The sequence below is a fragment of the Heterodontus francisci genome, chromosome 17 (assembly GCF_036365525.1).
Source record: "Heterodontus francisci isolate sHetFra1 chromosome 17, sHetFra1.hap1, whole genome shotgun sequence".
NCBI lineage: Eukaryota > Metazoa > Chordata > Chondrichthyes > Heterodontiformes > Heterodontidae > Heterodontus > Heterodontus francisci.
Genome location: NC_090387.1, coordinates 90,649,186 through 90,721,274, shown reverse-complemented (window position 1 = coordinate 90,721,274; position 72,089 = coordinate 90,649,186). Strand labels below are relative to the sequence as shown.

Sequence of the window (72,089 nt, the reverse complement as noted above, 5' to 3'; positions counted from 1 at the left end):
TCTGACCTCGATGGGGCATCAAGGTAATTCCCTGAAAAAGGCAAAATTTATCCTTTTCTGAATTTATGACATTTTATGGTTTTTGCCCATTGCCCCACCGCTGAACCTACCCCGGGAGACGAATGATAGCTCTTTAGGATGTGGAGACTAATGGAGACCCTGAAGTGAAGTGTACCCTGGGATGGAATCCAGGCACCGGAAATGGTTCCGTACGGAATAACTGAAACTCAAAAAATAAAGTACAGGCTGAAATTTAATAGAGGAATTAGGATGGTGTAAATGGCGCACAGCGAATTTGTGAGGGTCATGTGTGGAAGAACAAGGTTATTTATTTATTTAGCAAATGTGAATTCCTGGAGCCAAGTAATAGCCTCCTCATTAGTGAAGGTGATTAGTCGGGCGCATAGTCTGTAGAGGGGATACTCCTCGGTATTGTGCAGCATTGTTTTGGTCTCTCCACAAATACATAAGGGGCTTGTACTGAGTCCCAAGCGGTGGAGGTTGGCTGCGCAGGAGCTCTGGCTTGTCCTGAACCTGTTTGTCAAGGACCACTTTTGCCGTGGTAGTTCAAAGCCTGCCATTTGGAAGGTGGGGTTTGTCGCAAGGAACTTGTTAGTGATTTCCTGTGTTTCACATTCCTTGAGCCAAAGGATGTCTGCTGGTAGATATTGCTCAGGAAGGTTCTCCATATGAGGCTCCGAGATGGGAGGTGGGCAGTAGGTGGATTGAACATGAGATAATGAGACTGTTTAAAAATCCGGAACCTAGGCTTCATCAACAGCAGCATAAACCATTTTAAATCGCTGCTTATGTCACAACAGAATTATTGTGTACAATACTGAACATGACACTTCAGGAAGGATGCCAAGACCTTGGAAAAGGTGCAGAGGAAGTTTACACAAGTTATTCCAGGGATGCGGAACATCGGTTATGTAGAGAAATTAACAAAGCTGATTGTTCCACTGAGAGCATAACAGGCTCTGGAGAGATTTACTTGCAGTGTTCAAAATTAGCAAGAGTGCTGGCACAGTAAATAAGGAGAAATTGCTTTGACTGACAGGAGGGCCAATAACCTGAGGGTACATCTGAAAGATAATTGGCAAGAATGAAAGCCAATGTATCATTTTACCTTTTAATGCACAGTCACTTTTCAACCATGTAACTGTTCCATTTTTTTTTGTATTAGTTAATGTAGACCAGTTGTGCTGGAGTCCAGTCTGTGTGGAGTCTGCCTCATGGTGGCAACATGGAGCATCGGAGTACCCAGACCAAAGGTATCTAATGAACTGTATTATGGGCTTGAAAACGCAAGGCAGAGTGGTCAATTCTGGCCACGACAGAGACTTGTCAGAATTAGCAAGGTCTGCAAAACTAATTAAACTACAAAAGTGCTAGCGTCTGTGAAGAAATCCAGGCTTCGCTCATTAAGAGCTAAAACAAATGTCTGACTGAACCAGGCTGAAAATTGATAACAGTGCTCGAGATAATGAAGCAGAGAAACTGTCTTTGTTATCTGAAGCAGTGGGTCTTGAAATTCCTCATGAGGCCCAAGCCTGTAGCCATATACCTTGTTTTTCCATAAGGGCAGTGAGGTAATTGCAGACCAACAGAAGGAGATAAAAAAAGGTTTTATCTCATATGGAACAGGGTAATAGCAAAAGAAAGAGCCCACAGGAGCATCTTTGCTGCAATGCTCAGGGTGGCGTGGTCGGCCATCCAGAAGTCGTGCAAGGAATATTCGTCGGCGGATTAACCACCGAGACCAACTCTGGATCACAAGACTGATCGGCAACCGGTATTATCGTGAGTATGTACTATTACTTAGTGATATAATAACCGTTTACCACATCTACTGGAACAAGATCCAAGTTGTTGTGTGCCATTGACACCGAGTAATGGCTAAAACCAATTAGACCAGGGAGGTGGTCTTACAAGGACGATCAGAGGGTTTTTGTTTTACACAGCGAATTATGATCTGGAAAACGCTGATAGAAAAGGCGGTGGAAACACTTTTAATAGCTTCCTAAACCGAATTGATTAAATACTTAAAAAGGGAACAAATACAGGGCTATGGTGAAAGAGCAGGGGAACCGGCCATCCATCCATCTGCAAAATGACCTTCTGCAATGTTATAGACTTCTATGTCTGATTGAGGAACTGGGGACAGAATGTGGTCCGATTTTAACTGCTGTGTTAATTCAGCATTACATTGCGGCCCTGATATCAGTTCCCGGATTTTCTCATTGCTTCCGGCTTTCCAGTATTGCATGGTTTTAATTAGTAATCTCTCAAATTGATTAGCAAATGTCACATTTTCCTTGCGTGTTATAAGGATTGTTTAGGATTATCATTGTGTTTAAAAGTCTCTTACCTGATCTCGTGGTTCAGGATGATCATCATTAGTAAAATAATTACCAATAACCCCAGTATGGATCGATAAATCAGGGGAACAGAGTGAAAATCTGGAAAAGGTATCAGGTGATCAATGATTCACAGCTCACAGCCAAAAATCTTAGGTTTTTCTTGTAAAGCCCTAACGAAATATTATTCACTTGATGGTCCATACATCTGTTTTGTGTTTTGTACAGAGGAACCTCTTGGTAAGGCATCCTGGGACAAGAATTCCTGTACTTTAAATAACATCTAAAGAAAAATAATTAAAAAGTCGCTAAATACAATGGAAACACAGAATCGTTCCAAGCGTATTTACAGAGTGAGCAGGAACTGTCGGAGTTAATTTAGTGGAAGACATGCGATAAATAGTTGAAACCTGCGCTGGATCGGAACCGGTAACATTTCCCTGTTCTAATGGCGTAAAACTCTTAAAACTTGCTCATATTGTGTTCCTGACTGACCTTCAAGCTGCTTGCATTGCCGTATTTTCGCATTATTATATAGACAGGGTACTTCACTGTTGAAGTTCCTTGTTAGATGCCGGTTGAATACCAACAACTGCTAGAATCTTCACGATTCCAGTTCCATTGGCACTTATCGTACACAAGAGGTTCAGTCAGAATTCCTTTTCCAACCATTTGATCCTGAGATTTGGCGAGACATTTATAAGTTCTGGAATCCTGCATTGTCACATTCAGAATGTAAAGGTAGGCGCCGCCTTTCTTTGTTTGAAACACCTTTCCGCTGTCTTGTAGGAGTGTATCACTTTCCTTTCTCAACAAATAAACAGTTACGTTTGAATGGTCCAAGTGGAAGGGGAAAGGAGAGTGCAAGGTAAGATTAGCACCCCTCAGCGCCTTCATTTTTACAATGCTCGGAGTGAGCTTGGCTGAAGTGTCCACTATCAAAAAAGAACCACTTGGGTTAAACAATTCAGAAAACGGGAAATTGACCTACACCATCAAATAATATCACGCGTCCAGTCCAGAGATACCTTAGCAATTGAATGTACCTATCATTCTTCAATTGCTGGATGTGTTTTCTTGTTTAATTATCCTAAATAATAAGATCTTTCTCACCCCGAGCGTCTCGGTGGGAACACATGATCTGATAAAATTACATCAAATTAAACCTGCAAAATATTGAAATCGCGACTTCTTGTTCAGGAAAGTTAAATATTTCACAACAATAAAAGTTTACCTGGTTTCAAAACCCCCAGGAAACACATGCCCCAAAGTGGCAGATTCACAAACATATCGAGCAATGAAAATACCGTAGATTATAGGCTGCGAATGAGAGTGCGATGGATGAAGAATTTGGCGACTGATATAATCTTCCAGTTATCTGTGACGTCAGCTGACCTAATTGCTGAATGGAGAATTCACTTTCACAGTCAGATCTGTGAGTAGAAATGGCAATGGGAACTAGGAGGGTGTACTGAGCACGCATAAATGGGAGTTCAGCAAAATTGTGCATGTGCTAACAGGTCCATGACTCTCAGCTCGCTATAAAGGGTGGATATTGCATATCTTCAGCCTTTTTTTCGAAGTTATGCCTTCTGCAGAATAAGTTTGATGGGCCCCTTGTTGAAGAAAAAGGTTCACTGGAGTACTGCAGGCCCGATCTGTCGGGCTGATTCGTGCAACAAACACATTTGGGAAGTGAGGCCGTCCCATAGATTTGGGCAGAAAGCCACCATTCGCTGATAGCACGATCCGATTATTGGAAAAGTGTTAATTGATGAAATAATTCGGTAGGTTTTGAACTTTATCTCCGGGTTACTTTTATAAATGTGAATGCATTTGTTGGATTGTGAACATTAGCCATTTGTTCTGAACATTGGCGGCAGTTACAGCAGCTTCAGGGTTCAACTGGAGGCATTGGAGCGGTTCCGAGTTAACTGCAGCTGACTGGAGTCAATATCAGTGTGAGATTCACTCCACCTCTGGAACCAGTTCCCTGAAACATGAGGCTGGGTGTTGAAGGTAGGATCACTGAATATTAAAGTAAACTTTTGAAATAAAGCTGTGTTGTACAATCATGGAAGCTCTGTCACTTTAGCTTGTTTGTCCATTCTTCATCACTTAAGAAAAGTCTTTAAACTGTTGCCAGAAATTGAAATGACCTCAATATTACATAATCGCAAAATGAAAATGTTTTTTCCCTCGATGTTTCAGCGTAATTTCAGAGGAATGTCGGCGGAAAAACTGCGGAAATTCTGCCAGTTTCCCAGGTCAATACCAAATTTGGATACTATTCCATTGAGAATTTCTCTTCACAAATCACTTTTAATGACAATTTCCAACGCAGGTCGTTTCACCAAGAATGCCAATTTTTGCCAAAAAAATGACAATTTGGGAACGGGTTGTGAAGGGCGTTAGTGAACTATGCAAAGTTAATAGGGGATTTCACACACAATTATAATTACTCAGAGTAGACTTCTGTAACGTATCTTCCCAGTCAGCTTCTTTTAAAGCTGAGGATCCCAGTTTCTGTAAACTTTACTTCTGTAAGTAGAGGCTCTACTATTCGAGATAACTTGAAAGAGTCTTAATTGTTGTTGAAGTTCGAAAACCTTTCATCAAATTCATTTTGAAAGAAGATATTTTTCACACGTATGTTCGTATACAATATCTGCAAAGCAGGAACAATTCAAAAACCAAATGGAAAGACTTGGCTTTTTAACTGGAGATCACTATTAGAATATTGTTTCTCCATGTCGCTTGGTTGGGTGGGCTATGTTACATGACAAGCTCTTAGTTTAGTTTAGTTTAGAGATACAGCACTGAAACAGGCCCTTCGGCCCACCGAGTCTGTGCCGACCATCAACCACCCATTTATACTAATCCTACACTAATTCCCATATTCCTACCACATCCCCACCTGTCCCTATATTTTTCCTACCACCTACCTATACTAGGGGCAATTTCTATTGGCCAATTTACCTATCAACCTGCAAGTCTTTGGCATGTGGGAGGAAACCGGAGGAAACCCACGCAGACACAGGGAGAACTTGCAAACTCCACACAGGCAGTACCCTGAATTGAACCCGGGTCGCTGGAGCTGTGAGGCTGCGGTGCTAACCACTGCGCCACTGTGTTGCCCACAGTCACACAGTCTTTCAGTTGATAGCCTTTATATCAATAGTGCTGGCTTTCTGCTGCCTATTGCACTTTAATTGTAAATCATGGTATCACAAAGACAGAAGGAGGCAATTTGGCCCATTGTGCCCCTGCCGGCTCTTTGAAGCAGCTACCAATTAGTTCGACTCCAATACTGTTGCCCAATAGCCTTGCAAATATTTTATTTTCAAGTACGAACTGAATTATATTTGAATACACTTCCACTCCCCTTGTTTGCAACACTTCCAATAAAATAAATTCTCATCATCACCCCGTTAGCTTTCTTCACTAATTATCTTAAATCTGTGCCTTCTGGTTACTGTCCCTCCTGCCAATGGAAACAGTTTCTCCCTATTTACTCTATTAAATTGCCTCAATTTTAAACACACCAGATGCATTGCATCCCAGATTGTTAAAGGAAGCCAGGGACGAAATAACGGATGCTCTGAGGATTATCTTCAAATCCTTACTAGATACAGGCGAGGTACCAGAGGACTGAGAGTGTGCGAATGTTGTGCCATTGTTTAAAAAGAGTGCGGGGGATAGGCTAAATAATTATAGGCCGGTCAATCTGACCGCGGAGGTGGGTAAATTATTAGAATCAATTCTGAGAGACGATAAACTGTCACCTCGAAAGGCACGGATTAAACAAGGATAGTCAACAAGGATTCGTTACGTTATTGAAATTTTTGAGGAAGTAGCCAGGAGGATTGATGAGGGTAGTTAAGTGGATGTGGTCTGCATGGATTTTTGTAAGGCATTTGACAAGGTTCCACATGGAAGACTGGTCAGAAAATTGAAAGCACATGGGATAAAGAGCAATGTGGCACGTTGAATCCAAAATTTGCTCAGTGATAGGAAACAAAGGTTATGGTTGATAGATGTTTTTGTGAATGGAAGGCGGTTTCCAGTGGCATTCTGCAGGGCTCAGTGTTGGGTCCCTTGCTGTTTGTGGTATATATTAATGATTTAGACTTAAATGTGGGAGGCATGATTGGGAAATTTGCAGATGACACAAAAATTGTCTGTGTAATTGATAGTGGAAAGGATAGCTGCAGACTCCAGAATTACCTCAGTGTTTTTTCTGAGTGGGCAACACGTTAGGGTTAGTGGCAAATGGAATTCAATCTGGAGAAGTGTGAGGTAATGCATTTGGGGAGGGCAAACAAATCAAGGGAATACACAATAAATAGGAAAATATTGAGAGAGTGAGAGACCTTGGAGTGCATGTCCACATGTCCCTGAAGGTGGCAGGACAGGTAGATGAAGTGGTGAAGAAGGCATATGGAATGCTTTCCTTTATTGGCCGAGGTATAGAATACAAAAGCAGGGATGTAATGCTGGAACTGTATAAAACACTGGTTAGGCATACAGTTCTAGTCACTACATTATAGAAAGGACATAACTGATCTGAAGAGAGAATACAGAGGAGGTTTGCGAGAAGTTGCCAAGGCTTGAAAGTTGCAGCTATGATGAAAGATTGCATAGGGTTAGGGTTGTTTTCCTTAAAACAGAGGAGGATGAGCAATGACTTAACTGAGGTATACAAAATTATGTGGGACCTACATAGAGTAGACAGGAAGGGTCTGTTTTCCCTAGTGGAGAGGTCAATTACCAGGGGCACAGATTTTAGATGATTGGTAGAAGGATTAGAGGGGACATGAAGATTCTTTTTCACCCAGAGGATGGTGGGTGTCTGGAATTGAGTACCCTGATAAGAGGTAGAGGCAGAAACCCTCAACTCATTTAAAAGATACCTGGGCATGCACCTCAAGTGCTGTAAGATGCAAGGCTACGGATGAGGTGCTGGAAGGTGGGATTAGATTAGGCAGCTAGTTTTTCAGCCAGCGCAGACATGATGGGCTGAATGGACTCTTTCTGTTTTGTAACTTTTCTACAGTTCTATTTTCTGCTTGTATCAAATATCCCTTATATGCTCTTTGTTCTGAGGAGAATAATCCTAGCTTCTCTACGGTCTCTCTGCTCTTGCACCCCATTTAAAATTATACCATTGGGTTTATAATGTCTCCCCTCAGTTTTTCTTCTATAGTGTATCAATCATATCTATCTGTAATAAATTCCATCTGCCTCATATCTACCCATTTCAAAAGTCTATGACCTCCTGTTTATTACATTTCCAAGCTTTCTGTAAGGTGCAAACGTTTGAATCATGCCTCTAAAATGATGTCCAGGTCATAAACATGCATCAAAACGGGCATTTTTTCTAATATGGAGTCCTGGAAGACACCAGTGTCTGCTTCTGTCCAGTCTCAAAAGCAACTGTTTATCACTGCATTCTGCTTTCTGTCTCTTAGCCAATTTGATACCTGCACTGCCACTGCCCCTTTAATTTTGCAAACTCATCTATAATGTGGTACTTTTTCAATTGTTTTCTGATAGATAATAACAGCAACTTAGATTTATATAGCGCCTTTAACGTAATAAACGTCCCTGGCTGTTCACTGGAACGTTGTAAAACAAAACAAAAGCACCAAGCCAACATAAGAAGATATTAGCATAAAAGCAAAATACTGCGGATGCTGGAAATCTGAAACAAAAACAAGAAATGCTGGAATCACTCAGCAGGTCTGGCAGCATCTGTGGAAAGAGAAGCAGAGTTAACGTTTCGGGTCAGTGACCCTTCTTCAGAACTGACAAATATTAGAAAAGTCACAGATTATAAACAAGTGAGGTGGGGGTGGGGCAAGAGATAACAAAGGAGAAGATGCAGATTGGACCAGGCCACATAGCTGACCAAAAGGTCACGGAGAACAGGCAAACAATATGTTAATGGTGTTTGAAAGACAAAGCATTAGTACAGATTAGGTGTGAATACACTGAATATTGAACAGCAGCAAGTGCAAACCTGAAGAAAAACAACCTGAAAAAAACAGTGGGTAAGCAAACTGAACAAACTAAGATGAAATGAAATAAATGCAAAAAAAGATTGTAAAAAATGTAAAAAGGAATGTAAAAAAAAAAAGAAAAAAATAACTAAAAATTAAAGTAAAATGGGGGGCTGTCATGCTCTGAAATTATTGAACTCAATGTTCAGTCCAGCAGGCTGTAGTGTGCCTAATCGGTAGATGAGATGCTGTTCCTCGAGCTTGCGTTGATGTTCACTGGAACACTGCAGCAATCCCAGGACAGAGATGTGAGCATGAGAGCAGGGGGGAGTGTTGAAATGGCAAGCAACCGGAAGCTCAGGGTCCTGCTTGCGGACTGAGCGGAGATGTTCCGCAAAGCGGTCACCCAGTCTGCGCTTGGTCTCCCCAATGTAGAGGAGACCACACTGTGAGCAGCGAATACAGTATACTACATTGAAAGAAGTACAAGTAAATCGCTGCTTCACCTGAAAGGAGTGTTTGGGGCCTGGGATAGTGAGGAGAGAGGAGGTAAATGGGCAGGTATTACACCTCCTGCGATTGCAGGGGAAGATGCCCTGGGACGGGGACGAGGTGGTGGGGGTAATGGAGGAGTGGACCAGGGTGTCGCGGAGGGAACGATCCCTTCGGAATGCTGACAGGGGAAGGGAGGGGAAGATGCGACTGGTAGTGGCATCACGCTGGAGGTGGCGAAAATGGCAGAGGATGATCCTTTGGATATGGAGGCTGGTGGGATGAAAAGTGTGGACAAGGGGAACCCTGTCACGGTTCTGGGAGGGAGGGGAAGGGGTGAGGGTAGAGGTGCGGGGAATGGGTCGGACACAGTTGAGGGCCCTGTCAACCACAGTGGGGGGAAATCCTCGGTTGAGGAAAAAGGTCATATCAGAAGCACCGTCATGGAAGGTAGCATCATCAGAGCAGATGCGTCTTTAGGTCAGATGACCAAACACTTGGTCAAAGAGGTAGATTTTAAGGAGCGTCTTAAAGGAGGAAAGTGAGGTAGAGAGGTGTAGGGAGGATATTCCAGAGCTCAGAGCTTCTGTTCTGTTAGAGCGTTCTGTTATTTCCAAGGGCAGTTTCACAGTGCTCTTTATACCGAACCTGGCGTTCCGATATTTCTTGGATCAATTTCACAGCACTCTTAATACTCTAAATGCTGATTTAAAAGCAGATTTTTTTTACGGTAATCTTCCGTGCTCTGCCGCAATGTCAAGTTATAATTGTGATAAATCCTGGAGAAACTGCCGGTTCCAATCTTTTACACTGTTTCTCCTGAAGGTCCTCCAGTCTTCGGCCAGGTTACTGCGGGAAATCTGCGCAAACTTCGTAGAAATTCCAGAAAGTAATTATTTACATGCGCATGGATGTAAGATACATTGACATTTGGCCTATTTATGAGATTGTTGTTGGTCTTTCGACAAAGTATCTTTCATATGCTCGCTGCATTAAAGATATGTCTCTGGAACAGTCATTCAGTTCCGTGATCATGTTCTGCCATTCAATTAGCTGATGTTCTGTGTCTTAATTACAAATACACGCCTTCTGTGCACAACCCTCAATGCCCAGGCTAACAGAAATTTATCAACCTCAGTTTGAAAATTTCAACTGATGTTGCTTCGACAGCTTTTTAAGGAAGAGTGTTCAGGATTTCTAATACATTTTGTGAGCATTAGTGCTTTCTAAAAGCACCAATGAACAGCCTTTTATTAAATGGAAGGCGATTGCCCATTGTTCTGAACTCCTCCACGGAAGAGAATATTTTTTTCTATGCACTCTAACAATTCCTTTGATCATTTCAAACATCCCAGGTAGATCACTCCTTAATCATCTATGTTCAACAGAATAATCTTTGCACATTTTCCTCAGTTTATCCCTTTTAACTCGGATATTATTCTCCTTAATTTTCACTGCATCTCTATCTGCCCCTTCCCATCCCAACGCAACCCAAAGGCCAACATCTGCTTTCCCAGATGTGGCACCCAGTACTGAACAAAGTACTGTCAACAGGTCTAATAGGAGCTTTGTACAGCTGTAATGTAATTTAAAATCAAAATACTGCGGATGCTGGAAATCTGAAATAAAAACTAGAAATGCTGGAACCACTCAGCAGGTCTGGCAGCATCTGTGGAAAGAGAAGCAGAGTTAACGTTCCGGGTCAGTGACCCTTCTTCGGAACTGACAAATATTAAAAATTCCACAGGTTATAAGCAAGTGAGGTGGGGGTGGGGCAAGAGATAACAAAGGAGAAGATGCAAATTGGATAAGGCCAGACAGCTAACCAAAAGGTCATGGAACAGAGGCAAACAATATTTTAATGGGGTGTTGAAAGACAAAGCATTAGTACAGAATAGGTGTTAACGATCTGAATATTGAACAGCAGTAAGTGCAAACATGAACAAACTAAGATGAAATGAAATAAATGCGCAAAAAAAGGTTGTAAAAAAATGTAAAAAAGAATAAAAGAAGAAAAAAGAAAAAATAACTAAAAATTAAAGTAAAATGGGGGGCTGTCATGCTCTGAAATTATTGAACTCAATGTTCAGTCCAGCAGGCTGTAGTGTGCCTAATCGGGAGATGAGATGCTGTTCTTCGAGCTTGCGTTGATGTTCACTGGAAGACTGCAGCAATCCCAGGACAGAGATGTGAGCATGAGAGCAGGGGGGAGTGTTGAAATGGCAAGCAACCGGAAGCTCAGGGTCCTGCTTGTGGACCGAATGTAACTTCCTCCACTTTGTGTTCCAGCCCTCTTTAGATAAAGACTAACTTTTCATTAGGCTTTTAAATTACTTTTTGTATCTTTACACCAGTTTTTAGTGATTTCTGTACTTGGACTCCTAAAATTTCAGCTATCCTGGTTTGTTGCCAAATGTCTTAACCTAAGCCACTGATTATTCCATCATTGAATGTGGTGATCAGAAAGTCACCACCTGAGGGTTGTGATGCTTCCCAAATGCTCACCACGTTCATACCATGAACCTTTCAAGCAGAAAATCACAAGACCCAATAGCATACAGAAAATGCTGTCGAATATAGCTGCCTCATAGAGCTTTAAAGGTAATAAGAGTTCGAAAAATTTAAACAGGAAATTTCCTTAATTTTCTGAACATAAGAGGAAATTCATATAAAGCTAAGCAGTGATTGCAAAGATAAGCAAGGTTGCCCTTGGTATATTAAAGGACATTCTAGGCACTGATTTTATGGACAATGTTGTCCCCACGAGCTTCAGGACCCTGCCGTCAGGCTCAAATGGCAATCAGAATACCACTCTGTATGGGGAATGGTCACCCAGCTGTGACTTTCACCACATTGGCCAATTAATGGCCGAAGGGCAGGCTCACCATCCAGTGAAGGATGGCAGATGGGCACTTGAAGCTGGAGTGCCAACTGGAGACCCTACAGCTCAGAAGAAATGGCAGGATACATTTTCAGGTAGGTGAGATAGAGGGCATCCCAAGGTGCCCTCTCACCAACTTTTTAAAATTTAAAATGAAAAAAAAACCCTTAGCTGCTGAGCCACCATTGTGGAAAGGAAAACCCTCTACAGAGTGGCCTGCAGCTGCAGCTGAAGCCAGGTGGGCAGGGAGGGCCTCTGAGCTTGCCTGGGGTACTGGCCCTCTGGTCTGCCACATGGAGGCTGCGTCCGGGCAGCTATAGTATTCCCCAATGCATCCAGGGCCCTGGAGCCCGACTGGTAAATTGCAGTCAGTCTCCAACAAATAGGCCGTAATAGGCCTTTTAAAAGGTCAATTAGCTACATGCTGGGAAATCCCCAGTAAGAATGGTGTAATCAGTCACAGTATCCCTGCATAATGATAGAGATCAAAATCCTTGTCAGAGAGATTACTAGATATCTTAGCAAGACTTACTTCAAGGACAATGATGAGAGCCCTTGCTTCGTTACTGACTCTGGGTCCATGATTTTCCAAGTCCAGTTTTACTGCTTCTTGTGGAACAGTTTCCAGAAATAAGGTTAGTTCTGGGTGTAATGTGCCTGAAGTCAGGACCTTTAGTCCCAACTGACATGCATCATACACCTTCTTTTGTTTCATCATAATGTCGATCTGTTGCATCATCCAAGGAGCCCTGCTATTCGCTCCCCTACCATTCACCCTTATTAGAATGTACCTAGCCTGCACCTGAAGCATCTCTTCCTTAAAGATAACCATTGATCTGTTTTTGTTTTTCCCGTCCATTTGTGGCCCCATTTTATCCTGACTGGATTCTTTCTCCTCTCATTGAAATTAGCCCTTTTCCAATCGAACTGTTCGACTTTATACTGTTCCTTGCTTTTCTGCATTGTAAGTTGAAACCTGATGATATTATGATCACTCTTACTCAAGTGCTCCCCCGCCAGACATTGGTCCACTTGGCTCACTTCATTTCCCAGCACCATTTCCAGCAATGCCTCCTTTCTAGTTGGACTGAGAACGTAGGGTGGTGCAGTGGTTAGCACCGCAGCCTCACAACCCCAGGGATCCGGATTCAATTCTCAACACTGTCTGTCTGCGTGGGTTTTCTCCCACCACCAAAGACTTGCAGTTGATACATAAATTGGCCTTTATAAGTTGCCCCTAGTAGAGATAGGTGATAGGGGAATATAGGGACATGTGGGATCAGTGTAGGATTAGTATAAATGGGTGGTTGATGGTCGGCAGAGACTTGGTGGGCCGAAGGGCCTGTTTCAGTGCTGTATCGCTATAAAAAAATATATATTTTCCAGGTGATCATGTATTTTATTGTGGATTATTATCACGATATATGTTTCCCCGCCATGATATTAGGTTCTTTGGCCTTCCTAAGCGGGTTTAACCTCTCTCATTTTTTGAACAGTAGTACAACTTTTGTATCCATCCAGTCCTCTGCCATATCCAAGGAGGATTGGGAGATTTTGGCTAGAGCCTCCATATTTTCACGCTGACTGGCCTCAATAAATTCGAATGGATTCCAGCCGGATGGGATGTGTCTTCTACTTTCAGCTGCCAACCTTTTAAAAACATTATTTTCATCTACTTTATTGCATCCAATTTCTCGACTTCCATTCTTAGTCTGTGAAATTGGCAGTAGTATGTGTTTCCCTCCTTTTTGATCCCAAACCGGTCGCACTCCTTTCATTATCCTTTCATGCTTTGCACGTTGATAAAAGATTTCAGTGTTCATTTTTATGTTACCCACTAACTGTTTCACATAACCTCTCTTTGTCCCTCTTACTTCCTTTTTATGTTCTCCTCTGTTCTTATAATTTGCTTGGTCTATAGATACTTGAACCTAAAATTTATCATAAGCCTACCTTTTTCCTGTTAATGACTAAATGTTTAGTGAGCAACAAAACACTGGCTTTGGGTTGCCATTCTTTCGCCCTGGTGGAATGTGTCTCATCAGTGCTCACATTATCACCTCTTTGAAGGCTCTCATTGCTTATTTACTATTTATCTATTAATCTTGGTTTCCAACCTGTTTGTTTTAGCAAAAATAATAATAATAATACAACGATGTTACGTTGGAACTGTTGTGGTGGTTTTTGAAGGTTGAAGCAGAATAATGTTCATTTTCGTGCCCATCTCCCTCTGCTGCACCTAACATAAGTTTGCTTAATGCTGATGTGAAATGACTAGAATTGAAGCTGATTTCTGAATATTCACATCCCTCTGTTTGATGAGCACAAACATAAAAGACTTTCCATTGCCAAACAGGATCCAGGTGGATCAAAGTTTATCATTTAAGTGGAGATTGGAGTGGGGTGGAGTTACTCCTTTGTGGCACAGTTGGCAAAAATGTCATATAAACTGAGAGTTTTAGTTTGTTTTTTCCATTATTGCCACTTTACCATAATCCCATGTCGGTGCTCGTGCCTGCAGCCCTCCAAACTTATTAACCAAGTTCCATGTATTTACTCAGATGCACTCCAAACCCATTTTATTCTGTCTTGTATTCTTCCTCCCGCAACTCCACCCTGTCGATCCCTCCTACTCTTTCTTGTGTTGCTGTTTGTCTATTCAGATCTGTTTGTTCAAATGACTATAAGTAATATCGATGATCACTCAATCTAATTGTGCCCCTGAAGGATTTTCTCTATGTATAAAGGTTCCTTTCAATGATCACAGTTTCAGTTAAAGTTGGACTTAGCTTTGAACTGAACATGAAATATCCATTCAATTCGGTACCAACACTCGCTGATGTTGAGTTCATTTACTGTCCTGTTCTTGGGGCCATCGGAGTTCCCAGTAAGTTATTAATATCTGTTCATTGTTAGGTCATTGACCAAGTGTTTCTGCTTTGAGCACAACTGACAATCTGGGTGCAAATTGTGCTCAAAATTGTGCTTGTTTAGAGAAGTGCTTCTTTTCCTTCAGTCTTGTTGAAGCCCATTTGAATGTTCGAGTAAAAAATCTGCTGTGAACCAGCAAAATCAGGCAGCATTTTAGAGTGTGTTTTTAAATGTGTTTATGATATCCTTTGATTTATTTCAGTGATAACCTCATGTAGTTTTATTAATACAGCTGAACATGACTTTATCACAAATATAAGCAGGTGAAAACAAAGTGTCCAGTCCATCACCTGCGTGTCACTCTATTTTAAATAATTGAAAATGACTTAAAAAACTATAGGAGCTGGATATTACCATCACCCCCCAACCTCCCTAACTTCAAAGGTGTGGTTGGCAAGCCCAGAAAATAGCTCCGGGTTAGGTCCACCACGGGTCTTAACACCGGGAAGACCCTGCTCCATTTTATTGGCGATGGCGAAGCCTCCTGGTGGTCCCCACACCCCACCCCACTGCTCGCTGACAGAGACTTAATTTAAATATTGGAATGAATGGAAATTAATGAACAATTACTTATCTCGTCATGACAGCCATCCCATGCCGATATTCTGGCCGGTTGCTGGAATTCCCGCACTTACAGATCTCTGTTTGGAAATCCAAGGTCGGAGGGTGGAGGAGTGAAGTTTTCAGGGCGGGTCGTGAGGGGGGGGGGGGGGTTGGGGTGAGGACAGCAAAAATGAACGCGAGTGGTTGAGGTGATGGTGGGAAGGGGTTGAAGGTTAAAGTAAAGAAAGATTGGGGGCAATGTCGGGATCGAGACTTTAATTTTTTTTTTGAGAGGGAGAGTGGAAGAAATTGTGGGGGTGGGTGGGAGAGGAGATTGGCACTGTGAATAATTGTTTTATTTAATTTTTCAAAACACTGACTTAAAAAATGGAAATGAAACGGAAGGGCCTAAAGCCCTTTTAAAGTGGCACTGGCGCCCGGACGGTGGTGCGGACGCCATTACCGGGGATGGAGTGCCCACCCCCTCTATGTCATCGGGGTCAGGCACTCTGACCCCTCCATGTAAATGAGCTGCCACACCAAGTATCACGCGGGCTCCACGTTGCACATCTTACACGTGCGCCTCACAGTTTTTGAAGCTATCTCGGCAGTGAGCTTGAAAAATTCAGCCCCACAGAGCTATTTGCTAGTCACAGTGCTATCAGCAGTCAATTTCTTATTATCTTTAAAAAGTGCTGTTTACATTTGAATACTTTTAACACATGCCTACGTGTGTTTGCGCCTAAACAAACAAAAAATAATTTTAGAAGCCTACTTGAAAGCTCGCAAACAGGCGCAATTAGTGGCAAAGTACCTTGGTGATTGATTGGATCTGGAAATGTGGCCAGTTTTGTGGACAGGACCAGCTTCTCGCGTGATGTTTTTAAAATTCGGCTGCGTTTGCTCACAAAGTAACCACTAGATGGAGCAGTACAGCACGTGCACGAATGCAGCCTCACTGTCTGTGACGTCACAGGCAGCTGCCAGTATTAAAGATGGCGCTGCTCAATTTGACACAAAACAAAATGAACCCAAACCCCAACACCCTTCAATAGCCACGCTCGCCACCTCCGCATCCCCCTCCAACAGTACCCCACTCCCTCCCGCCATCGCTGTCTGAATCGCCGCATTCAGTTTCCCATAATCGCCACTCCTGCTTTCTCACTGCTCCATCCCGCCATCTCTCCCGCGCCCGTCTGCTGGCCATTCCCTCCTGCCGCTGCTCTGCCTGCCTCACCGACTGGAGAAGAGGTGGGATGGAGCGAGTGGGTTGTGAGCGGCAGGGGCGCGGGGTGGGGAAGTGGTGAGCAGGCGGGAGTGGCTATCACGGGAGGGAGCAGGAAGCTGGTTACAGCGATTGAGGAGGCGATTGCGGGAGGTAGTGGGTGCTGTTAGAGGGGATGGAGGGGGCGAGCGTGGCTATTGAGGGGTGAGGTAACAGTCTGACGTCATTACGTTTTACGTCATTACATCTGATGACGAAATGCGCATGCACCGACTCATACTGGCAAATGATCAGATGCAATGATGATGTTGGAGATCGCTCTGTGCATGTTTTGCAATGTCATGCAAACGATTGCAGAAATCCTATCTTCATTCGACACAATTTGCAGGTATAATTTCATGATCTTTTGCAATAGCTTGGCTGATTTCATGTGACATGTGCTGAAAAACCAGTGCTACCGAAGGGAAACCCCCGCCCAATGTCTTTACCTTTTGATTCTGATTTTGTTTCTGAAGGTCTGATAATGTGGCATTGTGTCTGATATCTTTATGACACGGTCGCATTTCCCGTGATCCACCCAATGCTTTCGGCGATAATACACCTCACCTGTGGTATTTGCTAATTTTTAAAATTAATTATAATGATCCTGAACTCCTACTGTGGGATGTTTGACCTTATGTATTGAAAAAGTTGAAAAAGCAAATAAGCAAAGCGACGAGAAAGTATGATAAGAGACTGGTCACTTAAATAAAAGAGAATCTAAAAGTCTTCAATAGGCACACAAATATTAAAAGGGTGGTAAAAGGAGGAGTGGGGCTAATTAGGGACCTAAAAAGGGATTTATGCAGGGAGGCTGGGGCATGGCTGGGTTATTAAATGAATACTTTGCATCTGTCTTTAGCAAAGAAGAAGATGCTATGCAGGTCATCATGAAAGAGCAAGTAGTTCAGACACTTCCGAAGAAGGGTCACTGACCCGAAACGTTAACTCTGCTTCTCTTTCTACAGATGCTGCCAGACCTGCTGAGTGAATCCAGCATTTCTTGTTTTAGTTCAGACACTTGCAGGGTTTAAAATTAATAAGGAGGATGTATTGGATAGGCTGTCTGTACTTCAAGTTGATAAGGCACTAGGACCAGATGAGATGCATCCAAGGATACTAAGGGAAGTGAAACTGGAAATTGCAGAGGCACTGGCCTAATTTTCCAGTCTTCCTTAGACTCAGCGGTAGTGGCATAGAACTTGTGAATTGCAAATATTACACCCTTGTTCAAAAAAGGGTGTAAAAATAAGTCCAACAACTATAGGCCAGTCAGTTTAACCTCAGCGGTGGGGAAGCTTCTAGAAGCGATAATTTGACACAAAATTAGTTGTCACTTGGGCATTTGCAGGTTAATAAAGGAAAACCAGCATGAATTTGTTAAGGGCAAATCATGTTTAAGTAACTTGTTGGAGTCTTTTGATGAGATAACAGAAGGTTGGTGAGGGTAATGCTGTTGATATGATGTATATGAACTTCCGAAAGGCATTTGATAAAGCTCTGCACAAGAGACTTGTGAGAAAAGTCATATCTCATGGAATAAAAGGGACGTTAGCATCATGGATACAAAATTGGTGGAGCAACAGGAAACACACAGTAGTCGTTAATGGATGTTTTTCGGACTGGAAGAAGGTTTGTAGTGGAGGTCTCCAAGGGTCAGTTTAGGGACCCTTGCTCTTCTTGATCTATATTAATGACCTAGATCTTTGTGTACAGGCACAATCTCAAAATGTGTGGATGATATAAAACTTGGAAGCATTGTGAACAGTGAGAAGGATAGTGTTAAACTTTAAAAGGACATAGATAGGTAAGTGCCATGGGTGATAAGTGGCAGATGAAATTTAATGCAGAGAAGTGTGAAGAGATTTGTTTTCATAGGAAGAATATGGAGAGACAATATAAAATTACGGGTCCATTTCTAAAGGGAGTGCAGGAGCAGAGGGACCTGGGTGAATATTTGCATAAAACATTGAAGGTGGTGGGACAGATTGAGCACGTAATTCATAAAGCAAACCACATCCCAGGCTTTATTAATAGTAACATAAAATACGAAAGCAAGGAAGTTATGTTAAACTTGTATAAAACACTGCTTTGGCCTCAAATTGAGCATTGTGTCCAGTTCTGGGCTCCACACTTTAGGAAAGATGTGAAGACATTAGAGAGACTACAGAAAAGATTCACAAGAATTATTCCAGGGTTGATGAAATTCAGTTATGTAGATAGATGGGAGAAGTTGGGGCTGTTTTCTGTGGAGAAGAGAATGCTGAGAAGAGATTTGACAGGGGTGTTCAAAATCATGAATGTTCTGGACAGAGTAGATAGGGAAAGACTGTTCCCATTGCTGGAACGATCGAGAACAAGATGCTACAGATTTAAGGTAACTGCAAAAGAAGCAATGGGGACATGAGGAAAAACGTTTTTCACAGAGCGAGTGGTTAGGATCTGTAATGCACTGCCTGAGAGTGTGATGGAGGCAGCTTTAATCGAGGCATTCACGAGGGAATTAGATTGTTATCTGAAAAGGAAGAATGTGCAAAGCTATGGGGAGAAAGCGGGGCAGTGGCACTAGGTAAATTGTTCCTTTGGAGAGCTGGCCCAGACACGGTGGGCTGAATGGCCTTCTTTGTACTGTAACAATTCTGCGATTCTGTAATTCATCTTCCTCTTCCTGTTCTTTAAGCAGATCTTTAGATGGTCAAAGAGGACTGTTGATGGGGAAGGGGCACCGGAGCCTGAGAGGAGATTACTGAAGATTTAAGGGCAAGATATGTTGTGGACTCAACAATGAGCAATGTAAAGTAAAAAGTGTAATGCATTGCAAATAGGCAGAAAACAAACTTGTTTGAGTTCTTAGTTGGAGTAAAGGAGAGGGTTGATGAGGATAGTACAGTTGATGTTGTGTACATGTATTTTGGAAAGTTTGTTGATAAATTCCCTCACTTGTTAAAGTCTTGTTAGCAAATCTGAAGTCCGTGGGACTAAAAGGACAGTGGTTGTGTCACTTACGGCTAAAGGACAGAAAACAATGAGTTGTGCTGAACATTTATTTTTCAGTCTGGAGGGAGGCATACAGTGGTGTACCCTTGGTGTTGGTATATATAACTACTGCTCTTTTTGATATAAGTTAATGATATGGTCTTGAGTAGACAGGACATCGTTTCAAAGTTTCCAGGCTGCACAAATTTGGAAATGTAGTAAACAATGTGGAGGATAATGATAACCTTCAGATGAACATACAGAGACTGCTAAAATGGACAGAAACATGGGAAATGAAATTCAATGCAATGAAGTGTGATGTGATTAATTTTGGTAGAAAGAGTGAGATATGTAGCAAATCATACAGTTTTAAAAGGGATGCAGGAAGAGAGACTCGAAGATGTATATACCCAAGACCATGTCATTAACGTATCAAAAAGATCACCACTCCCAAAACCAACCACTGAAACACCACTGAATATCATCCTCCAATCCAGAAAACAGTTGTTCGCCACAACTCTCTGATTTCCGTCCCTTAGCAGATTTCGTACTGCTGCAGCCAGTATCACTTTCCTCTCATGGACTTCAATTTTGCGTTCAAGTTTTTGAAGATGGCAGGGCAATTTGAGAAGGCTGTAAAAAAGTCATATGGGTTTCTTGCTTTCATTGATAGTGGAAGAGAATAAATAAGCAAGGCAATTTTGCTCGATATTTGTGAAATACTGGTTAGGCCCAAGCTGCAGTATTCTGGTCAATTCTGCACACTACACTTTAGGAATAATGCCAAGGCATTGGAGAGGGTGAAGAGGAAACTTATTAGAATGATATCAGGTATGAAAGAGATCAATTACTTGGAGAGACTAGAGAATCGGGGGTTGTTCTCCTTGGAGCAGAGAAATTGAATTGGAGATTTGATAGAGCCGTTCAAAATCATGAAGGGTTTAATAGATTAAATAAGGAGAAACTGTTACCAGTGGGGAAAGGTTCAGTAACTGGAAGAAGCAGATTTAAGACAACTGGCAAAGAGCCAGAGGCGACATGACGGCACTTTCATATGCAGCAGGTTCTTGTGATCTGGGATGCACTGCCTGAAAGGATGGAAGGAAGCAGGGTCAATAATAAGAGAATTGGATAAATAATTGAAGGGAGAAAAATGTGCAGGGTTATGGGGAAACAGCAAGGGAGTGGGACTAATTAGATAGCTCTTTCAAAGAACCAGCACTGACACAATACATTGAATGGCCTCCTTCTGTGCTATGATGCTATGAAAATGGAATTGTCAAAGATAATCCCAGAGTTCTAGAGGACACAATGGTCAGTTGTCGAAGCACTGTGGAGTGTTATTCAACAAAATAAATTGAATACTGAATCATGTATTGACAACATTGGAATCAAAATGAGAGGGAGCAATGTTCAAACTGAGCATGTGCTCTAGTTCTGATCCTGACTGTAAAAGGAAGCAATTTAGAGAATAGCCAGAAGACCTTTGGAGACCAAGCACAAGTTGTGAAGGGCAACTGGAAAAACCTGGGCTTTCAGCCTTGAAAAGGGGTGGCTGAAAAGTGTGTTTACTGATGTAAAAAGGCTATAATGATATACATACTGGGCACTATTTCAGACCAAGCCATGACAGTGGGTCAAGTGGACACAGTTCCAAACTGGATATCAACAGATGTACAACAGTTTTCAGGAAGGTCTTTGTACAAAAAGTTAGCAAGGTATAGTTTGCACTTTGGGCTGGATACTGGTACAGAAACCCTGGAGCATATGAGAAACTATTGAATACTGTACTGTGTGGAGACATTATGGAGTGTTTCTGGATGTTGGAATTGAAGGTGCAACCAATGGGCTTTGTTTTTATCTGTTTTGTGACCTTGATCCAGATCTGTTTGGGAAGTGCTATAGGATATCCCAAGGCACTGAAAGCCATTGTATAAATGCAGGTTCTTACTACCCATACGAAGCTCCATTCATCAACATTCCTGTCATTACTGAGATCTGCTGACTCCTCATTCTCCATTCACTGATTTAAATACTTGTCTATAATTCCCTGGATCCTATTTCCTAAATCCCAGCTCTCACCCTCCACTACTATTCTCCAAGTCATGGATACATTTTAGTGTCTGCATTTGTCAATTGGATGTAGGACAGGACATGGGCATGAATGAATATGAAATTCCAATAAGTAGAAAAAGTAAATGTATTCCCTGTCAATTTTCTTCCCTCCTCTGTCAAGGTGTTGGCTGTTTGCAGGAGTTGGTTCTTGACACTTTTTGCCCCCATTACCTCCCTTATTATTTATGTATGAGTCCTGAAAGCCACTGTTAATGCACTTTCACAATTTATTGGAGGTTCTTCTAAAACAGATGAACACATATATTGTTCTAGTTAATGTCAGGTGACAATGATCAGATCGATTTCCCTCTGTCTAACATGTAGATTGTGTGCATTGTATTCTTAGGTTTTTCAAGTCTCAATATGTCAAGAAAAAAGGTTATATTTATTGAGCTGAGGTGCCTGGATCAGTTGTCTCCCGTCTCTTGCACAAACTGCTAGCTTGACACCCATTTCATCCTGCAATCTGGCCACTGCATCACACTGAACCTGACTGCTTCAACCTCAGCATTCTATTTGACCTTGTGTTGAGCATCTGATCCCACATCCACCATCACAAAGACCTCCATGATACCACCAGCCTCTACCCTTAACTCATTCCATCTTCTGCTCATGCCCTCATCCATGCTTCCAATGCTGTCCTGATCAGCCTCCTGCCCTCCACCCTCTGCAAACATCAGCACATATACTACTACTGCCCATAATCCTGCAGCATGCTTGAACTCTCCAATATTGTGCTCGGCATATGGCTCTGGTCAGATGACCCAGTCTCTTATCTGGTTCCAACAAATTCTGTCTCCCTGGCACCCTGAATATTTTAGTTTCACTTTTAGTTAGGCACTGTCTCAAAAAAAAAACAAGCTTTGAAACCAGAGTCAGAGCACCTAACAGAACATTCAACAAGTCACCTGTTCAAAGAACAGCACGTACACACTTCTCCACTGTTCTTGCAAACCGTGGACCCTATCTCAGTAGCAATAATGTTTGAAACATTGCTAGTTTGTTTTATTAATAATTCTAAGCATGTTGGGTGATTCACCGACCAATGTGAGTTTGTGCCAGTAAGGACATTAAGTCTTGAGATCCGTCCCAGGTCTGTGCAATTATGAAGCAAGACGATTCCCAGTAAGCTTGCACTTCCTGGAAGTGATGGCTTTTGCCAGGCACAGGAGGTCTGTTTACACTGTGCACTGAATGAAAATGACCTGGGATTAGCATTGTAGGGGTAAATTGCAATCAAAAATAGACGTGTGCTTCCTCAGGTAACAGTTGAGATGTGTCAACACTGATTTTGTTCTGGTCCCAGAAAGAGCGGACAGCCAGGTCTTGGGGAAGTGGTTGAGTTGGTGAGAGTTGGCAAATACTCTCCACCCCAGTTATCCAGTGGTGCTAGGAAAGATCCCTGAGAATGAAAGCTTCCACAGGGCCACCCATACACACCAGATGGTAGAATGTTTCACCAGAATATATCCTGATGGAAGAAAAGAATGAAGAAGTGGAAAGTATGGAACAGCACATGGCAGAGGAAATCCCTCCCTATTGGAGTGGTACAAAGGGAATTGCTGAGAGAAAAGCTAAGTTAGGAAGAGAGGACGAGTTAAGTGTATCCTGTCTGTGAGCAGTTCTTCCAATAGGGGCAAATGAGATCAGATAGAACTGCTCTAAGCATCTGAGCCTCTCAATACACTCAACTGACACAGGGCTCCGTTCAGATTTCATTACATGGAGGATATTGTTGAGGTAGGTGCTGAATGCCTTTCAGGAGATTGAGGTGAGACTCCTGTGATTCAGCATGTCCCTGACACTGGTAACCTTAGTAGCTTCTCTGTTCCCCCTCTGTCCAGTGCAATGACAAAAGGCAGGTGTAGGCAGTGATTGAGTCCAATGCTCCTAGTCAGGAAGGCCATGACTGGTAATCTAGGAGGATTCTCGATATTAAATTATCACTTCAGGATCTGCAGATATTAGATTGGCAACTGAATGTGTGAACATCACCAGCAACTCACTGATAAAGCGAGCAGTTGAGGCAAATAGCATTAATGCATTTAAGGGGGAGCTAAATAAGAACATGAGAAAGAAATGAACAGAAGGGTATGATAATAGAGTTAGCTAAAGAGGGTGGGAGAAGGCTTGTACGATATATAAAGACCAGTTGGGTCGCCTGGCCTGTTCTGTCCTGTAAACTCTATGTAATTAGACTCAGAACCCCCAGACAGATTCTCACATTCTCAAAATTAGCAAGATCCACATATGCGAAGAGCATATTATTGGTATAATTTGAGTGGATTACTTATCCGCCCAGCTAACTCAGATCTGGTTCCCAGTAACCTGCTCCATCGGCAACACATGAAAGGCTGTGTGCAGATGACATAGAGTTGATTGGGCATGGGAAATCTTAATTACACTCTGAACCCAAGTTGAAGTGAGCCCTCCAAAGATCAGTTGACTTTAATGAAACTGCCCGAGGCAGCATAAATGACATGGGTCTGTGTGTGAAAATGTCCTCCTTCCCTCCTTGTGCTGCTTGTTTATTTGAAGGAGCTGTATTATTACAGGTCATTGCTCCTCATACATTGGCTCCCTCCTCCCTACTCATCAGCAAGCCCTACTCCCCTCCCACTTCCCTTCCATCACAGGTTAACAGCATACCCTCCATCATCACCTTCCTCCTCCAGTTATTATCAGGTCATCAACTCTGCCTCCAGGTTAATACCAAGCTCTCCCTGCCCCTTGCCCTCCTCCCTCACCTTCCTCCCAGTTAACACCAGGCTCTCCCCCTCACCCTTCTTCCATGCCCTGGCCTCACCATTAACACTAGGCCCTCTTCACTCGTCATGCTCCCTCACCGTTCCCCTGGTCAATAGGCCAGAACTCACGCCTTTTTTTAAGATTGATGCTTTTTTTTAAATTAACAATTTTTTTTATTATAAAGCCCATTCCTGCCGAAAACACTGGTACAATCAGATGTCATTTTCAAATATGAGATGCAGCAAATTCAACAGAACATCCTGTTTAACTGATGCTTTGAACTTGACCAGTAATTACTACCTTTTTTTGCAGTTAACTTGCTAGCGATTGTGGTCCTGTCTCGGGGAAACTGCGGTCTCTCCAAATGTGTCACTCATTACCTGGTAGCCATGGCAGCGGCCGATCTCCTGTTTGTCATGACTGATGTGATCCTGAGGTGGCTTATTATTTATTTCCCAGTTTCTTTCCTGGATATTACTCCTGTATGTAGTTTCGTAACACTGCTCAGGTTTGCTGCCACAGAGATTTCTGTCTGGTTTACAGTTGCTTTCACCTTTGATCGATTTGTGGCCATTTGTTGCCAGAAGCTGAAAACAAAATATTGCACTGAGAAAACTGCAAGGGTGATAATTGGAGCTGTGCCTGTGCTGAGCTGTTTGGAATGTATTCCTTGGTTCTTCAAATTTAAAGCTCAGTACATCTTCAATAACCTGGAATGGTTTTGCATTACAAAACCAGAGTATTACACTTCAATCTTCTGGGCAGCTTACGAGATTTTTCATCGCCTTCTAACCCCTGTGCTCCCGTTCGTTTTGATTCTGCTCCTCAACACTCTGACCGTCAGACACATTTTAATAGCTAGTAGAGCCCGCCGGAGACTCCAGGCAGACAGTGATAGAGAGAGTCCCAGTGACCCTGAGATGGACAAACGCAGAATATCCATCATTTTACTCTTCACTATCTCAGGCAGTTTTATTGTTTTATGGACGACCTATGTTACGTGTTTCCTGTATCAGCGAATTGCATTCATGTCTGATTCCTATACCCCTTTACCCACCGCAGGTACTATCGGATACCTGCTCCAGCTCCTCAGTACCTGCACAAACACTTGTATCTACACAGTGACTCAGAGAAAATTCCGAGACCAGATGAAAAAGGTTGTGAAATATCCTTTCACTGTGATTCTCAGATCCATTAAACAGTGAACAAAAAGATTTGTCAGCATTAGAATTCAGTTCCATCTCATAAATAAGGTAATATCCCGATGAGCAGCGCTAAATTCAGAGCTCCGATCAGCTCAGCATTGATTCCCTTACAATATTTATCCAATTCCCTTCTGAAATTTTCTGTTGTTTCTGCTTCCTTCACCCTATCAGGAAGTGCATTCCAGATCATAACTTACTGACTAAATGTTTTTATTCCCATTTCCCCTCTGGTTCTTTTGCCAATTGCATTCACTCTGTGTCCTCTAGTTCCTGACACTACTGCCAGTGCAAACATTTCCTCCACACGATTATGAAGACATTTATTAAATTGCCACTTAACCATCTCCATGAAGAACAATCCCAGCTTCTACAGTCACTCCACATATACTCCTTCATTCCTGGTACATACCCGAGTACTCTTCTGCAATCTCACTAAGGTCTTCACATCCCTCCCAAATTGTTTATGCTCACAATTGCATACAAAATTCCAGCTGAGGCCCAAAAAACTATTTAGAACATTTTACCATAACTTCCTTGTTTTTGGACTCTGTGCCTCATTTATAAAGGCAAGGATCCCAAAGGCTTTTTAATAGCCTTCTCAATTTGTCATGCACGTTCTAAGATTTATGTATGTGAACCCCAAGGTCCCTCTGTTGTATTCTGTCTCTCTGTGTTGCACACCCTTTAAAATTGTACCTTTTAATCGATATTGTCTCTGTTCCTTTTTTCTTCCAGCATGTTTGGAAAAAGCTCAAATAAACTGAATCTGATAGAATTCAGTGATAGCAGTGCAGCATATGACGTTTGTGAAGTCTATACAATGGAACTTTATGATAATTGATAATGGCTGTGATTTACATTATTGTAAAATATTCTGGACTGTAAATCTGTCGTTCTAACAGAGCAACATGACAGGAAATTATGCATTTCACTGTGTTGTACTGGGCTAATTTGGGAGGTTGGAGACTGTTGGCAAGGAGCAGGCCAAAGTGTGTGCATTGTAACAGATTACAGGCAACTTTCAAAGTAAATAGGATATAAAGCTTTGCCTTGAGCAGAGATAAAAATTTGGCATGTTCAGAACTGAGTGACTGAACCATCGGTGTTGCACCAAGGAGGTCTACCTCACTGTTGACACCTCACACTCTGCCAGTGTTACAGCAAGACAATCTATCCCACTGTCTATGCAATCAATCCTCTGTGCCACACTGATGCAGTCTACCCAACTACTTATAACACACAACATAAATTAATAATGCAATAAAAGCACAACCTACTCCTAAATCACAACTCATCTCCCATCAGCTGAAAAGACAAATAACAATTTAATATTTAAAAATACTGAAATATGACAATCTAGCCAACACCAATGTGGTGAATGAATACTTCATCTGCTTTTTGTGATGTTAGTTGAGGGATTAATGTTGGGAAGATAGGAACAAAGAAACAGGAGAGGCCATTTAATGTTTTGAGCCTGTTCTGCCATTTAATGAGATCATGGCTTAACTGTGACCACCTTCATATGTGCATCTTTGCCCGATATCCCGAATGCGTTTGGATAACGAAAATATATCAATCTTACATTTAATATGAACAATTAATATCGCATCAGTTGCTGCTTTCAGAAGATAGTCATTGGGTAGGATTTTATAGAGCACTTGATGCCTGGATCCGTTGGGGGTGAGGGGCACATGAAGATTGCCCCAGATGAGGCCCACAAGGGACCTTGACACCGGCCCGATCCTGATAGCAGTGACGAGGCCTCGTGGCGGCCTCCCCACCGCTCGGCGACTGGACCTCAATTTCAATATGGAAATAAATTTATTTACCTGACTTAATGATAGTCCCATCGCCTCCTGATGTGCCGCCGCGATCTTCATTCTGGTGGCCGTAATTGATGCCCCTTTGGTTCCCCATCCGGGAAATGAGGCAAGACAACTCTGGGGAGAGGGGAGGAGGTCATTTTCTCAGTGCGGGAGGGGAGAGCAGTGTCAAATTCTTTGGATTGGTTGGGGGAGATGGTAGGAAGGGGTTGAGGGTTACAGTTTATGAACTTTGCTGGGGGGCAGGTTACGTAGTCAAGGTAAGTATTTGGAGGGGTGCAGAGTAGGAGAGGGGATGGAAAGAGTAATTATTTTCAATACTTTTTGAACGCACTGTGAATTCAGAAATTCAGACTGTCATTTAGGATTCTAAGCTCTATAAAAAATGGTGCCAGTGCCTGCGCATTGGCGCTGGATGCTGTTGCCAGGACAGTTCTCCTGCCCCCTCCATGTCATCGGAGGTGGGGTCGAACACCCCAGCCCTGTTAATATCGCGGTGAATCCGCTGAGTGAAAGCCGCATATTGGGTCCGCCATCTTTTATGGCTGCCGCCAAACTCAGCGGTGGCCACATAAAATGCAGCCCATAGAGTCAGAGACATTTACAGCACAGAAGAGGCCATTCAGTCCATCGCGTCCGTCACAGCTCTCTGCGGAGCAAACCCGTCAGTCCGACTCCTCTAGTCAATCCTCGTATTCCTGTAAGTTTATTTCCTTCAAGTATACATCCAATTTCCTTTTGAAATCATTGATTGTCTCTGCTTCCACCAACCTCGTAGGCAGCGAGTTCCAGGTCATTACCACTCACTGCATTAAAAAGCTCTTCCTCATATTCCCCCTGCAACTCTTTCCCAAACCCCTAGTTCATGTACTATCAGTTAATGGGAACAGTTTATCCTTGTCTGACTTTTCTAAGCCTGTCATAATCTTGTACACTTCTGTTATAACTCCCCTCAATTCCCTTTGCTCCAAGGAGAAAACCCCAGCTTTTCAATGCTAACCGTGTAATTAAAACACCCATCCCTGGAACCATGCTGGTAAATCTCTACTGCACCCTCTCAATGACCCTCACATATTTCCTAAAGTGTGGTGACCAGAACTGGATGCAATACTGTACTTGCTGCCTAACCAGAGCTTTATAAAGGTTCAGCATCGCTTCTCTGCTTTTGTACTCTGTCTCTAATTATGAAGCCCAAGATCCCGTAGGCTTTAACTAACTAACCACTGACTCAGTATGTCCTGCCACATGCAAAGATCGATGCACACGCATCCCCAGGTCTCTCTATTCCTGCGCACTCTTTAGAAATGTGTCTTTAAGTCATTATTGTCTCACCCTATCCCTGCTGCCAAAATGCATCATGTCACACTTATCTGTATTACATTCCATCTGCTACTTGTCTGCCCATTGTATTGGCCTGTCTATGTCCTGTTGCAGGCAGTTCATATCATACTCACTGTTTGTCACTCCTCCAATTTGGCATCGTTGGCAAATTTTGAAATTCGACTCTGTATTCCAAGATCCAAGTCATTTATATATAGTGGTCCAAGCACTGACCCTTGGGGAACACCACTGTCTACCATGACCGTGATTCACTGTTTTCTGTCTTTAAGACAATTTTTTATCCAATTGGACACTGACCTGCCTATTCCATGAGCCTCGATATTGTTAACCAGTCTTTTATGTTGGACTTTATCAAACACTTGCTTATAATTTAGTGAACCTTCACTGCACAGCCTCCAATGCAAATATATCCTTTCTTAAATGTGGAGACCAAAACTGCACACAGTACTTCTGATGTGTTCTCACAAAAACCCTGCACAATTGTAGCAAGACTTCGTAATTCCTGTCTGCCAATCCTCTTGCAAGAAAGGCCAACATGCCATTTGCCTTCCTAATTGCTTGCTGCACTGCATGTTAACTTTTGTGTTCCTTGTGTGAGCACACCCCAGTCTCTTTAAACAACAACACTTATATGTTTCACACCTTGTATAAATATTTTGCCTTTCTATTATTACGACCAAAGAGAATAAATTCACACTTCATTATATCATGCTCCATCTGCCATTTTGTTGCCCACAATGTAACCTGTCTATGACCAGAATTTTACCTGCACAAAAAGGACCTCCTCCAAGGTGGCTGAGGCAAAAAATGGCGAGTGATGACATCGGGCTGGGTCTCCGACGTCACGCTGCCCAATCCCCATTTTACGGAGGTCGGACAGCAGGTGGACAAGATCGAGATCAAGGCGCTGTTCGCCATCTGTTTTGCAGCAATTAAGGACCAATTGAGGTCATCTAAAATTCAATTGACAGGCATTTTACGTCGGCTGTCACATTTGACGTCTGTCAAACAAGTCGAAGGTGGAGTCTATGCATCAGGCTCCTTCCAGGCTTCATGAGGAGACATGTGAGGGGTGTCGCAGTCATCAGTGCAGCACTGCATTAAGGTGGTAACTGATGCCATATTCAAACGTGCCAACCCGTTCATCAAATTCCAGACGGACTCCGCCAATCAAGCCAAGAGAGCCAGAGGCGTCAGTGCCATCGCTGGGTTGCCCATGGTCCAAGGTATAATTCACTGCACACATGTGGCCATTGGAACACCTGCAGGTCTGTCAGGGGCCTTCATTAATCGGAAGGGGTTTCACTCAATGAACTGGCAACTTGTCTGTGACCATCATAAGAGTGTACTGCAGGTGTGTGCTCATTATCCTGGAAGTAGGCACGATGCATTCATTCTGCAGAACTCCCAGCCTCCCAGGAACACACGGAATGAAGCCGAGGAACAGTCGAGTGTGAGCCATGTGACCACCAGAGTCATCATTGGGCAGACCATAGGTCTGCTGAAAATGATATTTAGCTGTCTCAGTCACTCAGGTGGTGCCCTATAGTACTCGACAGAAAGGGTATCTCGCATTGCTGTCATCTGCTGCTCTTTACATAACCTAGAGCTGCAAAGGAGGGAGGCCCTGGAGGGTGAGGATATTGTTCAGCGCGAGGCATCCTCAGATGAGGATAATGAAACGGCTGAGGATGAGGAAGAGGGGGCACAGCCACATGATTGGCGAGGGGAGGGAGCTGGAGGTTTGCTGGAGTTGAGTGCAAGGGAGGCCCTAATACTCAGGCATTTCTCCTGAACGGAGGCTCATCACCCAGGGATTGACAGATCAGTATGAAACGAGGCATTCACATCAGCTGGAAGCACAGAAGTACTCACCTTCGGGGGAAATCTCAGCTGCAATGGCCGACCTTTCTCTCAAACACCACAAAGTCCGAATGTGCCACCTCCCCTAATATCCTTCTCATGCAGAACAACCAGATCGCCTAAAACATCAGCCTTGTCTTGTGACAGATGAAAATGCCAAGTGAAAAACTTAGAAATTTTTGGTGAGTTATAAAAGCAAATAAATATTTACAAATCACACCAGTGACCCCATAGTGTAGTTACTTTTTATTGTTTGAACCGTTTGCGAGTGCTCACGCATGTGGATGACCCCTCGTTGCCAGCCACGGCAGAGGCTGGTGCCTGTTCAGGATGCACCATGGCTTTGGATGACTTTAACAGGAATCCCCTCCCTGCCCGAGGCCGCGAGGACCCCGGTATGTTGAGGTGATCTTGAGCAGTCTCAGGTCCGCCCTCTGACACCCTGAGATTATGAGGAGCTGATGTCACTGGCGGAGAGGACAAGGAGCTGCTGAATGTATCAGAAGTGCCCTGAGAGGAGACCCCATATAAACTCTGCTGCTGCCCCTGTGCCCTTTGAGGCTCAATCGGGCCTCCCTGCTGACCTCAGATGTCGCAGAAGCCACATCACTTTCTCTGTGAGTTTCTGCAAGACCTCCAATCTGTCATTGAAGGAAGCCAGATGGACAGAGGACAGGGACTGTGTGGTACTCATGGCCTGGATGGAGATTTCCAAAGTCTGAGCCAGAGCATGCACCATCTCTGGTAACTCTTCCAGAACTCCCCACACAGCACACTGCACCTGCAACATCTCCCGTTGAATGGATGTCCTCAGAGGCTCATCAGCATGGGGCTCTGCAATGGCCTGACCTCAAACAGTCCTCCGAGTGTCAGAGGCTTCGGCTGATACTGCCTCTGCCAGCTGGTGTGGCACTGTGTGGCACTGGCACCAGATTATGAGCATGAATCGGAGCAGGCTAACAACCCAACCGAGGTAAGTGCCTCTGTGCTGGTGCTTGGACCAGGGGAAAGGATGAAGGTACACCCTCTCAGGTCCCCTCATTCTCCGCAAAGGTGGACGAATGTGCCCTGGAGACACTGCCTGGCCAGTCCTGTGTTTCATCGGCAGGAGAAAAAGATTGATCAGTTGTGATCAGCACTCCGACTGAAGGACATGTCATTGACTGCAGTGTGGCCACGTGTGTGATTTTGACCTTGCAAGCAACCTTGAGCCAAGCCCCCAACCCCCCACCTCCCCCTTGAACATACTTTGGGGAACTCACCTTCCTGGCCAGGCGCACTGGCCTCACCATCAGCTACTGAGCATCCTCTGTCCTCCCCTGCAACGGTCAATGCCTCCTCCTCCACTCTGGTGAGAAAGGTGAGGTTGGCCACTCCACCATCAGTCCTGGGCCCTTTCTTGGGCATTCTGTGCCCTCTTCTGTCGAGGCACAATTAGTTCATGGCAATTAGTTCAGGCACTTGACTTGCACGAGCACCCACTCACTCCTCATGCTGCATCTGGAAACAATGCCATTGAAGTACATGATTGGCACACCTCTGGACCATTGTGCATCTCAGATGTGCCCAGCACACGGCGCACGACAGGGCTGCAAAATTCACTGCAGATGGATGGCTTTGACTTTGCAGCATCATCACACAGTGACCCTCTCGTATCAGTTAAAAGCTGCAATGACTGCGGAATGCCCCTCACCCTGGCAGTGTGCAGAAGCATTGACCCACTTGTGGCACGACAGCCATGTCCTCCTCACTACCCCATGGCTGCTGACCTCCTCCACTACCTCCACCCATGCCTTCTTGGTGACTTGGGGAGGCCTCCTCCTTCCTTCTGCTGGGAAGAGGACCTCCCGCCTTGCCTCAGCCGCTTGGAGCAGGACATGCATGGAGTCTTCAGAGCCCCTGGGTGCCATGTGGTTGCATCTCTCTGCCATTGCAGCAAGCGGGTTCTGGTATGTTTCAGGGATATTAATGTTTACTGAAGGGTGGTGCCCCTTTAATTCCTGTGGCACTCCTTTCACACTGAGGCAGCTATATTCCTTTTTCTAATATGTTGCTTCATGCTGCACGTAAGCCTCTCCGAGCCACTGAGGTTGTTGGAAGCCCTTTTAACTGGCTTTCAGCACCCTCTTCCGGCTCTAACCCTGCCCCCACCAACGCTCACCCTCCTGCCCATGCATGCCCTTTTCTGTCAAAAATACGCTGCGGAGCCGCTAATTGGACACTTAGAGCTGAATTTCTGTAACAGCTGCGCGCGGAGCAGGAGCGACTGCAGCACCCACTTCCACCTCCGGGGCTGCAGATCCGCTGGGCAAGATAACATTCTGGCCTTTATCTCTTTGCAGCCTCTCTGTGTCCTCCCCACTGTCTACATTTCCACCTCCCTTTGTACCATCAGCAACTTCGATAGATTAGTCTCGATCTCTCCATCTAAGTCATCTAAGTAAATTGCTGAGACTCCAGCACTGATCCTTGCTGCACTCCACTATTGACTGCCTGCAAACTTGAAAATGCCCTGTTTATGCTCACTCTTTGCTTCCTGTCTGTTACCCAATCCTCTATGCAGGCTAATATATTACCCCAACTCCATGAGTCCTTATTTTGCCTATTAACAGTTTGTGTGGCACCAAATTGAATGCCTTTTGGAAATCTAGGTATACGACATTTGCTGGTTCTCCTTTATCTACCCGATTCGGCACATTCTCAAAAAACTCTCATAAATTTGTCAAACAGGCTTTTCCTTTAGTTAAACCATGCTGGCTTGTTCTAATAATAATAATGCAGTTGAAAAGCATAGTAAGATTTCCTTCATAATAGCTTCCAGCATTTTTCCAACAACTGATGTTAGGCTAACAGGCCTGCAGTTCATGGTTTTATCTCTCCCTCCTTTCTTGAAAAGTGGTGCAACATTTGCCAACTTCCAATCTGATGGACCATTCCTGAATCTAAAGAATTTTGGAAAATAATAGCTTGCGCATCCACTGTCTGTGCATCCCGAGGATGTTGGCCATTGGGTCCCAGGGATTTGCCAGATTTTAGTCCATTAAGTTTCTCCAAATTTCTTTCTCTGCTAATATTAATTTCCTCACTCTTTTTAGCCCCTTGGTTACCTTATATTTCTGGTATGGAACTTGTGTCTTCTACTGTGAAGACATACACAAAATATTTGTTCAATGTCTCTGCCATTTCCTCATTCCCCATGATAACTTCTCCTGTCTTTGTTAACTTTAGCTATTCTCTTCCTTTTTATATACTTATAAAAGCTCTTACAATCTGTCCACTATCTTTTGTACTTGTTTGAATGTACCTAGCCTGCACCTGAGGTGTGTCTTCCTTAAAGATAACCCATTGTTCTGTTACAGTTTTCCTATCAATCTTTGGTTTTATTTTATCCTGGCTAGATCCCTCCTCATGGTATTGAAATTAGCCCTCTTCCAATCTGGACATTCGACCTTACATTCTTCCCTGCTTTTCTGCATTACTAGTCTAAACTTTAATACAATGATCACTCTTACCCAAGTGCTTCCTACAGACACTTGTCCACTTGGCCGACTTCATTCTGCAGAACCAGATCCAGCAATGCCTCCTTTCTAGTGCCCCCCACCCACCCCCACTGATTCCTCCACTATCAACAACCTGGGGGTTACTATTGACTGGAAACTAAACAGGAGTAGCCATATATAAATACCGTGGCTCCAAGAGCAGGTCAGAGGCTAGGAATCCTGTGGCGAGTAACTCACCTCTCGACTCCCCAAAGCCTGTCCACCATCGACAAGGCACAAGTCAGGAATGTGATGGAATACTCTCCAGTTGCCTGGATGGGAAAAGCTGCAAAAATACTCAGGAAGCTCGACACCATCCAGAACAAAGCATCCCGCTTGATTGGCACTCCATCTCAAACACTGACTCCCTTCACCACTGACGCACAGTGGCAGCAGTGTGTACCATCTACAAGATGCACAGCAGCAACTCACTAAGGCTCATTAGACAGCACCTTCCAATCCAGTGACCTCTAACATCTAGAAGAACAAGGGCAGCAGATACATGGGAACACCACCATCTGCAAGTTCTCCTCCAAGCCCTACACCATCCTGACTTGGAACTATTTCGTCGTTCCTTCACTGTCACTGGGTCAAAATCCCAGAACTCCCTTCCTAACAGCACTGTGGGTATACCTACCCCACATGGACTGCAGCGGTTCAAGAAGGCAGCTCACCACCACCTTCTCAAGTGCAATTAGGGATGGGCACTAAATGCTGGCCTGGCCTAGCCAGCAATGTCCACATCCCAGGAATGAATGAAAAAAAATACTGATCAAGGAAGTTCTCCTGAACACATTTCAGAAATTCTTCCCCAAACGTTTGCCACATTTTGTAAGAAGAAATGTTTCCTAATTTACTCCTGAAAGGTCTGGCTCTAATTTTTTGATTGTGCTCCCTAGTACTAGACTCCTCAACAAGTGAATATAGTTTCTCTCTATCAACCACACTCCTGTATTCTCGTCCACCAGACGCTGAGGATCCTCGTCCACGATGATCCAGCCTCCAAGAGCTGCTGGCCAGTCAGGGCGCCACTGGGAGTGGTGGCCATTGCTGGTAGTACAAGAGGCCCGGGACTGGGTCCACCGCTGAATCTCTGGACCCCAGGTAAGTGAGGCAGAGTCGATGGGGCCAGTCAAGTTGGCGCTGGTGAGATGGGTGCTGGTGATCTTTGAAGTTGGAATTGGGTTAGCAGAGGGGCAGTTTTTGCCACTGGAGGCCCATTGTGGGCCACAGATTGCCTACGGAGGAGGACCCTCCCCCACTGTCCACCACCCCCCACCACCCCACTCTCAAGCCTGCAGTGAGGCTGCCTTCGTTTACTAACATCAACCTGCATCTACCTCAACAGGAACAAAGAACTTAGGCAACCACGGAAATTGGGAAATGGAAGAGAAACTTCCCCAGAAAAGAATCACATGTTTATTGGGATCCCAAAAAAGGGGCGATTTTACTAAGTTTCTCAGGACCCTTTAAATGAAATGTGCTTTTTTGAAATCGCAATCCAGCTGTGTCTGGAAAGACATTTGCAAAGTTTGAAAGGACAAAGCAGCCATTCCCTGACACATTCAAACACAATGGACTTTTGATCACCAGATGCTGAGGATACTGGTAGCTCGCATTCCAGGATGACTGCTAAGATGGTCGAATATAGAAATGGACATTGTCAAACCAGCTAGTCACATGACTAACCTGCTGGGCAACCTGAGTTATTTGAAATTGGACCAACAGTTTGTGCAGAAAGCAAAATGCTCCTGGACTGAGAAGATCTCTCCTGTCTGCCTGCTCCCATCTCTTTCTCATGGAACTCGAAATCCATTGAAGACACATGAACCCCAAGACAGATAAGTCTCTTACAGTGAACAAGGTTTAAGAAGAATACTAGGTCCCAACGAAAAGCAAGATCTACCTACAATAAAAGGACACTACAGTGAGCTCAAACAATCGTAACACAAAAAACCTCCTTAGAAGTTGCCTTAAACTTTTCCACATTATTTCTTCTGTTTTCTTTCTGTCTCTATCTGCGTGTATGTATCGCATGTACATGTTAGCATGCGTGTGTCATGCATCCAAAGGCGTTAACCGAATTACAGTTTAAGTTTAATAAAATTCAACTTTTCTTCTTTAAACCTAAGGAAGCCTGTTTGTGCTGGTTTCTTTGCCTTATAACTGGAGAACGGTGAACAAGGATTCAACAAGGGGGAGCTAAAAACAGTGCGTTTAAAATTAAATCCTGTTGCAGTAAGACCAGTTAAAGGCTGAAACGGAACCCTAGACCTCTTTCCCACCTGGTTGTAACAGAACTTTGGGTGCTAGCGTCTGGAATTGACCCACAGACAAACGAAATAAATTGGAAGTGGGAAGCCTAATTGTTCCCAGTCAAATTGGAGCAAGATTTCAAAATAGGTTTGCTTGTGGTTGTGTGTGCTTGAATACTAACATCTCTGCAACTGAAGCGAGTAGCTCTCCAAGCCAGGGTGAAGTAACTTGGGATAAGTTAAAAGCACTGTCTAAGGAGGAGTTGAGGGAAATGGCTGAGCATTGTGGGATCACTGTACATGGCAAGGCTAGGAAGTCGGACCTCCTAAGACCAGTGGCCAACCATTGGATCAGAGGAAACAGAAACAGGGTTCGAAGCAGACTCCGACAGGGTAATGCTGGCAAAGATACAATTGGAACAGAGGAAACTTGAATTTGAGGAAAGAGAGACGGAGAAAGAAAGCACCTTCCAGAAGGAAAGTGGATAAAATGAAAGACAGGAGGAGGAATGAGAGAGAGGGGAAAGAGAGAGAATATTCCAGAAAGAATATGAAGAAAGAGAGCTGAAGCAGCTTGAGCTAACTAGGGGCCAACAGAGTAACCCCAGTGAAAGCAAGGCCAATATGGAGAGGCATAATTCAGGGCCAGATACAAAATTGTTTAAACTAGCTCAGCTAATTCCGAAATTCAATGAGGAAATTGTAGAAGGTATTTTGTGTCCTTTGAGAAACTGATAAGGCAGCTAAAATGGCCAGCTGAAACATGGCCTCTTGTACTACAAAGCAAGCTGACCAGAAAAGCCCATGAGGTTTATTTCCTGTTGCCAGATGAGAGTTCATCAAATTATGAACTGGCCAAAAATGCAATTCTCGGGGCAGATGAATTAGTACCCAAAGCCGATCGCCAGAAGTTTAGAACCCTTAAGAAGAAAGTTAATCAAACTTATCTGCAGTTTGAAAGAAGCAAGAAGCTGGCTTTTGACCAGCGCCTGAGGGCTCTTAAAGCTCAGCTATGAGAATCTCAGGGCAGTAGTTTGGTTGGAGGAATTTAAAAACTCTCTCCCACTCTCCATAAAGACCCATGTAGAGGAGCAGCAGGTCCAGAGAGCCAAGCAAGTGGCTGTTCTGCCCGACGAGTTTACTTTAATTTATATGTTGGATTCCCGGGGAGAACCTTTTCCCAGTCACCCGCACAAATCCGAAAAGGGCAAAAGATGGGAAGGTGATAGGAGCCCCAGCAGTCCTGGGAAAGAAAGAAAAGCAAGAGACATGGGGGCCCTCCTCCAGCCAGGAAGGAAGGTGCTGTGAGCAAGAGAGAGACCTGGAGATCTGTGTGCTGCTATTGTAATAAAGCAGGGCATTTAAAAGCTGACTGCTGGAAACTAAAGGGAAAACCTGTATTGTTAATGAGGACACACCCACTCAGTGAAGAAAGAAATCTGATGGAAATCTGAGGGACAGGATTAATCTCCACTTGGAGAGGCAAGAATTAATCAGCGATAGTCAGCACGGCTTTGTCAGGGGAGATCGTGTCTAACTAATTTGTTTGAATTTTTCGAGGAGGTGTGACCAGATGTGTAGATGAGGGGAAAGCAGTTGATGTAGTCTACAGGGATTTCAGTAAGGCTTTTGATAAGGTGCCACATGGGAGATTGGTTAAGGTGGTAAGAACCCATGGGATCCAAGGCAATTTGGATCCAAAGTTGGCTTAGTAGCACGCAACAGAGGGTAATGGTCGAGGGTTGATTTTGCGAGTGGAAGCCCGTGACCAGTGATGTACCACAGGGATCAGTGCTGGGACCCTTGCTGTTTGTAGTGTGCATTAGACATGAATATAGCAAGTATGATAAGTAAGTTTGCAGATGACATGAAAATTGGTGGTGTTGTAAATTGTGAGGAGGAAAGCCTTAGATCACAGGACAATAGAGATGGGCTGGTAAGATGGGAGGAGCAGTGGCAAATGGAATTTAAACCTGACAAGTATGAGGTGATGCATTTTGGGAGGAATAACAAGGCAAGGGAATATACAATGGATGGTAGGACCCTAGAAAGCAGAGAGGGTCAGAGGGACCTTGGTGCAATTGTCCATAGATCACTGAAGGCAGCATCACAGGTAGATAAGGTGGTTAGGAAGGCATATGGGATATTTTCCTTTATTAGCTGAGGCATGGAATATAAGAGCAGGGAGGTTATGATGGAGCTGTATAAAACGCTAGTTGGACCACAGCTGGAGCACTGTGCACAGTTCTAGGCACCACACTATAGGAAGGATGTGACTGACCTGGAGAGGGTGCAGTGGAGATTCAGAAGGATGTTGACGGGGCTGGAGCATTTCAGCTATGAAGAGAGACTAAAAAGGCTAGGGTTGTTTTCCTTAGAGAAGAAAAGGATGAGGGGGGACATGATACCCTTCGCAGAGGGGTCAATAACCAGGGGGCATAGATTTAAGGTAAGGGGAAGGAGGTTTAGAGGGGATTTGAGGAAAAATGTTTTCGCCCAGAGGGTGGTTGGAATCTGGAACACACTGCCTGAAGGGGTGGTATAGGCAGGAACCATTACAACATTTAAGAAGTATTTAGATGAGTACATGAAACGTCATAGCGTACAAGGCTATAGGCCAAGTGCTGGAAAATGAGATTGCAATAGTTAGGGGCTTGATGGCCAGCACAGATACGATGGGCCGAAGGGCCTGTATCTGTGCTCTATGACTCTAACCACATAACCCTTGAGTGGGGCAAGGGGTGGCGCAGTGGTTAGCACCGCAGCCTCACAGCTCCAGCGACCCGGGTTCAAATCTGGGTACTGCCTGTGTGGAGTTTGCAAGTTCTCCCTGTGTCTGCATGGGTTTCCTCCGGGTGCTCCGGTTTCCTCCCACAGCCAAAAGACTTGCAGGTTGATAGGTAAATTGGCCATTATAAATTGCCACTAGTATAGGTAGGTGGCAGGGGAATATAGGGACAGGTGAGGATATGGTAGGAATATGGGATTAGTGCAGGATTAGCATAGATGGGTGGTTAATGGTCGGCACAGACTCGGTAGGACGAAGGGCCTGTTTCAGAGCTGTATCTCTAAATCTAAATCTAAAAAAAGCCCATAATGATAGAATGCATTCAATAATACTGCAACCAATAAAACAGTGTGTTTAAAATGAAACCCTGTTGTGATAAGACCAGGTGAAGGCAGAAAGGGAACTCCAGACATCTTTCTCACCTGGTCTTAACAATTCTGAGTAATTTTGATAGAGTAAGCAAAAGTTGTTTCCACTTGTAGGTGGATCGGTGCCCAGAGATCATAAATTTTACATAATTGCCAAAGGAGCCAGAAAAGTTGAAATGAATTTGTATTACACAGCAAGTTATGATGATCTGGAATGCGCTACATGAAAGTTTAGTGGAAGTACATTCAATATACCTTTCAAAAGGTAATTAGATGTATATTTGAAAAGGAAAATAAATCACTGAGGAGAAAGATCAGCAGAGTGGCATTAATTGGATTGGTCTTTCAGAGCCCAGGCAGGCACGATGTACCGAATGGCCTCATTCTGTGCTGTATGATTGTGTTTTACAGAGATCGTTGTGAGGCTGTGGGAGCCCTATCACCACTCGGGACCCAATTTTGCTGCCTTCATGAAGACCCGGTGATAATCCCAATTCCACCTTTGCTACAGTACACCCATATTAGTTTGAACTGTTAGAACAGCGGGTCAGATACTGGTGTAACAAATGGAGTGTGAGTCACGAATTTGTCAGAGAGAATAACATGACATTCTTCATCATGCAGTGAACTTATTTCATGCATCCTGTAATCCATGTGATGAAGGTGCCAGTGTGACATCTTCGCTTTTCTCTATTACATTTCGGCCTTATTCTCCGCTTTCATGTAGGCAGAGTTCTATTTTTGGCTGCTGTTCTCAGCCGTGTCAGGGTAGTGTCCTGGGCCCATGCATCTTCAGCTGCTTCATCAAAGACTTTCACTCCAACATAAGGTCAGATGAGGATGTTCTTTGATGATTGAACAGTATTCAGTACCATTCATAACTTCACAGATATTGAATCAGTCCATATCTGCATGGAACAAGACCTGGACAACATACAGGATTGGACTGATAGGTGACAAGTAACATTCACATCACACAAGTGCCAGGCAATTACCATCTTCAACAAGAGAGAATGTAACCATCTCCCCGGACATTCAACAGCATCAATCCACATCAGTTTCCAACGCAATATCGGGGCAGTCCAGTGATTTAGACACTGCAACTTCGGTTCCAATGCATCGCTTGTTGGTGAGATTAAAATCTTCTCTGCCTATAGGCTGTAGTGTTCTATGTCGTATGATTCAGAACAACATCAATATTATTCTTGAAAGGTTTGAACTATAGCTTCGAACTCCAATGCGACCTCAATGGATACTGTTACTAAGACAATCCTTGGATAGTATCGCAGAATCTAAAAAGCTATCCAATTAATTCCACTTGCCTATTCTTTCCACAGAGACTTGCTACTTTTTTCCTCTTTAAACATTCAAATCCATTTTGAAAGTTACTATTGAAACTGCTGCCATCACCATATCAGGAAAAGCATCCATTTTATAACAACTCACTGTGTAAACAATAGTTGTTTGAAATCATTCCCTCTGGTTTCCCACCTTTCTCTCAGTGGAGACAATTTCTACCTATCTACATTGTCCAAAACCCTCATAATACTGAACATCTCTGTCAAATCTCCCTTCATCTTCTGTGCACGAAAGAAAATGGTCTCGGCTTCTCCACTTTCTCCAGATAGTTAAAGTCCCACATCCCGAGTTTAATTCCATTAAATCTCCTCTGTAGTCTCTCGAAGGCCTTGAATTGTGATGGTAAAAATTGAATACAATACTCCAGTTGATGCCAACCATTGATTTGTGCAAGGTTCGCCTATGTCCTTGCTTTTGGACTTGATAGTCATCCGCTCTTGGATCCTTATTAGCTTATCCTGCCATCTGCAAATATATGAGCACGTCAGCCTCCAAATCTCTCTGTTCGTGTAATCCCTTTAAAATTGTACAATATTCATTCATATTGACTCTCCTCATTCTTATTTCAAAAATACATTGCTTTACTGATGTTCATTTCATCAATTTGTCTATATCCACCTGAAGTGTATTATCTCCCATTTATTACATTTCCAGCTTTGATTCTTCTGCGAGTTTTGAAATTATGCCCTTTCGACTCAAATCCATGTCATAAATATATATCAAGGGAAGGTGCAGTGCTGGACCTAATTCTGGGGAATGAAGCCGGACAGGTGGTTGATGTGTTGGTGGGGGAGCATCTTGGTGATAGCGACCACAACATGGTACAATTTAAGCTTGTTATGGAGAAAGAAATAGACAAGTTGCAAAAAAAAAGGTTCTGAATTGGGGGAGAGCGAATTTTAGTAAAATAAGGCAGGATCTGGCCACGATAGACTGGAAAGAGGTACTTGTCAGGAAATCTGCAGAAGAGCAGTGGGGGGCATTCAAAAAAGAAATGGGGAGGGTACAGGCCCAACATGTTCCATCGAGGGTAATAGGTAGGAGCAACAAGCCCAGAGAACCATGGATGACCAGAAACATTCAGAAGGAAAAGAGAGGCTTTTAGCAAATACAAGGAGAGCAAATCAACGGAAGCATTAGTGGAGTACATAAAGTGTAGGATGGAACTTAAGAAAGCAATTAGGAGAGCAAAGAGGGGATATGAGAAAGCACTGGCTGGTAAAAGTAGGGAAAATCCCAAGATATTCTATAAGTATATCAATGGGAAGAGGATAACCAAAGAAAGAGTCGGACACATTCGGGACCCGGGGGAAATTTGTGGGTGGAGCCAGAGGACATTGGTAGGGTGTTGAATGAATACTTCACATCTGTCTTCACCCAAGAGAAAGAGGATGTAGATATGGAACCTAGAGAGAGACTGTGAGATTCTTCATCAATTTGTCATAGCGAGTGAGAAGGTACTGAAGGTTTTTGAAGGCTTAAAAGTTGACAAATCTCCAGGTCCGGACGATTTGTGTCCCAGGATGCTGTGGGAGGCGAGGGTGGAGATTGCAGGGGCTCTGACCCTAATTTTTAATTCCTCTCTGGCCACGGGGGAGGTGCTAGAGGACTGGAGAACAGCTGATGTGGTCCCACTATTTAAGAAAGGTTGTAAAGATAAGCCAGGGAACTACAGACCAGTGAGTCTCACGTCAGTGGTAGGGGAACTATTGGAGAAAATTCTGAAGGAGAGAATCTGTCACCACTTGGAGAGGCAAAATTTGATTAGGAAAAGTCAGCATAGCTTTGTCAGAGGGAGATCATGCCTAACAAATTTATTGAATTTTTTCAGCATATGACCAGGTGTGCAGATGAGGGTCGTGTAGTTGATGTAGTTTACATGGATTTCTGCAAAGCCTTTGACGAGGTCCCACATGGGAGACTTATCAAGAAAGCAAATGCACATGGGATACAAGGTAACTTGATAAGGTGGATTCAAAACTGGCTTAGCTGTAGGAGACAGAGAGGGATGACAGATGGCTGTTTTAGTGACTGGAAGCCAGTGTCCAGTGGCGTACCACAGGGATCTGTGCTGGGTCCTCTATTGTTTGTCATTTATATAAACGACATAGATGACTAGGTGGGGGGTAGGATAAGTAAGTTTACGGATGACACAAAGATTAGCCGAGTGAGATGGAGTGTCTTAGGTTTCAAGAAGATATAGATGCGATGGTCAAATGGGCAGAAAATTGGCAGATGGAATTTAACGCTGAAAAGTGTGAGGTGATACACTTTGGAAGGAGTAATGTGACACGGAAGTATTCAATGAATGGCCTGAGACTCGGAAGTTCTGAGGAACAAAGGGACCTTGGCGTGTTTGTCCATAGATCTATGAAGGCAGAAGGGCAGGTTAATAGGGTGGTGAAAAAGGCATATGGGACACTTGCCTTTATCAATCGAGACATAGATTACAAAAGCAGGGAGGTCATGTTGGAGTTGTACAGAACTTTAATAAGGCCACAGCTGGGGCACTGTGTGCAATTCTGGTCGCCACATTAGAGGAACGATGTGAATGCATTGGAGGGGGTGCAGAGGCGATTTACCAGGATGTTGCCTGGGATGGAACATTTAAGCTATGAAGAGAGGTTGGATAGGCTTGGGTTGTTTTCGCTGGAGCAGAGAAGACTGAGGGGTGACCTGATCGAGGTGTACAAGATTATGAAGGGCATGGACAGGGTGGATAGGGAGCAGCTGTTCCCCTTAGTTGAAGGTCAGTTACGAGGGGTCACAAGTTTAAGGTGAGTTGCGGGAGGTTTTAGGGGGATTTGAGGAAGAACTTTTTTACCCAGAGGGTGGTGACCGTCTGGAATGCCCTGCCTGGGAGGGTGGTAGAGGCAGGATACCTCATATCCTTTAAAAAGTACCTGGATGAGCACTTGGCACATCATTACATTCAAGGCTATGGGCCAAGTGCTGGAAAATGGGATTAGGTAGACAGGTCAGGTGTTTTAATGCATCGGTGCAGACTCGATGGGCCGGGGGGCCTCTTCTGCACTGTATTATTCTGTGATTCTGTGATCAAAAACAGCTGTAATGCTAATATCGTCCTTGGGGTATACCACTATAAACTTTCCTTCTGCCTGAAGAACACTGTTCACTTCTCCAATTTGCTTTATGCCCCATCGCCTGTTGCATCTGTGCCACTCCCACTTCAATGCTATGGGCTTCAAATTTGATAATTGGTCTCTTATGTGGCACTTTATCAGAAGCCTTTTAAAATTAATTTCCATGACGTTAACCCTCATCTACCCTTATTAACTGACTCAATAAAGTTTCTCAAACATGATTTTCCTTTAACAAATCAGTGCTTGTTGTTATTTTTGAACCCAAACTTTCCAATTCATCATGTATTTTCTTGTGCATTATTACAGCTATAAATGTTCCCCACCATCATATTGTGTAATGAGAGAGGAATAATTGACAATCGAGTGGTGCAAGACCCCTAGATCGACCATCGTATGATAGAATTCTTCATCAAGATGGAGAGTGACGTAGCTGATTCTGAGACAAGGGCCCTGAATCTTAATAAAGGAAACTACAAAGGTGTGAGGCGCGGGTTGGCTATGAAGGATTGGGAAACGTTACTGAAAGGGATGACGGTGGATATGCAATGGAAAACATTTAAAGAATGCATGGATGAACTGCAACAATTGTTTATCCCTTCTGGTGCAAAAGTAAAACAGGAAAGGTAGCCAAACCATGGCTGACAAGGGAAATTAGAGAAAGCATTAGAACCAAGGAAGAGGCATATAAATTTGCCAGGAAAAACAACAGACCTGAGGATTGGGAGCAGTGTAGAATTCAGCAAAGGAGGACCAAGGGGTTGATTAAGAAGGGGAAAATAGAGTACGAGAGCAAGCTTGCGGGGAACATAAAAACTGACTGTAAATGTTTCTATAGGTATGTGAAGAGAAAAAGATTGATGAAAACAAATGTAGGTCCCTTACAGTCAGAAACAGGGGAATTTATTATGGGGAATAGGGAAATGGCTGACCAATTAAATGCATATTTTGGTTCTGTGTTCACAAAGGAGGACACAAATATCATACCAGAATTGTTGAGGAACACAGGGCTTAGTGAGAGAAAGGAACTGAAAGAAATCAGTATCAGTAGAGAAATGGTGTTGGGAAAATTGATGGGATTGGAGGCCGACAAATCCCCAGGGCCTGATCATCTACATGCCAGAATAATTAATAAAGTGGCTCCAGAAATATTGGATGCATTGGTGGTCACCTTCCAAGATTCTATAGACTCTGGAACAGTTTATACAGATTGGAGGGTAGCTAATGTAACCCCACTATTTAAAAAGGGAGGTAGAGAGAAAGCAGCGAATTATAGACCAGTCAGCCTGACATCGGGAGTGGGGAAAATTCTCGAGTCCATGATGAAAAATTTTACAGCAGAGCACTTGGAGAACAGTGGTAGTATCAGGCAGAGGCAGCATGAATTTACAAAAGGGAAATCATGCTTGACAAATCTACTGGAATTCTTCGAGGATGTAACAAGTAGAGTTGATGAGGGGGTGCCAGTGGATGTGGTTTATCCGGACTTTCAGAAGGCTTTCGAAAAAGTCCCACATAAGAAATTAGCATGTAAAATTAAAGTGCATGGGATTGGGGGTAGTGTATTGCGATGGATAGAAAATTGGTTGGCGGACAGGAAACAAAGAGTAGGGATAAATGGGTCTCTTTCTGAATGGTAGGCAGTGACTAGTAGGGTACCGCAGGGATTGGTGCTAGGACCCCAGCTATTCACAATATGCATTAATGATTTAGATGAGGGAACCAAATGTAATATTTCCAAGTTTGCAGATGACACAAAACTGGGTGGGAGGGTGAGATGTGAGGAGGATGCAGAGATGCTTCAGGGTGATTTGGACAAGTTGTGTGGGTGGGCTAATGCATGGCAGATGCAGTATCATGTGGAGAAATGTGAGGTTATCCACTTTGGTAGTCAAAACAAGAAGGCAAATTATTATTTGAACGGCTCTATACTGAGGGGGCAGTGGGGTGGGGGTATATGCTGCGAGACCTGGGTATTCTCGTACACCAGTCGCTGAAGGAAAGTATGCAGGTGCAACAGGTGGTAACGGAGGCAAATGGTATGTTGGCCTTCATTGCGAGAAGATTTGAGTACAGGAGCAGGGATGTCTTGTTGCAATTACACAGCGCCTTGATGAGGCCACACCTGGAATATTGTGTGCAGTTTTGGTCTCCTTATCTGAGGAAGGATGTTCTTGCTATAGAGGGAGTGCAGCGAAGGTTTACCAGACTGATTCCTGGGATGGTGGGACTGACTTATGAGGAGAGATTGAGTCAGTTAGGATTATATTCGCTGGAGTTCAGAAGAGAGAGGGGGAAATCTCATAGAAACCTATAAAATTCTAACAGGACTTGACAGGGTAGATGCAAGAAGGATGTCCCCGATGGTTGGGGAGTCCAGAACCAGGGGTCATAGTCTAAGGATACGGGGTAAACCTTTCAGGACTGAGATGGGGAAAAATTACTTCACCCAGAAAGTGGTGAGCCTGTGGAATTCGCTACCACAGAAAGCAGTTGAGGCCAAAATGTTGAATGTTTTCAAGAAGGAGTTAGATATAGCTCTTTGGTCTAAAGGGATTAAAGGCTACTGAGTTGGATGATCATCCATGCTCATAATGAATGGCGGAGAAGGTTCGAAGGGCTGAAGGGCCTAGTACTGCTCCTATTTTCTCTGTTTCTATCAAAATTAGGTTCACTGGCCTTACTAACTGGGTTAAGTCCTCTCTCATTTTTGAGCAGGGGCATAATATTTGTATCCATCCAGTCCTCTTCAACCTCTTCCATACTCAAGGATGATTGGGAGATTTTGGCTGCAACATCCATTATTTCCACCCTTACTTGCTTGAATAACTTTGGATGCTTCCCAACTGGAAAAGGTGTGTTTTCTACTTTCAGCTGCCAACCTTTAAAACACTTTCCATAGGATTAAGAAAGAGGTTCTGGTGAGCGAGTATGAGCAGCTCGGGGCAAAATTAAAAAGCAGAACCTCATCGGTAATAATATCTGGATGGCTACCTGAGCCACGAGCAAATTGGCTTTAGGGTAAATAAGATCAGAGAGTTGAATATGTAGCTAAAAGATTGGAGTGTGAGAAGTGGGTTTTGATTCATAGGACACTAGCACCAGTCCTGGGGAAAGAGGGAGCTCTACTGTTGGGATGCCCTCCACCTCAACCCCTCTGGGACCAGTGCCCTGGCAAACCTTATAACTAGGGCGGTGGACATGGCTTTAAAACAAATAGTGGGAGAGTGTACATGAGAGTGGAGAGTTGAAAAGCGAAAGAGAAAGGACCAGGAAACATTGCAAGATAATGCTAGAGGTTTTGAGAACCAGAGTGTGACAGAAAGGGACACATCACACAAACATAACAGTGCACCAGCAAATAAGGTCAGAGTTGTGAAAAAAGGTAAGAAGACAGAATTAAAGGCTCCTTATTTGAATGCTCACAGAATTTGTAACAAGATGGATGAATTGATAGCACAAATAGAAATAAATGAGTATGATATGATAGCTGGGGATGGAGGATCTTTAAACAATCACTGTCACCAACAAAAACGTAATGAGAACACTAATGGGACTAAAAGCTAACAAGTCCCTTGGAGCTGATGGCCAACATCTCAGGGTATTAAAGGGAATGACTGCAGAGATAGCGGATGCATTGGTTTTAATCTTCCAAAACACCCGAGATTCTGGAAACGTAGAAACATTGACAATAGGAGCAGGTGTAGACCATTTGGCCCTTCGAGCCTGCTCCGCCATTCATAATGATCATGGCTGATCATCCAACTCAGTAACCTGTTCCCGATTTCCCCCCATATCCTTTGATCCATTTCGCCCCAAGAGCTATATCCAACTCCTTCTTGAAAAAATTCAACATTTTGGCCTCAACTGCTTTCTGTGGTAGCAAATTCAACAGGCTCACCACTCTCTGGGTGAATAAATTTCTCCGCATATCAGTCCTGAAAGGTTTACCCTGTATCCTTAGACTATGACCCGTGGTTCCGGACTCCCCCACCATCAGTCTCAATGGATTGGAAGAAATGCCAACGTAACACCTTTGCTCAGAAAGGAGGGAGACAGAAAGCTGGAAAACATCGGCCAGTTATCCTAATGTCTAACATTGGTAAATGCTAGAATCTATTATTAAAGAAGTAGAAGGATAACTAGAAAATCGCAGTAGCATCAGGCAGAGTCAATATGGTTTTGTGAAAGGGAAATCGTGTTTGACAAATTTATTAGTGTTCTTTGAGGATGTATCAAGCAGAGTGGATAAAGGGAAACCAGTAGATGGAGTGCATTTGGATTTCCAAAAGGCATTTGACAAGGCGCTCTGTAAAGATTACTACACAAGATATGAACACATGGTGTTGGGGGTGATATATTAGCATGGGACCTGAATATTTCAGGATATTTGACATTTCGGAAGGATGGGGGAAAAGGAAAAGGAGTTGGCATAGGTCTGTTAATAAATGAACTTGATTCAGAAGTTCTTGGAGTAGAATCAGTTTGGGTAGAGATAAGAAGAAGCAAAGGAAAGAAGCCACTGGTGGCAGTAGTTTATAGGCCCCCTAACAGTAGCTACGAAGTAGGGCAAAGACTACACAAGAAATATTGGGGGCTTGCAAGAAAGTTACAGCAATAATCGTGCGTGACTTTTATCTTCACATCGATTGGACAAAGAAATTTGGCAAAGAAAGCCTGGAGCAGGAGTTCATGGAGCGTATTTAGGACGGTTTCTCAGAACAATAAGTTCTAGAACCTACCAGGAACCAGGCTATTTAGGCCTGGTATTATGTATTAAAAGACAGGATGTCAGAAAGGTACAGCAATATTCCTGGAGGATTTTAATCTACTTATAGACTGGAAAAACCAGATGGGCAAAGGTAGCCTAGATGAGGAGTTCAGAGAATGTTTTGGGGGTTAGTTTCTTAGAACAGCACATTATACAGCCAACCAGTTAGCAGGCTATACTAGACCTGGTATTGTGCAATGAGATAGGATTAATTGATGACCTCATAGTGAAGACGGCACGAGGTAGCAACGGTTATACTATGATTGAAATTTGCATTCTGTTTGAGGGAGAGAAGAATGGGCCCAAGGCTAGTCTTTTAAGCGTAAATAAGAGCAATTTTGAGAGCGTGAAAGCAGAGCTAGCTAAAGTGAAATGGCAAATTCGGTTAAGGGATAAGTCAGCAGAGATGCAGTGGCAGACATTTAAGGGGATAGTTCAGAATACAGAGAATAGATACATTCCAAAGAGAAAGAAAAATTCCAAGGAGAGGACCCATTATCCATGGTTAACTAAAAAAATTAGAGAGCATCAAACTTAAAGAAATACCATGTAATTGCACAAAGATGGGTGGCAAGTCAGATGAATGGGCAGAATATAAAGAAAAGCAAAGAATGACGAAAGATTATAAGGAGGGAAAATATAGAGTACGAGAGAAAGATAGCTAGAAATCTCGAGAGACAGTAAGAGTTTCTATAGATATTTAAAAAAGAAAAGAGTTAACAAGGTGACATTGGTCCTCTAGAAAGTAAATCTGGGGAATAGTAAGGGAAAATAAGCAGATGGCAGATGAATTGAACAGGTATTTTGCATCGGTCTTCACCATAGAGAACACAAGTAACATCTCAGAAATAGCTGTAAATCAGGAAATGGAAGGGAGGGAGGAACTCAAGAAAATTACAATCACCAGAAAGTGGCACTGAGCAACTGAGTGGCTGACTAGTCCCCGGGACCTGATGGACTTCATTCTAGGGTCCAAAAAGAAGTGGCCTGTGAGATAGTTGATGTGTTGGTTTTAAAGTTCCAAAATTCCCCAGATTCAGGGAAGGTTCCATGAGATTGGAAAATAGTCAATGTAACTCCTTTATTCAAAATGTGGGGGGAGACAAAAAGCAGGAAACTACAGGCCAGTTAGCTTAACATCTGTTATAGGTAAAATGTTAGAAGCTATTATTAAAGACGGTATAGCAGTGCACTTAGAAAAATTCAAGGCAATCAGGCAGAGTCAACATGGTTTTGTGAAAAGGAAGTCATGTTTAACCAATTTATTTGAGTTCTTTGAAGAAGTAGCATGTGCTGTGGATAAAGGGGAACCCGTAGATGCACTGTACTTAGATTTCCAGAAGGCATTTGATAAGGTGCCACATCATAGATTATTGCAGAAAATAAAAGTTCATGGTGCAGGGGGTAACATTTTGGCATGGATAGATGATTAGCTAGCTAACAGAAAACAGAGAGTAGGCATAAATGGGTCATTTTCTGGTTATTAAGATGTAATGAGTGGTATGCCGCAGGGATCAGTCCTGGGGCCTCAAGTTTTTACATTTATATAAATGACTTGGATGAAGGCACCGAAGGTATCGTTGCTAAATTTGCTGATGACACAGAGATAGGTAGGAAAGTAAGTTATGAAGAGGACAGAAGGAGGCTACAAAGAGATACAGATTGGTTCTGTGAGTGGCCAAAGATCTGGCAAATGGAGTATAATGTGGGAAAATGTGAAATTGTCCATTTTTGCAGGAAGAATAACAAAGAAGCATGATATGTAAAGTGTGAGAGATTGTAGAACTCTGAGATGCAGAGGGATCTGGGTGTCCTAATGCATGAATTACAAAAGGTTAGTATGCAGGTGCAGCAAGTAATTAGGAAAGCAAATAGAATGTTATCGTTTATTGCAAGGTGAATTGAAAGCAAAAATAGGGTGGTTATGCTTCAGTTATACAGGGTATTGGTGAGACCACATTTGGGGTACTGTGTACAGTCTTGGTCTCCTTATTTAAGGAGACCATGTAAATGCATTAGAAGCACTTCAAGAAGGTTTACTAGACAAATACCTGGAATGGGCGGGTTGCCTTATGAGGAAAGGTTGGACAGGCAAGGTATATATCCGTCGGAGTTTGGAAGAGTAAGAGGAAACTTGATTGAAACATACAAGATCCTGAGGGGTCTTGACAGAGTGGATGCAGAAAGCATGTTTCCCCTTGTGGGGAATGTAGAACTAGGGGTCACTATTTAGAAATAAGGCGTGCCCCATTTAAGACAGAGATGTGGAGATTTCTTTTTCTCTGAGGGTCATGAGCCTTTGGGACTCTCTTCCTCAAAAGGCAGTGGAAGCAGAGTTTTTGAAAGTTTTTTAGGCAGAGGTAGATTGATTCTTGATAAGCAAGGGGGTGGAAGGTTATTGGGGGTAGGCAGGGATGTGGAGTCGAGGTTACAATCAGATCAGCCATGAACTTGTTGAATAGCAGAGCAGGCTCAAGGGGCAGAGTGGCTTACTCCTGCTCTTATTTCCTATTTTTCATGTGTAATTAGAGACCTCCTAGTAAAGGAGCTTGTAGGCCAGAGTGATCATAGCATGATAGAATTTCACATTGGGTTTGAGAGAGAAATGTCGGCCATAACTCGCATCTTAAACTTAAGTAAAGGCACTTACAAGAGTATGAAGACTGAATTGGCTAAAGTCGACTGGGAAAATAGGTTAAAAGGTAAGACAGTAGCAAAGCAGTGACAGACGTTTAAGGAGATATTTCATAACTCTATACAAAGATACATTCTATTGAGAAAGAATGACTCTACCAGAAGTCTGCACCATCCGTGGCTAACTAAGGAAGTTAAGGATGGTATCAAATTGAAAGTCAAGTCATGCAATGCTGCAAAGATTAATGGTAGGCCAGAAGCTAGTGAAAAAATTTAGAAACCCGCAAAGGATGACTAAAAAAATAATGAGGATCAAGAAACTGACGTATGAGAAAAAGCAAGCAAGAAACAGAAAAACAGACAGTAAAAGCTTCTACAAATATATAAAAAGGAAAAGAGTTGCAAAAGTGAGCATTGATCTATTAGAGGGTGAGATTGTGGAATTAATAATGGGAAATGAGTAAATGGCAGAGGATTTGAACAAGCATTTTGGAATTGTCTTCACAGGAGAAGACACAAAAATGCTAGAATCCATTACTAAAGAGGTAGTAGCAGGACAACTAGAAATTTACAATACAATCAGGCAGAGTCAATATGGTTTTGTGAAAGGACAATTGTGTTTGACAAATTTATTAGAGTTCTTTGAGGATGTAACAAGCAGGGTGGATAAAGGGGAACCAGTAGATGCAGTTTATTTGGATTTACAGAAAGCATCCCATAGGGTGGCACACAAAAGGTTACTACACAAGGTAAGAACTCATGTTGTTAGCATGGATAGAGGACTGGTTAACTAACAGGAAACAGAGTGTCGAGATAAATGGGTCATTTTCAGGATGACAAACTATAACTAGTGGAGTGTCACAGAGATCAGTGACTGGGGCCTCAACTATTTACTATCTAAATTAATGACTTGACTGAAGGAACCGACTGTATTGCAGCCATATTTGCTGATGATAGGAATATAGTTAGGAAAGCAAATTATGAGGAGGATACAAAATATCTGCAAAGGGATATCGATAGTGTTATGATCCTGTAGCTTTTTTTTTCCAGGAAGAATGCGATGAGCCTTTCAGGCTGGCAAAAGAGCCGTACTGCTTTAGGCAACATGCTATAAAGACTGAAGCAAAGAATGCATTCTCATTGCCTTGGATACAGCCATTCAGAGATTACGATTCAAAGGGTGCATTCTCGTTACCTTGGATACAGCCAATCGGACTGAGCATTTGTTACAATTTAATTTTGAACTGGCTTATAGTGCAAACAGACTGTTCTAAGAGAGGACACAGACAGACAGCTATGTGTTAGCACCTGAAAGGAGCGGCTCAGACCATTTAAACTGAAGGAAGAGAATTTAGTCTGTTTATTTATTATTCTCAATTAAAATTCGAAATAGTCAAGCCAAAACAGAGATCTCTGATAATTTGAACTGAAGGAAGGGATGCTGGACTGTGACAATCTCTTATCCCTCAAAAGTTCTAAAGGCAGATTGATTCTATTGAAAGTGGTTGCGAGTTGTTGATCTACTGTGGTCATCGCTGGAAGAAGGAGGAGTTTGAAACTTCGGGTGTTGGACTGTTTTCCTTTCCTCATCGGACCCTGGAAGATTGCTTGGACTTTTTCACCTCCAGTAGGAGCGTAAATCTGAAAGGACTCTATTTTTTTTCTATTTTAAATGTTGTTTATATCTTTGTAGCATTTAAGAATTTAGTTATTCTAATTAAACGGTTAATTTGTTGATTTAAAGACACCTGGTTTGCTTCGCCTCATTTGGGGTTAATAGATGGTACAATTTGGCTGGGTCTTCCTTTGGTTTGGAACGTTTAAGATGATATGTTCGGCGATCTGTGGAGGGACGGGACTGAATTAACAGTGTGTTTCTCCCAGCACAATCAGAGTTTCATATTTTGATTGGGCCTTTGACTGGAGCAGTCAGTCATCACAATAGGTTAAGTGAGTGGGAAAAAAATTGCAGATAGAGTATAATGTCGAAAAATGCGAGTTTGTCCACTTTGGCAGGAAGAATGGAAAAGCAGAATATTATTTCCATGGAGAGAAATGTAGAATGCTGAGGGACAGAGGGACCTCGGATTTCCTTGTACATGAATCACAAAAAGTCAGGATGTAGAAACAGCAATTGGTCAGGAAGGCAAATGGGACGTTCGCCCTTATTGCGAGAGGAGTACAAAAGTAGGGACATCTTGCTACAACTCAAAGGGGCATTGAGACTGCACCTAGAGTACTGTGTAAGTCACCTTATTTAAGGAGGGACATACTTGCATTGGAAGCAGACCAGAGAGGTTCACTATACTGATTCCTGGGACGAAGGGTTTGGCTTATGAGGAAAGGTTGAACAGGTTCGGTCAATAGTCATTGGGGGTGAGAAGATCAAGAGGTGAGCTTACTGAAACATACAAGATTCTGAAGGGGCTTGACAGGGTAGATGCAGAGAGGATGTTTCCCTTTGTGGGGGAATCGAGAACTAGAGGGCACAGTTTACAAATTAGGGGACTCCCATTTAAGATGGCGATGAGGAGGAATTTCTTCTCCGAGAGGGTCATTAGTGTGTGGAATTCTCTTCCACAGTGAGCAGTGGAGGCTGGGTCATTGAATATGTTCAAGACTGACTTAGACAGATTCTCGATTGACAAGGGAATCAACGATTATTGAGGGGGGGGGTGCAGGTAGAAAAGTGAAGTTCAAGCAAAAATCAGATCATACATGACCTTCTTGAACGGGGAAGCAGGTTCGAGGGGCCGAATGGCCTACTCCTGCTCCTATTTCTTATGTTCTTATTCTTTTCATCCAGTTTACCGTGTACAATTTCTCTACTCCCACTCCATTATTCTCTGACTTTGGCAGCAGCATCATTTTGTTTTCTGAGGACAGATTAATAAAGTACTTATTACCTCAGCCATGTTCTCCCCTCAAGCAGATTCGCTTTTTGCTCCCAAATTGGTCACATTTCTTTGATTTTAATTTCCTCTTTTCATGTTGATAAAAGTAATAATGATAATAATACTGTCTTACTTTGGAACAGTTGTGGTGGTCTTTGAAGGTTGAAGCAGAATAAAGTCCATTTTCAGGCACATCTCCCTCTAAAACACCTGACCTCAGCAGGCCTAATGCTGACGTTAAATGACTAGAATTAAACTGATTTCTGAATATTCATATTCCTCTATTTGATGAGCACAAATATAACATGGATCAAATTTTATTCTTAATGCAGAAGTCAAGTGTGTGGTGGAGTTACTCATTCAGGTGCACGGTTTGCATAAAGACAGACAAATTGCCAGTGTTAGTATATCTTTTCCATTATTGCCACTTTGCCATAATCCCATGTAGCTACTTGTGCCTGCAGCCCTCCAACCTCATTGACCACACTGGAGGTATGTACACACCTGCACTCCAGACCCATTTTAGATATTACACATTCATCTATGCCCCCACCAGCACCCCCAAACCCTGCCTTGTCCCTCCTACTTCTGAACTACTCTATGCTAATGCTGTTTGCCTCTCTGAGATCTGTTTGTTCAAATGACTGTAAGCAATATCAATTATCACCCAACCTAATTATGTCGCTGGAGGATTTGTTGTGTATATATAAAGGGTCCTTTAGATGGTCACGGCTTCAGTTAAAGTTGGAGTTCTTGCTTTAAACTGAGCATGAAATATGTGTTCAATTGGTTAAAGACACTCGCTGATGTCGAGGTCATTTACTATCCTGTGATTGGTGCCATTGGAGTGTCCAGTAAGTTACTAATAAGTTCCTAATATATGTTCATTGCTGTGTCATTGGCGAAGTGTTTCTGCGAACTGGGTGCAAATTGTGCTCGTTTCAAGAAATGCTTCTTTTCCTCAAGTTTTGTTCAAACTCATTTGAATGTCTCTGCAAATAAAATCTACCATGAACCAGCACGATCGGTCAGCATTTTGGAGTGCATTAAAGATATTTCTTGATATATTTAAGAGTGATAACCTCGTGCAGCTTCATGAATACAGTTGCAAATGGATTTAACACAAAAAATAAGCATTTCAAATCTAAGTTTGTGTTGGGGTATTTTAAATAATTGAAAATGAATTTTAAAAGCTGTACAGCACAGTTTGCTCGTTACATTGGTGTAAAGTACTCAATTTCTTTGTAAATAAAAAAAATAATGTTGAAATGATTTTAAAACATGTCCATTAGTGTCCTTGGGCCTAAACAAAACAGCTTAATTTTAGGAGCCTCCTTGAAGGCTCATAAATAGGCACAATTGGTGAAGATTTGCCATGGTGATGAATTAGTTCTGGAAACGTGGACAGTTTTGTGGACAGTACTCCTACCTAGCACAATATTTTTAAGCTAAAACAAAAGATCATGCAAATCCTATTTTGCACTGAATGTAATTTGGCTGATTTTGGGTGAATAGTGCTGCAAAACCTAATCTACCGACGTCTTCACATTTTGACTTTTATTTCTGGAGGTCTGATAATGTGGCACTGTGTCTGATATCTTCATTACATCTTCATCTGCAGTCTGTTTTCAGTGTGTATACACTGCAGATATGCTATTTGTTTAATATGATTCTAATAATAATCATAATTGTGGAATCCATTGTGAGATGCTTGACCTCATGTGTTGCCTCACCTTCCACTTCCTGCTCTTTCAGCAAATGTTTAGACGGTCATTGAGAAGATTGTAAAGGGGAAATGGGTACGTGAGCCTGAAAGGAGATTATTGGAGATTTATGGGCAAGATTTGTTGTGGGCTCAACAATGATCTGTGTCAAGTAATAAGTGTAATGCATTGCAAACAGGCAGAAAACAAACTTAATTGACTTCGTTGGAGTAAAGGAGAGGGCTGATGAAGGTAGCTCAGTTGATGTTATGTGCATGTATTTTAGAAAGGTGGTGAACAAAATTCTTCACTTATTAAAGACTTGTTATCAAAACTGTTGTCCATGGGATTAAAAGGAAAGTGGCTGTGTCACTATGAAATTGGCTCAGAGACAGAAAGCAGAGTGTTGTGGTGGACATTTATTTTTCAGACTAGAAGGAGGTATACAGTGGTATACGCTTGGAGTCAGTGTTGGGAGAACTGCTCTTTTTGATATATGTTAATGACATTGTGTTGAATATATAGGGCATCATTTCAACACTTCCAGGTGACACACAACTTGGAAATGTAGTAAACAATAGGATAATAGGACCTTGGACATTGGTTCAGGAGATCAGGATGTAGAATCAGTTTTGGTGGAGATGAGGAATAGTACGGGAAAGAAGTCACTCGGGGGAGTGTCTACAGGCCCCCGAACAGTAATCACAATGTTGGATGAAGTATACAAGAAGAAAGATTAGGTGCTTGTGAAAATGGGATGGCAATAATCATGGATGAACTTAATCTACATATAAACTGGAAAAATTAGATTGGCTATAGTAGCCTGGACTGGATGAGGAGTTCATAGAATGCTTTCGAGATAGTTTCTGAGAGCAGCACAGCGTGTTCTGGAACCAACCAGAGATCAGGTTATATTAGATTTGGTATTGGGTAGTGTGACAGGATTAATTAACGACATCAGAGTAAAGGTAGCAGCAACCACAATATGATTGAATTTTACATCCAGTTTGAAAGAGAGAAGAGTGAGTCTGAGACTAGTATTTTAAACTTGAATGAGGGTAACTATGTGGGCATGAAAGCTGAGCAAGCTGAAGTGAACTGTGTTGATAAATCTATAGCGAAGCAGTGGCAGACATTTAAGGGGAAAGTTCAGAATACTCAGAATAATTATATTCCTACCATAAAGAAAAATTCTAGCGAGAGGACCTTCCATCCGTGCTTAACTAAAGGAGTTATGGAAGGCATCAAACTTAAGGAAAATGTATATAATTGCACAAAGATGAGTGGCAGTTCAGATGATTGGTCAGAATATAAAGAATGGCAGAGAATGGCTAAAAGATTAATTAGGAGAAAGACATTACAGTATGAGTGGAAGCTAGCTAGAAATGTAAAAATGGATAGCAAGAGTTTCTACAGGTATTTAGAAAGGAAAAGAGTAAGTAAAGTGAGTGTTGGTCCTCTAGAGAGTGAGAATGGGGAGTTAATAGTCGGTAATAAGGAAATAGCAGAAGCAATGAACAAATATTTTCCTGCTGTCTTCACTGTAGAGGATACAAAAAACATTCCAGTAATAGCTGTATATCAGGAAGTGGAAGGATGAGAGGAACTTTGTGAAATTACAATCACCAGGGAAGTGGCACTGGCCAAAGATATTTAGAAGGCCACTGACCCATTTCTTATGGAGCTGCGGTCCTGGGTCCTGATGAATGTCATCCTCGGGTCTTAAAAGAGATGGCTAATGAGGTATTAGGTGTGCTAATGTTAATTTTTCAAAATTCGCTAGATTCTGGAAAGGTGTCATCAGACTGGAACGCCCCTCTTTTCAGGAAGTGGGGGAAGCAGAAAACAGTTAACTGGTGGCCAGTTAGCTTGCTGTCTGTTGTTGGGAAGTTGTTAGGATCAATCATTAAGGAGTTTGTAGCTGGGTATTTACAAAAACTCAAGGTAATTGGGAATAGTTTGCATGGTTTAGTGAAAGGGGAATCATGTTTAACCAATTTGTTGGAGTTCTTTGAAGGAGCGACATGTGCTGTGGATAAAGGGGAGCCCACTGATTTGGATTTCCAGAAGGCATTTGACAAGGTGCAACATAAAAGGTTGATGTGCAAAGTAGGAGCTCATGGTGTAGGGGGTAACATAGCAGCAAGGAAAAAAGATTGTCTGGCTGGCCGAAAACAGGGGTCTGTGCTGGGGCCTCAACATTTTACAATTGATATTAATGACTTAGATGAGGGAACTGATGGCATAGTAGCTACATTTGAAGATGACACAAAGATAGTTAGGAAATTATGTTGTGAAGAGGTCATAAGCAGGTTGTCGACTGATATAGATAGGCTGAGTGAGTGGGCAAGGATCTGGAAGATGGAGCATAATGTGAGAAAATGTGAAGTTGTTCACTTTGGCAGGAAGAATAAAAAAGCAGAGGATTATTTAAATGGAGAATGACTTCAGAATTCTGAGGTGCGAGGGGATCTAGGTTTTCTCGTGCATGAGTTACAAAAAATTAGTATGCAGGTACAGCTGGTAATAAAGAAGACTAATGGAATGCTATCCCTTATTATGACAGGAAGTGAGAATAAAAGTAAGGATGTTATGCTTCAGTATACAGGACATTGGTGAGATCACATCTCGAATACTGTGTGCAGTTTTGGTCTCCTTATTTAATGAAGGATGTAAATGCATAAGAGACAGTTCAGCGGAGGTTTCCCAGATTGATACCTGGAATGAGCAGGTTGTCTTATGAGGAAAGGTTGGACAGACTGGGCTTGATTTCACTGGAGTTTAGAAGAGTGAGGGGAGACTTGATTGAAGTTTATAAGATCCTGAACTGTCTTGACAAGGTGGATATGGAGAGGATGTTTGTGCGTGAGTCCAGAACTAGGTCTGTTTTAAAGTTAGCAGTCACCCTTTTAGCACAGAGGTGAGGAGAATTATTTTTTATCTCAGAGGGTTGTACGACTTTGGAACTCTCTGCTTCAGAAAGTAGTGAGGCGGGGTCATTGAATATTTTTAAGATAGAGCGAGATAGATTCTTGTTCGGCAATGTCATCAATGGTTATTGGGGGTAGATGGGAGTGTGGAATTCCAAACACCAACAGATCAGCCATGATCTTATTGAACGGTGGAGCAGGCTCGAGGGGTCGAATGGCCTACTTCTGCTCCTAATTCGTATGTTCGTATAATGACGGACTTCAGGACTCAGACTGGTGAAATGGGCAGACACATGGCCGATGAAATTTAATGCACTGAAGTATAAGTTTATTAATTTTGGTAGAAAGAACGAGGGCTGACAATATGAAGGGCATGGTACAATTTTAAAGGGGGTTCAGGAAGTGAGACTTGAAGAGGTATGTACACAAAGTTTTGAAGATGGCAGGGCAAGTTGAGAAGGCTGTTACAGAGGCATATGGGTTTCTTGGCTTTATTAATAATGGAATACAGGAAATAAGCATGGACACTTTTCTGATCATTTATGAAGCACCGGTTAGGCCTGAGCTGGAGTATTCTGGCCAATTCTGTGCACCACATTTTAGGAATAAAGCCACGCATTTAGAGAAGGTGCAGAGGGAATTTACCAGAATGGTACCAGGAATGAATGACGTCAGTTACTTGGAGAGACCAGAAAAGCTGGCTTGTCCTTGGAGCAGAGAATTTCAAGAGGACATTTGATCGAGACGTTCAAAATGATGAAGGGTTTTGATAGATTAAATAAGGAGAAACTGTTACCAGTGGGTAAATGTTCAGTAACCAGAGGACACAGATTTAAGATCATTGGCAAAAGTACCAGAAGTAGCATGAGGCCACCTTTTATACAGCAAGATGTTGTGATCTGAAAGGCATTGCCTGAAAGGGCAGATTCAATAATAAAAGGGAACTGGATACATACTTGAATGGGAAAAGATTGTAGGGTTATGGGGAAAGAGAAGGACTAATTGGATAGCTCTTCAAAGATGATGCTATGAAAACACGTTTCCTTCAGAAATGGTGATGTAATTGTCAAACATAATCCCAAAGTGTTAGAGGACCAACTGGCCAGTTGTCAAGATCACGGTGCAGTAATATTAAACCAAATAAACTGAATACTGAGTCATGTACTGATGACATTGGAATGAAAATGAAGGAGCAATGCTCAAACTGAGCACTCACTCACTCTAGTCCTGATCCTGAGTAGAAAAGGAACCAGTTTAGAGAACAGCCAGAAGATCTCTGGGCACTAAGAACAAGTTGTGAAGGAAAACTGGAAAAACCTGGCTTTTTCAGCCTTGAAAGGAGTGACTGAAAGATGTATTTTTCCGATGTAAGAAGGCTATAACCATACTGGGCACTATTTCAGACCAAACCATGACAGTGGTTCAGATTTCAGGAAGTTCTTCACACAAAAAGTCATCAAGCTCTAGATTTGTTCTGGATACTGGAACAGAAACCTGGGAGCATGTGAGAAACAATTGAATATTGTATTGTGCAGACACATTATGGAGTTTTTCTGGATGTTAGAATTGAAGGTGGATCAAATGGTCTTTCTTTTATCTGTTTTGTACCCGAGCCCCACATCTGGTTGGGAAGGACTGTAAGATATCCTAAGGACTCAAAAATCTTTATATAAATGCAAGTTCTTTCTACCCATTCTAACCTCCATTCATCTCCATCTAATACACTGCTGCTCCTATCCTATCCAGTACAAAATCCTACTCACCCTGTGCTCATTGAGATTCATTTAACTGCGGGTTTCCTCAGTGTCTCCAATTTAAACTTCTGTTCCCCCTGTTGAAATTATTTCATAGCCCACCCTTCCTTCTCTTTATAAATTTCCCCAGCCCGAAAACCCCCTCTGATCTCTCATTCCTCTAACTATCCACTTGTGCACCCCTTCACTCCACCCCACCACTGGCGGCCACCTTGCAGCTACCTGGATCCCATGCTCTGGAACTCCTTTCCCCCACCTCTGCACTTCCTTCTCCTTTGAGACCTTCCTTGAAACCCACCTCGAAAGCTTTTGGTCAACCCTCCTAATATTCTCCTTTTATGTTCAGTGTCTATTTTTTCCTTATGCTTTGAGGAATTTCCCTAATTTGAAGGTGCTGTCTAAATGAACAATTGTTTGAAAGAATATTCAGTGGAATAAATTACCACAACTGATTAGAAAAGAAAGATGCATGAGCAAGAGCTGGTGTAAGAGTGCAGCAATATCGTTTGTAAGATTACTTTTGGTTTCATCAATAATTCTAACCCATGTGAATCCATACTTCACTGACCAGTGTGAGTTTGTGCCAGAAAGGACGTTAAGTTTTGGGTTCAATCCCGGTCTGCACAAGTAGGAAGCATTATCATTCCTGACAATCTTGCACATCCTGTAACTGTTGACTTTTGCCAGGCTTAGAAGATCCTCCAAGCTGCTTACCCTGCACACTGGATGACCTAGGATTAGCATTGTAGGGATGAAATACAATCACTCCTTCAGGTAACAGAAAAAGAGACGGATGAGATGTGTCAATATCGATTTTTCTTTCTGGCCCTGGAAAGAGTGGGCAGCCAGGCCTTGCCTCAGTCAGTGATTGAAGTCCAATAATCTCCATCCCGGGTCTCCAGTGATGTTGGAAACATCCCTGAGAACGGAACTTTCCCCTGGACCAACCACCATACCAAATGGTAGAATGTTACACCACAATATATCCTGATGGAAGAAAGGGTGAAGAAGTGGAGAGTGTGGAACAGCACATGGCAGAGGAAATCCCTCCCTTTCAGAGTGGAATGGCACAAAGGAAATTCCTGAGAGAAACGTGAAGTTAGAAAGAGAGGGGGCATTAAGTGTATCCTGTCTGTGAGCAGTTTTTTCCAAAGGGCCAAATGAAATCAAACACAAATGTTCTAAGCATCTGAGCCCCTCAATACACTCAACAGACATAGGGTTCAGTTCAGATTTCTTTCTGCATATGACATTGTCGGTGAGCAGGTGGTGAATGCCTTTCAGGAGATTGAGCTGAGACTCCTGTGATCCAGCATGTCGCTGACTCTTGTAACCTTTGCAGCTTCTCTATTCCCCCTCTGTCCATTGCAATGACAAAAGGCAGGTGTAGGCAGGGATTGTGGAAGAGCAACGCTGAGTTCAATGCCTCCTGGTCAGGAAGGCCCTTACTGGTAATCTGGCATTCATCACTTCATTGCTTCAGTGTCTGATACATTACGTTGGCAACTGAATGTGCAAACATCGCCAGCAACTCACTAACAAAGGGTATAGTTGAGGTAAATAGCATAGATGCATTGAAGAGGGAGCTAGATAATCACAAGAGGGAGAAAAGAATAGAAGGATATGACGATAGGGTTAGCTAAAGAGGGGTGGGAGTAGGCAGATGAATTGAACAGATATTTTGCATCGGTCTTCACTCTAGAGGATACAAGTAACATCCCAGTATTAGCTGTAAGTCAGGAAATGGAAGGGAGGGAGGAACTCAATAAAATTACAATCACCAGGGAAGTGATACTGAACAAATTGTTGGAGCTGCGGGCTGACAAGTCCCCGGGTCCTGATGGACTTCATCCTGGGGTGTTAGAAGAAGTGGTTAGTGAGTTAGTTAATGCGTTAGTTTTAATTTTCCAAAATTCCCTACATTCGGGGAAGATTACATTAGATTGGAAAATAGCAAATTTAACTCCTTTATTCAAAAAGTGTGGGAGGCTGAAAGCAGGAAACTACAGGCCAGTTAGCTTAACATCTGTCATAGGGAAAATGTTAGAAGCTATTATTAAAGACGTTACAGCAGGGCATTTAGTAAAATTCAAGGTAATCAGGCAGAGTCAACATGGTTTTGTGAAAGGGAAATCATGTTTCACCAATTTATTTGAGTTCTTTGAGGGAGTTACATTTGCTGTGGATAAAGGGGAACTGGTGGATGTATTGTACTTAGATTTCCAGAAGGCATTTGATAAGGTACCACATCAAAGGTTATTGCAGAAAATAAAATCTCACTTTCATAGAGTCATAGAGTTACACAGTACGGACCAGGCCCTTTGGCCCATCATGGCTTTGTTGGCCATCAAGCACCTATCTATTTTAATCCCATTTTCCAGCACTTGGTACGTAGCCTTGTATGCTATGGCTTTTCAAGTGCTCATCTAAATACTTCTTAAATAGGGTTCCTGCCTCTACCACCCCTTCAGGCAGTATGTTCCAGATTCCAACCACCCGCTGTGTGCAAAAACGTTTCCTCAAATCCCCTCTAAATCTCCTGGGCCTTTCTTTAAATCTATGCCCCCTGGTTATCGACTCCTCCGCTGAGGGAAAATTTTTCTTCCTATCTATCCTATCAATGAACCTCATAATTTTGTATACCTCAATCAGGTCCACCTCTCCCCCCACCGCCCCCCCCCCCCCCCATCCCCCTCAGCCTTCCTTGCTCCAAGGAAAATAGCCCTGGCCTATCCAGTCCCTCTTCATAGCTGAAATGTTCCAGCCCAGGCAACATCCTGGTGAATCTCCTCTGCACCCTCTCCTGTGCAATCACATCCTTCCTATAGTCTGGTGACCAGAACTGCACACAGTACTCCAGCTGTGGCCTAACTAGCATTTTATACAGCTCCATCATAAACTCCCTGCTATTATATTCTATGCCTCGGTTAAAAAAGGCAAGTATTCCATATACCTTCCTAACCACCTTATCTACATGTGCTGCTGCCTTCAGTGATCTATGGACAAGTACACCAAGGTCCCTCTGACATTCTGTACTTTCTTGGGTTCTGCCCATCTTACCAGCCCATCTATATCGTCCTGTAATCCAAGTCTTTCCTCCTCACTATTCATGACACCACCGATTTTCATGTCATCTGTGAACTTACTGATCATACCTCCGATAGTCACATCCAAATCATTAATGTACATTACAAACAGCAAGGGTTCCAGCACCAATCCGTGTGGTACACCACTGGTCACAGGCTTCCACTCACAAAAACAACCCTCGATCATCACCCTCTGCCACCTGCCAGTAAGTCAATTTTGGATTCAATTTGCCAAATTGACCTGGATCCCATGGGCTGTTACCTTCATAACCAATCTCCCAATAGTTTCCCTACCACTGATGTTGGACTCACTGGCCTGTAATTAACTGGTTTATCCCTGCTATCCTTCTTGAATAATGATGAAGGGGGTAACATATTGGCATGGATAGAAGGTTGGCTATTTAACAGGAAACAGAGAGGAGGCATAAATGGGTCATTTTCTGGTTGGCAAGATGCAACAAGTGGTGAGCCACAAGGATCTGTGCTGGGGCGTCAACTTTTTGTTATAAATGACTTAAATGAAGGGAACGAAGGTATGGTTGCTAAATTTGCTGATGACACATAGGTAGGAAAGTAACAAATGCAGAGGACATAAGGGGGCTACAAAGGGATATAGATAGGTTAACTGAGTGGGCAAAGACCTGGCAAATGGAGTATAATGTGGGCAAGTGAGAAACTGTCCACTTTGGTGGGAAGAATAAAAAAGCATATTCTCTAAATGATGAGAGATTGCAGAGCTCTGAGATGCAGAGGGATCTGTGTGTCCTCGTGCATGAATCGCAAAAGGTTAGTATGCAGATACAGCACTTCATTAGGAAAGCGAATAGAATGTTATTGTTTGTCATGGGGGAATTCGATACAAAAGTATGGAGGCTACGCTTCAGCTATACAGGGCATTGGTGAGACCACATCTGGAGTACTGTGCATAGTACTGGGCTCCTTATTTAAGGAAAGATGTAAATGCATTGGAGGCAGGACAGAGAAGGTTGACTCGACTAATAACTGGAATGGGCGGGCTGTCTTACGAGGAAAGATTGAACAGGTTCGGCTTGCATCTGCTGCAATTTCGAATAGCAAGAAGTGACTTGATTGAAACATATAATATCCAGAGGGGTCTTGACAGAGTGGATGTGGAAAGGATGTTTCCCCTTGTGGGAGAATCTAGAACCGGGGGTCACTGTTTAAAAATAAGTGGTCGCCCATTTAAGACAGAGACCCTCACTCGCTTTCCCCTCCCCACACCCCACCCAACCATCCCAGTTAAGACATGGCCGTCCTCTACTTCCACATACCCCCAATCCCCCGCCTAGTTAACACCATGCACTGCCACCTCACACTCCCCTCTTAATCTCCCGATCATCACCTGCCCCTTGCCCCTGTTAGCAGAATGCCGCCTTCACTCGTTTTCCCCTCACCCTTGTTAAGACTAAGCCATCCTCCTTCGACCAACACTATGCCCCCAAGCTGGTTAACACAATGTACTCCCCCTCACTCTCCGCTCTTGACCTTGCCCATCACCTTCCACCACCCCTCCCTGCCCAACACACCCGCCCCCCGCCCCTGTTAACTATCAGGCGTCCTCTTCCCTTGCCTGCCCCTCTCTTAGTTAACAAAAGGCTGACCCCAGACCCCAGTTAACACCAGGCCCTACAACCTCACTCTCTTCCTTTGCCCCCATGCCATTGACAGCAGGCTCTCCTCCCTTGGCCCCTCCCTTACTGACCCAGGTCATATGGCCAGAACTCATGCCTGTTTTTAAGATTAATGCTGCTTTTATTCCTCTCAAATGATTCACAATATGTATTTTTTCATTTTACCACCCGTTTCCTGCTGAAACCACTGGTACAATCAGATGTCATTTTCAAATATGAGATGCAGTAAATTCAACAGATCATCCTGTTTTAACGGATGCTTTGAACTTGACCAGTTATTCTCGCCTTTTCTTTTTGCAGTTAACTTGCTGGCGATTGTGATCCTGTCTCGGGGAAACTGCGGTCTCTCCAAATGTGTCACTCATTACCTGGTAGCCATGGCAGCGGCCAATCTCATGATTGTCATGACTGATGTGATCCTGAGGTGGCTTATTGTTTATTTCCCAGTTTCCTTCCTGGATATTACTCCTGTATGTAGTTTGGTAACAATGCTCATTATTTCCACCACAGAGATTTCTGTCTGGTTTACAGTTATTTTCACCTTTGATCGATTTGTGGCCATTTGTTGCCAGAAGCTGAAAACAAAATATTGCACTGAGAAAACTGCAAGGGTGATTATTGGAGCTGTGCCTGTGCTGAGCTGTTTGGAAAGTATTCCCTGGTTCTTCAGATTTTTAGCTCAGTACATCTTCAATAACTTGGAAAGGTTTTGCATTACAAAACCAGAGTATTACACTTCAGTCCTCTGGGCAGCATATGAGATTCTTCATCACCTTCTAACCCCTTTGCTCCCATTCGTTTTGCTTTTTCTCCTCAACACTCTGACTGTCAGACACATTTTAATAGCTAATAGAGCCCGCCGGAGACTCCAGGAGGACAGTGATAGAGAGAGTCCCAGTGACCCGGAGATGGACAAACGCAGAAAATCCATCATTTTACTCTTCACTATCTCAGGCAGTTTTATTCTTTTATGGACGACACAGGTCACCTGTTTCCTGTATCAGCGAATTGCATTCATGTCTGATTCCTTTACCCCTTCACCCACCGCAAGTACCATCGGATACCTGCTCCAGCTCCTCATTACCTGCACAAACACCTGTATCTACACAGTGACTCAGAGAACATTCTGAGAGCAGCTGAAAACGGTTGTGAAATATCCTTTCACTATGATTCTCAGATTCATCAAACAGTGAGCACAAATCTTTGTCAGCATTAGAATTCAGTTCCATATCATAAATAAGATTATAGCCCAATGAGCAGTGCTAAATTCAGAGCTCAGAGGAGCAGGATTGTATCAGAGCCCAAAGCCCAGAGCTCCGAGCAGCTCAGCATTGATTCCCTTACAATATTTATCCAATTCCCTTCTGAAATTTTCTATTGTTTCTGCTTCCAGCACCCTATCAGGAAGTGCATTCCAGATTATAAATCACTAACTAATTGTTTTTATTCCCATCTCCCCTCTAGTTCTTTTGCCAATTGCATTCAATCTGTCTCCTCTAGTTCCTGACACGACTGCCAGTACAAACATTTCCTCCACATTGTCAGAACTCATGATTTTAATCACCTTTATTAAATCTCCTCTTAATTTCCTCCAAGAACAACAATCCCAGCTTCTCCAGTCTCTCCACATCTCGTCCCTCATTCCTGCTGCCATCCGAATAAATCTCCTCCACTCCCTCGCTAAGCCTGGACATCCTTCCTATCGAATTGGAAACAACACTCTAGCTGAGGCCCAACCAGTGATTTAGACCAGTTTACCATAATCTCCTTGTTTTTGTACACTGTGTCTCTTGTCACACTCACTGAGGGAATAGTGATGAAATATTAAATGAACTTGAGGAATTATGAAATAAAAGTAAACTACTGAATTCATAGAGTCATACAGCACCGAAAAAGGCCCTTCAGCCCACCGAGTCCGTGCCGACCATCAACCACTCATTTATACTAGCCCTATAAGGGCGGCACAGTGGCGCAGTGGTTAGCACCGCAGCCTCACAGCTCCAGAGACCCGCGTTCGATTCTGGGTGCTGCCTGTGCTCTGTGTGCTCCGGTTTCCTCCCATAGCAACAGACTTGCAGGTAATAGGTAAATCGATTGCTGTAAATTGCCCTTAGTGCAGGTAGGTGGCAGAGAACATGGGATTACTGTCAGCTTAGTATAAATGGATGGTTGCTGGTCGGCGCAGACTCGGTGGGCTGAAGGGCCTGTTTCAGTGCTGTATCTCTAAATAAATATCTTAACCCCATTTTCCCCTCTCACATCCCCACCTTCCTTCAATTCTCCTACCACCTACCCACACATGGGCAATTTTTTACAATGGCCAATTTACCTATCAACCCACAAGTGTTTGGCATGTGGGGAGAAACCGGAGCACACGGAGGAAACCCATGCAGTCACAGGGAGAACTTACAAGCTCATGCAGGCAGAACCCAGAACCGAACCCGGGTCACTGGAACTGTGAGGCTGCAGTGCTAGCCACAGCGCCACCCTATGAACTATGGCATAAGAAAATGGACACTCTGCAACCTGGCAATATGGAGAGAAAGGTCAAGTGATCCCCCTCCTGTACAGCCAATCAACATTGCGGATGTCTGGAATTGCCTTGAGGAGACACAATGATATGTAAAACAGCCCATCCCATGCTAATTACTCATCATCAAATACTGGGCTAGCAAAGGCTTTTGCAGACAGACTGACTCCAAAGCCAAGGCCAAAATAGTAGGTGTGAAATAACACCTGTTTATCAAAATGGAGCACATTCAAACGCCATTATGTAACAATGTTCCCCGCATCATGGGACATTGTATGAACACCCCAAGGAAGAACCTCTGGAGTTACCTGTCTAAAACCAAAATCTGATAAGTTTTTACCTTAAAAGAAGTAATTGTTCTGGGAGAGAGAGACAGAAAGCCATTCCAGCCAGAGAAGCTCTGAGATCGATCCAGCTAAGTAATAAGCCCTGCCAGGACAATCATTAAACTACTTAGGCAGAGAGATTGCAAGGTGACTTTAAACTCCTTATCAGAGAAATTGAAGCAGGACATCCACCACCAACTTTGGACTGAGTCTGCGACACTTCATCAATTCCAAGACGAGGAACATTCAGGGCTGCAATGGTGTTATAATTTCCTCCTGGAAAACCCAGAAGGTTTCAATGTGAGCTCTGTTTACAACAATAGAACTCTTATTGCATGCTACCCTCTGCTCTATATCTTTGCTTTTGTGTACGAATGTGCATGAATACGTGAGTAGGTGAGGTTGTGAACATTTTTGGGTATTGTTTTAATAAATAGTTACTTATCTTTGTTTCACCCTAGAGAAAACTGGTTGTTTGTCTGTTTATTTGACCTGAAACACTCAGAGACTTAACACTATTGTTCGAACACTACCTGTGGTCAGTTCAGAGGTGAAAAGCGGAAGTCATTCACACCATTTCCCACCTGTCTGAAACCATATATTTAGAAGGCAAGTGGAGAGTATTCCATCACACTCCGGAATTGTTCCTTGTAGATGGTGAACAGGCTTTGTGGAGTCAGGAGGTGAGTTACTCTTCGCAGGATTCCTCGCCTCTGACCAACTCTTGCAGTCACGATATTTATATGGATACTCCAGTATCAATGGATGTTGATAGTGGGGGATTCAGCGATGGTAATGCCATTATTGAATGTCAAGGGGAGATGGTTAAATGCTCTCTTGTTGGATATGATCATTGCCTGGCACTTGTGTGGCGCGGATGTTACTTGCCACTTATCAGCCCAAGCCTGGATATTGTCCAGGTCTTGTTACATTTCTACATGGACTGTTTCAGTATCTGAGGAGTTTCGAATGGTGCTGAACATTGTGCAATCATCAGCGAACATCCCCACTTCTGACCTTATGATTGAAGGAAGGTCATTGATGAAGCAACTGAAGATGGTTAGGCTGAGGACACTACCCTGCGGAACTCCTGCAGTGATGTCCTAGAGCTCAGATGATTGACCTTCAACAACCACAGCCATCTTTAAGTGTTATTTTTTCTTCCTTTTTTTTTTACATTCTTTTTTACATTTTTTACAATCTTTTCTTTTTGCATTTATTTCATTTCATCTTAGTTTGTTCAGTTTGCTTACCCACTGTTTTTTTTCAGCTTTGCACTTGCTGCTGTTCAATATTCAGTGTATTCACACCTAATCTGTACTAATGCTTTGTCTTTCAACACACCATTAACATATTGTTTGCCTTTGCTCCGTGGCCTTTTGGTCAGCTATGTGGCCTGGTCCAATCTAGACCTCCTTTGTTATCTCTTGCCCCACCCCCACCTCACTTGCTTATAACCTGTGACTATTCTAATATTTGTCAGTTCCGATGAAGGGTCACTGACCCGAAACGTTAACTCTGCTTCTCTTTTCACAGATGCTGCCAGACCTGCTGAGTGGTTCCAGCATTTCTTGTTTTTATTTCAGATTTCCAGCATTCGCAGTATTTTGCTTTTACCACAACCATCTTCGTTTGCGCTAGGTATGCCTCCAACCAGCGAAGGGTTTTCCCCTTGATTCCCATTGACCTCACTTTTGCTAGCGCTCCTTGATGCCATACTCGGTCAAATGCTGCCTCGATGTCAAGGGCAGTCGCTCTCACCTCACCTCTTGAGTTCAGCTCTTTGGTCCATGAATTGGCTGAAGACTGGCATCTGTGATGCTGGGGACCTGAGGAGGAGGCCGAGAACATTGTTGCAAATGCTTCAGCCTTATCTTTTGCACTGATGTGCTGGGTTCCTCATCATTGAGGATGGGGATATTTGTGGAGCCACCTCCTCCCGCTAGTTGTTTAATTGTCCTCCACCATGCACGACTGGATGTGGCAGGACTGCTGAGCCGAGATCTGATCCGTTGGTTACTTAGCTCTTTGGATAATAAAAATATTTCAATCACAGATTTGAAATGAATAAGTGATCTAGCTTAATCGCTGTTTGTGGAAGAGAATTCTAAACTTTTACCACATTTTGAATGAAGAATTGTTTCCCAATTTCACTCCTGAAAGGCCTGGCCCTGTTTTTTTTTAGATTGAAGTCCCTGGTACGAGACTAGCCAACTAGCCGAAATAGTTTCTCTCTGCCCTACCTGGTCCCCCTTAATATCTCGAGAACTTTGATCAAATCACAGCTTATCTTCTCGCTGCACTCCCTCCAAGGCGAATATATTCTGCCAAAAGTGTGGTGCCCTGAAATGATGACCGTACTCTGGGTGTGGTCTAACCAGGGCTTTGTATAGCTGAAGCATAACTTTCACACTCTTATAATCTAATCCACTAGATAGAAAGTCCAGCATTCTATTAGTCCTTTGATTTCAACAACAGCACACAGGGAGAACTTCACGACAAATATAGCTACCCCATCCACTGATCCGTAGCTCCGGTTCCCATCCCCCTGCCAAACTAATATAAACCCTCCCGAAGAGCTCTAGCAAACCTCCTGCCCAGGATATTGGTGCCCCTCCAGTTCAGATGCAACCTGTTCTTCTTGTACAGGTCCCACCTTCCCCAGAAGGTATCCCAATGATCCACATATCCGAATCCCTCCCTCCTACACCAGTTCTGTAGCCACGTGTTCATCTGCACTTGCTCTCTGTTTCTAGCCTCACTAGCACGTGGCACCGGTAACAATCCTGAGAATACTACTCTGCTCGTCCTGCCTTTCAGCTTCCAACCTAACTCCCTATATTCGTTTTCAGGTCCTCATCCCTTTTCCGAGCTATGTCATTCGTACTGATATGTACCACGACTCTGGCTGCTCCCTCTCCCCCTTAAGAATCCTGCTGACTCGGTCCGAGACATCCATGACCCTGGCACCCGGGAGGCAACATACCATCCGGGAGTCTCGTTCGAGACCACAGAATCTCCTGTCTGTTCCTCTAACCACTGAATCTCCTATCACTATCCCTCTCCTATTCTCCCCCCCTTCCCTTCTGAGCCACTGGGCCAGGCTCAGTGCCAGAGACCTGGCCAATGTGGCTTTCCCCTGGTAGGTCGTCCCCCTCAACCGTATCCAAAACGGTATACTTATTATTGAGGGAGACGGCCACAGGGGATCCCTGCACTGTGCGCCTATTCCCTTTCCCTCCCCTGACGGTCACCCAGCTACCTTTATCCTGTAACTTAGGTGTCACTACTTCCCTATAACTGCTCTCTATCACCCCCTCAGCATCCTGAATGATCCGAAGTTCATCCAGCTCCAGCTCCAGTTCCCTAACGCGGTCTGCGAGGAGCTGGAGTTGGGTGCACTTCTCACAGGTGAAGTCAGCAGGGACACCAGTGGTGACCCTCACCTCCCACATCCTGCAAGAGGAGCATGCAACTGCCCTAGCTTCCATCCCCTCTGCTCTAAATTGACAACAGAGATTAAAAAAAAGGAAAACCTTACCTTACCAAACCCTCCACACAAGAGTCCTTTTTTTTTGGTACGAGGAGGAGGATGGGTGGGAGACACTACATGTGTAGTGTTTCGGGTTTAGCCACCACCCGAATATATAAGTTTACTTACCCAGCAGTCCCCGTGTCCGCCAAAACAAAAGGGAAGTTACTTAAAACTGAAACTCACCTTCCCAGCTGACACCTCGCTCCCACTATCGCTGCTTCAGAAAAAGCTACTGGAACAAAAGGTAAGTTACTTAAAACTGAAACTCACCTTCCCAGCTGACACCTCGCTCACACTATCGCTGCTTCAGAAAAAGCTGC

The 72,089-nt window shown here is 43.2% G+C and overlaps 2 protein-coding genes across 2 annotated transcripts; both read left to right on the top strand.

The window, feature by feature from the left end:
- Positions 1-14,537: 14,537 nt before the first annotated feature.
- Positions 14,538-25,517, top strand: LOC137378623 (probable G-protein coupled receptor 139). The gene is made up of 2 exons (XM_068048917.1): positions 14,538-14,622; positions 24,625-25,517. Exons 1-2 carry the CDS (start codon positions 14,538-14,540, stop codon positions 25,515-25,517), a joined length of 978 nt encoding a protein of 325 aa, XP_067905018.1.
- A 40,076-nt stretch (positions 25,518-65,593) lies between these two features.
- LOC137378622 (probable G-protein coupled receptor 139) lies at positions 65,594-66,508 on the top strand. The gene has a single exon (XM_068048916.1). The coding sequence runs from the start codon at positions 65,594-65,596 to the stop codon at positions 66,506-66,508; it is 915 nt and encodes a 304-aa protein (XP_067905017.1).
- The last annotated feature ends 5,581 nt before the right edge of the window (positions 66,509-72,089 follow it).

What these genes read in the sequence shown, in the direction of transcription:
- LOC137378623 (XM_068048917.1), top strand. Translation starts at nt 14,538, where the DNA reads ATGAAATATCCATTCAATTCGGTACCAACACTCGCTGATGTTGAGTTC. An exon ending in TGGGGCCATCGGAGTTCCCA is followed by an intron (nt 14,623 to 24,624) that starts GTAAGTTATTAA and finishes CTTTTTTTGCAG; the next exon opens with TTAACTTGCTAGCGATTGTG.
- LOC137378622 (XM_068048916.1), top strand. Translation starts at nt 65,594, where the DNA reads ATGAGATGCAGTAAATTCAACAGATCATCCTGTTTTAACGGATGCTTT.